The sequence below is a fragment of the Solanum lycopersicum genome, chromosome 10 (genome assembly GCF_036512215.1).
Source record: "Solanum lycopersicum chromosome 10, SLM_r2.1".
Taxonomy (NCBI): domain Eukaryota; kingdom Viridiplantae; phylum Streptophyta; class Magnoliopsida; order Solanales; family Solanaceae; genus Solanum; species Solanum lycopersicum.
The window spans coordinates 14,715,849-14,787,937 of NC_090809.1; the positions used below are offsets into that span (position 1 = coordinate 14,715,849).

The 72,089-nt window shown below is 35.8% G+C and overlaps 1 protein-coding gene and 2 pseudogenes across 9 annotated transcripts; all 3 read left to right on the forward strand.

Annotated features, from left to right (window-relative positions):
- Nucleotides 1–24,345: 24,345 nt before the first annotated feature.
- Nucleotides 24,346–35,425, forward strand: LOC138338724 (uncharacterized; annotated as a pseudogene).
- Nucleotides 35,426–38,907: 3,482 nt separating this feature from the next.
- On the forward strand, nt 38,908–52,589 carry LOC109119311 (cold shock domain-containing protein 3-like). 9 transcript variants are annotated; one of them, XM_069289740.1, is made up of 5 exons: nt 38,915–40,068; nt 40,193–40,455; nt 45,313–45,377; nt 45,879–47,340; nt 52,314–52,589. In XM_069289740.1, exons 4-5 carry the CDS (start codon nt 47,043–47,045, stop codon nt 52,343–52,345), a joined length of 330 nt encoding a protein of 109 aa, XP_069145841.1. In that variant the 5' UTR covers nt 38,915–40,068; nt 40,193–40,455; nt 45,313–45,377; nt 45,879–47,042; the 3' UTR covers nt 52,346–52,589. The 9 variants fall into 9 exon arrangements, 2 of the variants coding, with proteins under 2 accessions (XP_069145841.1, XP_069145842.1); XM_069289741.1 differs by having other exon boundaries at nt 40,196–40,455; XR_011211863.1 differs by lacking the exon at nt 45,879–47,340 and having other exon boundaries at nt 38,912–40,068; nt 40,196–40,455.
- A 95-nt stretch (nt 52,590–52,684) lies between these two features.
- LOC101261966 (uncharacterized) lies at nt 52,685–53,669 on the forward strand (annotated as a pseudogene).
- Nucleotides 53,670–72,089: the final 18,420 nt, after the last annotated feature.

A 72,089-nucleotide genomic window follows, 5' to 3' on the forward strand; every position in this document is an offset into this window, starting at 1 on the left:
GAGTATATCTTAATGGATTTTGATAAATATCTTTTTCAACTATATGAGAAAATAAAGAAGTATTGAGAGTAAAATATAATATATACCGCTTTCAAACAAATTATGTCCATTACAACTCATGATTTGCTGAGGATTTGAAGATGTCATTGCATGTCTTCTGCATGACAAATTCTAAGACCCTCTAAATGAAATAAGGTAGCTAGAGACTCACATGTGCCTAAAAGGTTATAACATGTTAATTAAGTATTTTACAGATATTATAGTTTATTGGAAGTGGTTTGGAGGTCAAACGTCCAAGAATGACCAAGACGTTCGAAAGTTAGTCCTTAGACGTGCTAGTATGTTCTATTGTGCCTTTATATGTTTTATGTATTGTTTGTTTCCTAAAATGATAGGATTGGGCCCTAAAATGCTCATGATGGTATTTAGCGTCTAAATGTCCGAGCACGACTCCCCAAGGACCACCCAAAGGGTCCTTTAGGAGGACCAAGAAAAAGGCAGTACACTACCTTGGCAGTTTTCAAATGACGACCCTTTGTTTGATTGACGCCCCGAAGATTGAGGGTGTGGCTCAAAACTTAGGCGTATGAGCTTAAACCCTAATATGAGGTCTCTGACACAAACATCGGACGTGCAGGACAGTGGCATCATTCCATCGATTGTTGTCACTCTGCATGTCGATTGAGCCTACATTATGTTTGCTAAATGCAGCCAAGTAAGGGGTGAATTAGGAAATTCACCCTATGTTCCAAATAGATTCAAGTGGTTATTTAGTATATTTTGGGTATATTAAGTGGGTTAAAAATATCAAAACCCAATTCCGATTTATTTTTCAAATTTGACTTTCCCTCTCAAAAGAAACTCTCTCTAGAAACCTCCATTGGAGATCAAGCTCAAAAACATCCTAGGGTATTAATTCTTATGCTTTCTTCTTCAAGTTTTCGTGGGCTTCTCATGTAGTAAGGTATAGTAATCCTTTATCCTTATTTAATCTTCCATCTAAGGAGTTCCTTCAAAGGTTCTTCAATGTGATTTCATGATCTAAATTCCTATCTTTCAATCTAGCCATGGGTTCATTGTCAAATTGATTTCAAAAGAATTCTAATGATTAATTTATGATTATATATTGTTTTTAGGAAGAATTTAAATCCAATTTCATTAATAACCCATGAACCTCTTAAATTCTCAAATTGGCCTACAATGTGGGTCGTTTGATCTTGATTCAATGTTGATTGAACTATGACTCGATTATGTTGAATTTCCTATAACTATTGTTATCTCTGTGAATTGGTTATCAATTATTGGGAATTTACCGATGATGATCCAATTTTGGAGAATCGGTAAATTCACCCTAATCCCTAGCCTATTGTAGTTGAATTGACATTGTGTGGTATGGTCCACTTATGCTTTCAGTGTTTACTTTCTTGTGATTATCTATGTTATGTGATCATGGCCTTGAAGGAAAATATATGTTTTGTGAAGTGAGGTTATGATGATCACATGTGAAGTAATATGCCTAGTCTTCTTTTCTAGTTTATGATATAGGGTGTATTGTTAATGTTATAAACATTTGAATGATTATGTTAGGGTTAGTTAAAGTCTATAGGTGTTTTGTCGTGATGAATGACATTCTAGAATGATCCCCTTACCTATGAACCCCTATATGAATGTGTGGTCTTAAGCATGATTAGGAGTCTTAGGTTCAAATGATTAAGATGTTTTGTCTCCTGTTTTATAATGTTGGTGTGTGGTCTATAGTTCCTTATACTCTATGTATGAATTGGTTATGACTTGAGGGACATGAATATGTATTTTGATCTTTAGAGGGTAGCTGCCTCAAATATCATGTTGTTGTTATTATGTGATAATGTTGACCAATTTACACACACATATCTCAACTTGGATGACTTGATGAGTGTAATAGTATAGGTAAGAGTATGGGACTTTACCTATACATTGCACATGTGTACCTTGATAGAATAGTTTCTAGGTTGATTTATCTATGTACATGAGTATGAATGCATGATTAATCTATGAAAATGATACATATAAGATGATGGTAAATGCATGATTGTGAGTTATTAGATGTGATCGATTATGTATCTTAATACTATGATATGATATGATGAAGTATGAACATGTGTAGCGTCTAAATGTGTTTATGAGTATGGTTTCCTCATGTATACTCATACACACACATGAATGTATGAATGAAGCATGTTATGATAATCTAGTGAAGTAGGGTCTTATTAAAAGTGTTACTCAATTGTACTCTAAACTACACTATGCTTTGAATATGCTATGTCCATGTGAAAGGATATTCTCACATGATTTAGGTTTGATGAGAGGAAATTCTCATCATTAACCTATGAGTTATCCAAATAAAGGGTTAATCTTCTAAATGTTGTTTTTATGAAGTAATGTTAATAAAGACTTAAAGGATTTTCAAAAAGTGAACTTAGCTTAGCACTGGGTGAACTTGACAATGAGGGGTGCCCCTTCCTAAAAATGAAGGCATGTTCACCAAATGTCCTCATGAGTTGGAAACTAGAATGCCAATTGGCAAAAAGAGGTTTTCAATAATACATCTCCTAGTTCCTTAACTATGTTTCCCCCATTGGACCTAGTAAGTGGATCCACCTATATGCTAGCATGATTTTAATGTTCTACCTTGTCAAGTAAAGCAAATTCTTTCGGTGTAGGATTCCATGAAATCGGATTCTATGTTTAATTCACATCGTCTAGTGTCGGTTGAGTCAAGCTTTCCCCAATGTAAAATCGACTATGGAAGCAAGATGATGAACCCTAAGTAGGACTAACTAAGATGAGTTGCTTAGTGTAGGTGACGGTATGATACTTTACCTATGCATTGCACAAGTAGATCTTGAAGGGAGTTCTAGGAGGAAGTTCTATATGTATATGTATATGTAAATGCCTATTATGCATGACATTATTGGATTGTGCTACTTGCATGATGATATGTATGATATTGGTAGTGTTGAGTATATGATGAAGGGTTTACTTGATATGCATGTAGTTGACTAAACTTGTCAATGATAATGCATGAAGTAAGTGACAGTGCTTGTGGTTTCTTTGTGGGTTTACTTAGTATGTGTAAGGTAATGGGGATTCACATGTACATTGCACTAGCAGGCTTAGATTGGTATTATGAGTAAGGTCTTAGGAGGTATTAATGAAATGATGTTCAATTATGCATTTCTAACTATTGCCTCATTATGATGACATTGGTAGTGTTCAATTGTATGTTGTCTTAAAATGAGTATAAGGACTAAATGGGTTATGATAGTAAGAAATAAGTAAAAGAGTCCTATATGATGATCTTTAAAGCATGTTGGTTCATATATTAAGTATGTGTTCTAAGATATTTTATGTTTCTATGAATGTATATGTTTGAGTTAATGAAGATTGTATGAATTTTCACCTTGTTGACCTTAACGTAATGCTTGAGTGTGGATGGTGATTTAGGACACTATTCATGCATTGCCCCAAGTATTACTTGAGGGTTACTTTGGTGTAAGGGAGTTAAGTTAAAAGAAAGGTAATAATATGAAAATATTAAATGTGCCTTAAATATAATATGTGGAGTTATGTGATGTTATGAACATTGTACATCTCTATATGAAGTATGTGAACTATGTTGCGTTATTCTGTCAATGTTTATGAAGTTTCTTTAAAAAGGCATGATGCATGGTTTCTAACTACATGTCCTCTTGAAATGGATGTTTTTGCATGGTTGTCATACATTGTGCATTCTTGCAATAATACCATTCTTCTTCATCTTTTTACACAAAGTGTACGTGGTGGTTGCTAGAGAATGTCTGCTAAGTGAGGAGCATATACAGATATCCCAACTTCAAAGAAAGGGATCCTTATGATTCAAGGATTTCCTATGTCAAGTTCTTATTCAAATTCATGTAATAGGTTAGATATTATTTTATGTTGTTGAGAGTCGTGGCCCTATTCTACTCGATTGATGTTGAGTCTAAGATGGCAAAAGATACTTAGAGTCTAACTATGTATTTATGCTATTATATATATATATATATATATATATATATATATATATATATATATATATACGAAGTGATGTTCTAGCATATGATGTGGTATGAAAAGTTTTAAATTTTCCGCCAAATTTCTATGTCTATGCGATGACTAATGTCTATGGGCTTGTATAAGACCTCTGAGAGGTCAAGTACGCCATGTTACTTCTAGGGGGTTCTCCATGGTTGTGACAAACATGGTATCAGAACATTGATGTTATAGAAAGTGGTATTAGAAAGTGAAAAAGGATCTTTGATGAACTACATTTCTCATGATTTATATTCATTTAGTATGAGTTGCTTATTTTCCTCTTGAGTGATGATTTTGAACATGACTATACGTGATTTAAATGATATCGTATGTTGAGATCTTAATGAAATGAAAGGTAAAAACCATGTCATTATTAGGAAAAGGATGTTCCTCCTACGAGCATGAAAGATGCCTATGTGTGCTTGATGAATTAAGCAGAGAGAGGATGAAGGTTTAACTTGCTTGTGCTGCATTGAGTGCATAATGTTACGAAGTTGGCGTTACTTGTATGTTTGGTACACTGACTATTATGTGATGATATTTGGAATGTTGTAAAGAGCTATATGGGCCATTGAGTCCTTGAAAGTGTTTTAAATACTACAAGTGTCATTCAAGGACGAATGTTCCCAAGTGGGGATATCGTAATACCTTAAAAAATTAACTAAGGCAGCTAGAGACTCGCATGTGCCTTAAAGGCTAATAACATGTTAAGTGTTTTACAGCTTGTATCTTTGATGTATGAAGTACGTGATAGTGTTTGTGGTCTCTTTGCGGGTTTACTTAGTATGTGTAAGATATGGAGCTTCACATGTACATTGCACTAGTAGGCTTAGATTGGGATTATGAGTAAGGTCTTAGGAGGTATTAGTGAAATGAAGTTCAATTATGCATTGACGACTATTACCTCATTATCATGACATTGGTAGTGTTGACTTGTATGTTGTCTTAAAATGAGTATAGAGACTAAATGGGTTATGATAGGAAGAAATAAGTAAAAGAGTCCTATATGATGATCTTTGAAGCATGTTGATACATATGTGAATTATATGTTCTAAGATATGTTATGATTCTATGAATATATATGTTTGAGTTGAGAAAGATTGTACTAATTTTCACCTTGGTGACCTTAAGGTGATGCTTGAGTGTGGATGGTGGAATGGGACACTATTCATGCATTGCACCAAGTAATACTTGAGGGTTACTTTGGGGTAAGAGAGTTAAGGTAAAATAAAAGTAATATTATGAAAATGATTAATGTGCCTTAAATGTAATATACATATTTATGTGATGTTATGAACATTGTACATGTCTATATGAAGTATGTGAACTATGTTGTGTTATTGTGTCAATGTTACATGAAGTTTCTTCAAAAAGCCATATTGCATGGTTTCTAAGTAAATTGTCTTCTTTAAATGCATGTTTTTGCATGGTTGTCATACTTAATGCATTCTTGTACTAATACCATTCTTCTTCATCTTTTAATACAAAGTGCAGGTTGTGGTGGCTAGAGGATGTCTTTTAAGTCAAGAGCTTGGATAGATCTCCCAAGTTCAAAGAAAGGGATCCCTATGATCCAAGGATTTCCTATGTCAAATTCTTATTCAAGTTTATGTTATAGCTTAAATATTATTTTATGTTGTTGAGGGTCGTGTCCTGATATACCGTGGTCTCACGGTATTTTTAATGTTTTTTCCTTAAGTTTAGTGTGTGTCCAAAAGCCTTTTTGTATTAATTTTTATGTAAGTTTCTCTTTATTTGCAGGAAATTTGTCTAAAAGAAGAACGTAGAGGTTTTTGAGCAAGAAATGCAGAAAAGTACCACCTACTGAGCTTGTGACGGTCCGTAGGTGGCACGTAGTGAAGCTACTGAAGGAAGATGGGGAAGTTTGACCAAGTGTGCGGTTAAGGAGTGCGTGACAGACCGTCGTAGCCATGATGGTCCGTCCTGCTGGTTTGTCATGAAGATCAGAGAAGTAGTCCCAATACCCAAATTCAAAGAGTTCAAGTGTTATAAAACGGATACCCTCGACGGACCGTTATGCCTGTGATGATCCTTCATTCCTACCGTCGAGGATAATAAAGAGAGAGTAAGAAGAATTTGAAAAGTATGGGACAGGGGACTCCATGGCGGGCCGTCGTGAACACGACGACCCGTCGCAAGGTCCGTCGACCCTGCCACGTTTTGAAAAATTTTAAGCAAATAGAGTCCTTTTTTTATCAGGTATTTATTTTTTTGTAAGTAGTTCAAAAAACCTCGTTTTTTGGGGTTAGACTCTTGGTGATTAGACTCTCTTATAGTTAAACTCTTTGTTGGTTAAACATTTTTATGTTAGATTCTTTTAGAGGAGATTATTTTTATTATTAAAATTTGGTTTATTACACTTTTCTCTGGAGTTGATTGTTGGTGATTTTGTCGATTAATCAAGTAAATTTCTGGATTTTATTTTTTCTCATTGAAGTAAGTGCATGAATTCTTATATTACATATTTGAATATTGTGATTATGACTATGGGTAACTAAACTCCATAACTAGAGTTGTGGGAACCATAGGCAAATAATGAGGTAAAACCTAACTAAAATAACAATTCTAGAATAGTGTCTTGCATGTGTTGATAATTCTTTCGCTTAGAAGTTTTTTTAACGGATGACGAATGCTAGAACTTGCCTTAATGCTACTTGTCGGACCAACGCGGTAGATAATAGGAAAAGAGTTACCAACATAGATTTAGTGTATACTATCTAATAGGCTAGTATTGATTGGTACGAGGTAATAACTTAGTCAAATATCGAATACAATGCTTAATATGAGGTAAAGGTAAGGGTTAGTATAGCAACACAGTAGCCGGATCAAGGTGCGGAGTGAAATTTTCTAGATGCCGGACCAAGGATTTAGAAATACATAACATATCACTTTGCAGGCAAGATACTAGGAAAGAATTGTTATAGTTAGAATTATCACGTTAGAAACCTAAGGGGAACATGTAAACCCTAGTTACTCTTATTAACTAATTAAACTCCCACGGTTGAATCTGTTAGTTGTATACTTTGATTTAGCTAATTATTTTCATTCTGTTAGAAATAAAAAAAACCCTTTTATTGTCTTTTTTTCCAAGGAAATGATTGACTAAATAATAGTAATAAAAGATTGAAGTTAAGTCTGAACTATTTTCCTTGTGGGAACGATCCCAACCTTATTAGTTGGGTTCTTTACTTGATACGACCGCTTTACTTATTATTTGAGAAGTAAGTTTGAGTGTATCAAATTTTGGTGCCGCAGCCGGGGAAACTAGCTTTTAGGTTAACTTAAACTAATTACTAAAATTTAGACAATATTTTCTTAATTTTACTTTGCTTATTGTTTTTGATTCTTGCAGAACTATCTTCTTTGTATGCCAAATACACGGAGATGAAGAGAACCCTTGTTTGCCTACGATCACGAATTAGAGCGTACACTACACAACATGAATCAAAACTTGGGTATTAATGATGATAATCCAAACCAGAACATCCAAGCTCCGGTTGATGTTCATGGTCAGTTGTTACCCGATGCTCCGGGTGAAAACCAACAGAGGGGACTAAATCCCGCTCCACGGCCCCAAGAATACTACAGAGGCTATGACAATATAGCAGACTCCGATAAGCCACTTGTCTTGCCCCCCTCTACCACCAGGCCACACCTTTGTGGTAACTTGTAGCCTGATGCAAATGCTCACTGCCAGAGGTTTGATTTCAGGGATACCTTCTGAGGATCCACATGCCCATATAGCTAAGGTAAGGGCAATGTAAAAGTTGTGTAGGGAGGCCAGACTTGGACTTGGATGTAATAGGGCTAAGAGTGTTTCCTCTCTCACTGAAGGGAAAGGTTGCTATTTGGTTCACTGAGCTCCCTTATAACTCAATTTTCACTTGGAACCAAATAAGGGACGTTTTCTTAGCACGCTACTACCCAATCTCCAAGAAACTAAACCACAAAGACAGAGTGAACAACTTTGTGGAACTTCAAGGAGAGTAAGTTAGTTGTTTTTGTGATAGATTCACCTCGTTTTTTAGAAGCGTCCCCAATCACCGCATAGATGATGAGTCACTAAAGGAATACTTCTATCGGGGACAGGATGATAATAATAAAGCGGTATTGGATACTATAGCGGGTGGTTCTTATGGGGAGTGTCCTTATATGAGATTGCTGAAAAGTTAGAGAAAATCTCCCGGAAATATAAAGCTTGGAGTACTAGGAAGTCAGATATTGGGAGAAACACCTTTGCAGTGCAATCCACGCAAAACCCAGCCATAGATGAGATTCGTGAAGAGATGGCTTAGATGAGAACTGATCTTGGGTTGGTTTTAAAACATATCACTGAGGGTGCAGAAAAGATAAATGCAGTTAACTACTTGTCTAACCCACCACCACCAAATGATGAATGCTATTATGTGGAGAATTCCTATGTGGTAAACGAGAAGACAGGAGGTCTCCGACCTAGTGCCAAAGGTCGTATCTCTAGTAACTATAACCGTGAGGGTAATTATGTCTGAGATGGAAACTACAACCGCGACAATAATTTCAATAGGGGTAGCTATGGTAATGGAAATGATAGGAACGGGCCCTATGTCCCTACTCAAAATCGTGAAGTTACTCCTAGGGATGGTGGAGATAGTATGGCGCGATTTGAGGATATGTTGCACAAAATGATAAGGAGGTTCGATGCTAATGATGAGCACCTTAAAGAGTTAAGTAGTGATTTAGCGGGTATTGGGCACAAAGTCGATACACATGCAATATCGATTAAGCAGGTCGAGTTGCAAATGGCCCAATTATCTGCGACTATGAACACACGGCAACTGCGCACTCTTCCTAGCAACACTGTCCAAAATTCAAAAAATGATGCACACTGTATGGCAATCACTACTCAGGGTGGTAAGCAAACCATTGACCCACCTATGTCGTCTAATGAGGAAAAGGTGAGAAAGGATAATGATAAGGTGGTAGAGGGTAGTGGTGAAGTAGAAGATAGCACTGGAAAAGATGTGGAACTACCTAAAAGGTAATTCCCATGCCTAGACCACACACCCCTTTCCTCAAAGATTAGTGAAAAAAACCGAGGATGGTAAATATCGGCGTTTTATAACGATGTTGAAGCAGCTTTGTATCAATGTCCCTTTGGTAGAAGCTCTAGAACAAATGCTCAGTTATGCTAAGTTTATGAAAGATCTGGTTACAAAGAAAAGATTGGTCACTTGCGAGGATGACGATAGAATGCAGCATTGTAATGCTATTAGTACAAGATCTCTCATACAAAAGAAAGAAGATCCGGGTGCATTCACTATTCCTTGTACAGTCGGGTCATTACATTTTGTGAAAGTATTATGTGATCTGGGGGCAAGAATAAATCTCATGCCCCTCTCGATTTACAAGAAGTTGGGTTAGGGTAACCCAAAGCCCACTGCGATGCGGCTACTAATGGCCGATCCAACAGTGAAAAGGACTACAGGGATACTCCACGATGTGCTAGTAAAAGTGGAGTCATTCATATTTCCGGCTGATTTTGTTATTCTTGATTCTGAAGTCAATTTTGAAGTTCCTATTATTCATGGGAGGCCATTCCTTGCTACGGGTAGAGCCTTAGTTTATATGGAAAAGGGGCAGATGAAATTTCGGTTGAACAATGAAGAAGCGACCTTCAACATTTGTAAGTCCATGAGGCAGAGTGGTGATCTCCAACCGATACCTGCTATATCCTACAAAGAAAAAATGAAGAAGCACCATGACGTACTAAGTTAAAAACGAGAGTTTATGGTTGGGGATTGGGTGCTTTTATACAATTCTAGGTTGCGTTGGTTTCCGGACAAGCTCAAGTCCAAATGGACTGGTCCTTACTTGGTTACCCAACTATTCCCCCATGGAGCAGTTGAGTTGGAAACGAAGGAGGGTGTGCGGTTCAAGGTCAATAGACAACGCATAAGAATCTATTTCAGGAATGCTGAATCAATAAATGAAGTGATCGCGGCATACCATCTTGATGAAGTCTGAGTAATCAAGTGTCCTCACTCGTGGCGCGACGTTAAATCAGGCGCTTGTTGGGAGGCAACCCAATAATTATAGTTTTTATTTCTAGCAATGGTAGCATTTCCTACTAATGGGTTTTCAAATTTGCAGGCATACCACTAGGAAATTCTGCAGAAAATCACTCTGCAACAGTCACTGACGGACCCATCGACGGCCTATCACGAACGCGACGGACCATCACATGAATCCATCATTCCAGGTACGTCTTTCAGTTATTTTCAAAAACAAGGGCACATGCGATGAAACCAAAAATGGATCATCAAAACTGCAATTGAACGTCTTCGGGGACTCGTCGCGTCATTAATGAAGCATACCCGACCCGACCCGGCTAGGGTTGTTTAAAAATTCTTAACATTTAAAAAACCCACCCCTTCATTTCACCCATTTCCTTCCCTCTTCCTCCCATTTCCCTCCCTTTTCAACTTCCAATTTCCTATCTCTCTTTCAACCAATCATTTTACCAAATTCCCAAATTCCTAAAATCCACTCTCTACTAGTCGGAGTCTACTGCTGTGGTTCTCTACTTGATCACGAAGTACCTTCCTCGCTTGTTTTTCTCAAATTATCAAGTATGTATCTCTGATTTCTACCCATTTACATTGCATTTTTGTTTATCAATTAGTATTAGCCTATTTCTTATTGATGGGTACATTCTTTAATACAAATTCTATCTGGCCTAGGTTGAGAATTCTCAAAATTGACTTGTTAAAACTCTAGAAATAGGTGCTTTGGCATTGCTAGTTTACTAGGTATTTGGGTTAGACACATGTAGGTTAAAACACTAAAAATCCCATTTGGGTCATAGGGGATGATTGTGGCATCCCCAGTTCTATCACTGAATGACAGAACGACATCCCGATGACGGACTGTCGTACCAATGACGGACCCTCATAGGGTCCGTCCCAACATCCCCAACACCCCACAGTCTAATTTTCTCCAAGTTTCCACCAACAGACATATGCAACGGACTATCGTTCCCATGACAGGCTGTCCTGCACAACCGTTCTGGTTGTCAGAGACCCTATTCCTAAGGTTCTCTCACTTTTTCTAAATGTCCTCCAACGGACACATGCAACGGAGCATCATTCCCACAATGGTCCATCCTTCACAACCATTCTGGTTGTCAGAGACACTATTCCTAAGTGTCTCTCTTTCTAAGTGTCCTCCAATAGACATCTGCGAAGGACCGTCGTTCCCACGACGGTCCGTCCTGCACAACCGTTCTTGTAGTCAGAGACCCTATTTCTAAGGTTCTATCACTTTTTCTAAGTGTCCTCTTACAGACATATACGACGGACCGTCATACCTTTGACGGACCGTCATACCTTCGACGGTCCGTCCTTCACAACTGTTCTAGTTGTTAGAGACCCTGTTCCTAAGGGTCTCCAACTTTTTCCAAGTGTCCTCTTACGGACATCTACGACGGACCGTCATACCCTCGACGATCCGTCCTGCATAACCGTCATGATGGTCAGAGACCCCTCTCCTAAGGGTCTCCAAACTTTTTCCAAGTGTCCTCTAACGGACACCTACGATGGACCATCATACCCTCCACAATCTGTCCTGCACACACCGTCATGACGGTCAGAGACCCCTCTCCTAAGGGTCCCCATTCTTTTTTACTAACTGTCCCACGACGAATATCGGTGACATACCGTCATCAATACAACGGGGTATGTCCTGCTTATCCATCATATTGTCAGAGACTTTCCTTCAGGGTCTCTATATAAACATAGTTTAAGTAAGACATGACAAACCCCATGACGGTCCATCGTACTCACGATGAGCCATCACCTGGTCCGTCGTGTTTCAATTTTACCATAGAAATGTCATTACATCTTGACTCTTTTATTTATTTTTTGTCGTTTTTCTTTTCTTGTTTGCTCCTTCTAGTACTAATATTGATTCTTTATAGGTACTATCTATTATTGCACCAAAAAAACATCAAGTCTACGCACGAGGGCGATCAAAGTCTCTTGCCTCGTCTGCCCGCCTGGTCATTGGCTCTGATGATGAGCATGACCCCGTATACGTTCCCCCGGGAACTTCCACCCCATCCCGAGTTGCACGTGCTGCCAGAGTTACGTCCAAAAAGGTGGCGTCTGACGTAGTTACTGCCTCCCAGTCTGATGAGAGCGCACTCTGACAGGCACACCTTCTGGGTCAGCTACTCATAAAGAAGGAGCATCTGGCTCCTTAGGAGTTTCATGGTCGGAGGAAGCCTCCGGATCTGCTGAGGTCCCTGCACCCGCCACAGCTACACAGTCTGCCTCGTGTGATGAGACTAACAGTTCTGAATCTACACCCGGCTCACGGACTCGTGCTCTCACCCCGGTTGCCGACCATCCTAACCGGTGGTGTGTCGATGGGCAGTATCAAGTTTATTTAGACGCAAAGTTTTTGAATGATAAAGGATTCATGACACAGACCCTTACATTGGAGAGGTGGGTCCTTACGAGAAGTCTCCCAACTATTCCAGAGATCCACAATTTCTCCACCAAACACCGACTGGAGTGTACAGCGCGTTCGTTGGGCCGTTATAGTGAAGAGTTGGACTGAGAGTTCTACGCCTCCTACGTGGCAACTTTCATATCACAGATTGATAGCGGCCCCCGCCAAACAGGCCCCACTAGAGCATGTCCCATTACGTGGCATTCTGGTTGATATCTCTCTGCCTGCCATCCCTCAGTATCTATACGGCGATGATGTTAATGCCAACCGGACCCCTCTCACCGCCGAGTTTGACTACCGGTGGAAAATTGTCAAAGATGGCCAATTATTGCGTGAGCCATTGCTGAGAGAGACCACAAGGAGGTGGATAGCCTTGTACTTGTCTGTAGATGGAGAGGGTGTTGACTGGGTAACCGAGCTGAAAAGAGCCATCAAGAAGGCTAACCTGACCTCCACGACTGAGTTCTTATGGTTGATTTTCTGCCACTACCTTTCCCCCATAGCCGCTGATAATATAATCACATGGGATCGTGCAGTTCTTATGGCAGCAATGATAGCCATATTTGAGGTGTACTTTGCGTGGCTTCTACATGAGGTCATGCACGAGAGGGCTTTTAAGGTCACAACTACTTACCCTTTCCCGTGCATGATATTTTCTTTATGCAGGTATGCAAGTGTGCCTATCAGGCACATTGATCAGCTCAAGACCCCACTGGGCACTGTTGATATCGGCCTCATCAGGGATAAGTCCAGTGAGTTGGCTCCACGCAAAAGGCCCCGTCAAGAGTTGCCTCCACTTTGTGACAATCTGGCTAATACGGTAGCACACGCTCTCACGGCTATGCAGGCTATTTCCACTGACACTACCCCGGCCGAGTCTATCCCGGGTAGTAGCACTGTCCCGAGCTCCTCTCGCTCAGCCCCTTTCCCAGCTCTGGTCCCGCTTGCTAGGGTCCAGAAACTAGAGGCACAGATGGCTACACTTCTGCATCACATCCAGCCTTGGATGCAGAGGTCTATTGCTGAGGCAGAAGACCGCTTGGAGCAGAGAATGGTCCAGCACACAAAGAGGAAGATCGTTGAGGTTCATCAGCGCTTGGACATTTTTGAGTTGTTGGTTGCTAGCCTGGCCAGCCCCTCACGTGGATGTGTCGACCCTTAGGCTGCAGTCGAGAGTCTTCAAGCAGACATTGATATGATACTAGAGGCTAGGGTGCCTGAGTCTGAGGCACCTTCTGCAGAGCCTGCTGAGGACACAGTGATGGCAGCCTTATTCACCACTTCTGAGATTTCTCCACCTCCCTCTCGAGAGCATGACAAGAGGCGTAGGGGTCGAGAAGAGGATGAGGCTAGAGCACGGAAGAAGGAGCGTCGTGAGATTGAGGCTGCAAGGAGAGATAGCGTCGGATAAGGGATGTAGAGCTAGCTGCTGGAGCATCTAGCTCCAGAAATGTGGAGATAGCGGGAGGAACTGCTGATAGTGTTGTTGATACTGAGGACACTACTGAAGGTGTCCAGATTACAAAGGTAGTAGGTTCTGGGGAATCGGACCCACCAGCTTGATGATCGTCGGTGCTTTGCACCCCAGGTTTGCTTCACCTACCACTCTCATATTTCAATTTATTTATGCATTGGGGAAAATTGCATGGAAAGTGAGAGCTAGGGTGAAGTCTAAGTAGCCCAATTCACTATCCTTTTTTGGGGTTTTCTTGCCTGTGTTCTTTTTCCCCAAGAGACTGATTATTTTTACTGTTGAACCATCATGTCTATATTTTGTGTACATAGTTTAATTCTGTAGCATGATGGCTAAAATGATATCCTGATGAAATGAAAATGTTGCATGACTAGGCATAGTAATTGATAAATGTGTGGCTCTAAGCATGACATAGAGATACACCACTATATGACCCTAAGTCTAAAATTCAAACTAGGTGTCCAATAATCTGGTAGTCCACTATTTGTACTGAGCTAGAACTTGCCTGGTTAGTCCTGCTAAAAGTAAGTTGTAATAGACAATTAGGAAAGGATCATAGGCCCTTGTTCAATATAGCCCATTTTTAGCCTAAATAAAAAACTCAAATGAAATTAATCCTTCTTTGATCCAAATGATTTGAGCTTAAACTAGACCTTTCTTTTTCACCCCAAATGATCTTTTCTGGGAATAATGTGTTGGCCCTGGTCCCTCCTTGGACATGTGCACCTCAGCTTATGCGAAAAGCATAAGTTGAGGGTGTCTAATGCAGTAACAAACCTTTTCATGGCCCTGACCCAACTTTGGGTATTGTGTACTTTGACTCATGGCAAAGCCATGAGTTGAGGGTGGCTATTATGGGGAATGCTCTGGAAAGTGGGGTTGAAACAACAAAGAGAGAGAGAAAGAACAAAAGTAAAGTGACTCAAGAATCAATTGAATGAAAAGTAAAAAAAATAGAAAAAATACAATAAATACAATCAAGAAGAGAAGAGAGTCACTTACACAAATAAAGAAAGAAGGGAAAATAGCAAGGTGGAAAAATATGAGAAACTGGGCGAAATAAAATGATAAAAATTGGTATGTTTAGCCGATATGTCAAGGAGGGAAAAAGTCACTAAAGTATGCCTAAATATACCCTACCTGACCCTGGGACTATGTTACAAGCTAAGAAAGTCCTATCGTGATCCTAAAAGTTGTATAGCGAACTTAAAGCAATGAAAATAATGGAAAGCTTATGGCAATATATATGAATGAGTAGTAAAATTTTTCTGAGAGTGAGTGTTGAAAAGTAATCCTTATACTCAAACTGAAATCACTGTGTGAAAAATGAGGATATTATTTTGAAGTGAGGACACTAGTTGCAATACCGAAAATATTAGCATCTCGGTGCGTATTTGAAGAGGATAGGTGTTAGTGTATGGTGAGTCTGTGTCATGGTCTGATTCCACATAATTAAGGTCTAATAGTGATAGCATGCATAAATATGAAGAGACTGATTGGGATTGATAGCCAAATGATTGCGAAAGATAAAACATGGATACTATTGTACAAAGATTTTGTATTGAGTCATAGTGCGTCGCTTAAGGACAAACAAGAAATTTAAGTTGAGGGTGTTGATATACCCATGGTCTCACGGTATATTTAATGTTTTTTCCTTAAGTTTAGTGTGTGTCCAGAAGCCTTTTTGTATTAATTTTTATGTAAGTTTCTCTTTATTGGTAGGAAATATGTCTAAAAGATGAAAGCGGAGGTTTTTGAGCAAGAAATGCAATAAAGTACCACCTACGGAGCTTGTGACGGTCCGTCGTGCCGTGACGGTCTGTAGGTGGAATCATAGTGAAACTGCTGAAGGAAGATGGGGAAGTCTAACCAAGTGTGGGGTTACAGAGTTCGTGACGGACCATCGTAGCCATGACGGTCCGTCCTGCTGGTACGTCATGAAGATCAAAAAAGTAGTCCAGTACCCAAATTCCAAGAGTTCAAGTGTTATGGAACGGAGACCCTCGATAGACCGTTGTACCTATGATGATCCGTCATACCTGCCGTCGAGGATAATGAAGAGAGCAGAAGAAGAATTTGTAAAGTATGAAACGACAAAGTCCATGACGCCCCGTCATGACCACGACGACCCGTCATGAGGTCCGTCGATCCAGCCGCGTTTTGATAGATTTTCAGCAACTAGAGTCCTTTTATTAGGTTTTTGTTTTTTATAAATAGTTCGAAAAACCTCGTTTTTGGGGTTTAACTCTTAGTGATTAGACTCTCTTATAGTTAAACTCTTTGTTGGTTAAACATTTTTATGTTATATTCTTTTAGAGGAGATTATTTTGATTATTACACTTTGGTTTATTACACTTTTCTCTGGAGTTGATTGTTGGTGATTTTGTTGATTAATCAAGTAAATTTCTGGATTTTATTTTTTCTCATTGAAGTAAGTACATGAATTCTTATATTACATATTTGAATATTGTGATTATGACTATGGGTAACTAAACTCCATAACTAGGGTTGTGGGAACCATAGGCGAATAATTAGGTAAAACCTAACTAAAATAACAATTCTAGAATAGTGTCTTGCATGTATTGATAATTCTTTCGCTTAGAAGTCTTTTTAACGGATGGCCAACGTTAGAACTTGCCTTAATGCTACTTGCCGGATCAATAAGGCAGATAATAGGAAAAGAATTATCAACATAGATTTAGTGTATACTGTCTAATAGGCTATTATTAATTGGTACGAGGTAATAACTTAGTCAAATATCGAATACAATGCTTAATATGAGGTAAAGGTAATGGTTACTATAGCAACACACGTAACCGGACCAAGGTGCGGAGTGAAATTTTCTAGATGCCGAACCAAGGATTTAGAAATACATAACCTATCACTTTGCATGCAAGATACTAGGTAAGAAATGTTATAGTTAGAATTATCAAGTTAGAAACCTTTGGGGAACATGTAAACCCTAGTTACTCTGATTAGCTGATTAAACTACAACATTTGAATCTGTTAGTTATCTACTTTGATTTAGCTAATTATTTTCATTCATTTAGAAATAAAAAAAAACCCTTTAATTGTCTTTGTTTTCCAAGGAAATGATTGACTAAATAATAGTAATAATAGTTTGAAGTTAAGTCTAAACTATTTTCCTCAGGGAACGATCCTAACCTCATTAGTTGGGTTCTTTACTTGATACGACTACTTTACTTCTTATTTGAGAAGTAAATTTGAGCGTATCATGTCCCTATTCTACTCTATTGATATTGAGTCTAAGATGGCAAATGAGACATAGACTCTAACTATGCATTTACGCTATTTTATATATATACAAAGTGATTTTCTAGACTATGATGTGCTATGAAAAGTTTTAAATTTTTCGCTAAATTTCTATGTAAATGTGATGAATGATGTCTATGGGCTTGTAGAAGATCTCTAAGAGGTCAAGTACACCATGTTACTTCTAAAGGGTGCTCCGCGTTCATGACACAAACTCCATGTGATCTCTGCAACGAGCAAGATTTCTCAATGATTATCCAACTGTAACAAGGTGGATGTCCTAATAATGTTCCAACTGTAAAAAAGTGGATGGCTCGATAATAGTCCAACTATAACGGGGTGTATGGCTTGATGATTATCAAATTTTCACGAGGTTGATGGGTCGATGAATATCCAACTGTAACGAAGTGGATGGCTCGATAATGTTCCATATGTAAAGAAGTGGATTGCTCTATAATTATCCAACTGTAACCAGTTATGGGTGGCTCGATAATATTCCAACTGTAATAAGGTGAATAACTCAATAATATGTAAGCTGTAACGAGGTGGATGGCTTGATGATTAGTCCAACTGTAATGATATGGATAGCGCGATGAATATCCAACTCTAATGAGGTGGATGGCTTATAGTGATCGACCTGTAACAAGGTGAATGACCCGATAATAGTCCAACTGTACCGACGTGGATGGATCGATGGTTAGTCAAACTATAACAAGGTGGATGGCTTAATGAATATCCAACATAGTTCAACATAGGAACCTGAAATGGACACACAAATAGACAAACCACTTGTGGATGGATCGCCCAACAAAACTAAATACTAAGATCTTTGATCAGCCAATCAAAACAATAATCTACATATGGGGTGAACACCCAACAAATTTTGAAATCTTGACCATGACATTGTCAAGAAACAAGTATGCCTAAATTTCTACATGACAATCACACTAATAAGAAACTATGTCGACGTATATGCACATCGCGAGTATGATTTTCTCTTTGAAAGAGAGAATTATCAATACAAAAGACTTAATTCTTGTACACAAAGATTATTCTTTGACAAAGTCAACAAAATTTGAGTTTGTTGCTGACATCTTCAATCGGTATCAAAAACTTGTAACGGTTTGATAACTTCGACTGTCATCAATGTGATGGACTTGGTGATTTTCCCTTGCAACACTTTTAAGATAGTGTTACTTTTGATAATCTTCAAATTTAATGTCGATTTCACAGATGATCCTGATTTTACCAATACTATCACCTGCAAAGCTTGATGTCAAACATTAGTATTGACGATAAAATAAAGAATAAAAGTAAAGATAAAGAGCTAAATTATGTCATTTGGTTTATCGAGATTAGGCTATGATAAGTCTAATTGTAACTTTGATCATGACGCGTCACTAGAGATCCTCCTGCACGTTGTTTCTTAAAACTTTGAAATAACCTATCAGCAATATTCCTACAAAATAAAAAGGACTGATTAAAAATCACTTGAGGCAACATAATGAAATGAATATAAAATTAGATGGAAAGTTTTCTAGGTTTTGTTGACGAGGTCACGTGGGTGCAAATGATGCCTTTTGTCACACTTTATAGCTTTACATAGCCTTTTTTTATACTTCAATGTTCCTGTATCCAAAAGAAAATTTTTAGTTTGAAAGACTAATTTGTGTTGGTCTTGTATCTACGATCCTTCATGTGGTTGGCTTACACGCTCTTTCGTCCTTTATAAGATAGTCTTGGTGGAAATTTTGAGGACCCTCCTCAATATTTTTGTCCCATTCTAAAATAAGAAAAATTCTTGTAACTTGCTTTTTTAATTCTGAGGTCACTCATTCAGGAATTTTGAGACCCCTCTTCAAAATTATTCCCCAAATTGCCTCAATAAATAACAAATGATATTTTCTAGAATATTTGAGATCATCTCAAAAATTTTGTCCAAGTTGCAAACTTAATTCTCTAAAAAAATTCTTCATAATTTTTTTGAGATTCACCCAAAACTAACTCCATAGAATTTTGGTCTTCAGTTTTGACTTGTTGGAGAAGTCTATGAATTTTTGAGGTCCTCTCAGAAATTCTGTCTCAGATTCCATCATAAAGAGAAAATGGAAATATTATAGGGAATATGACTGAGCCACTCTGGCGCCTACGTATCAGGTTGAGGCAGGAATCAGACCAAACATAGTTCCCTCTATTGAGGGTTACCAAAATAGGAAATTTGATAAGAAAATGACTTAGGCGACTTGAGTCGCCTATGTATCTCATTCTTGAGAATTTGGGTCGAACATAGTTCAAGTACAAAGAAAAAATTGAAAGTTTAATAAGGGTGTAACTGAGGCCGACGCAGGTCATCTACGTATCTCATTATTGAGAATTTAGGCCTGACGTAGTTCATTACAAGGAATTGTGTGATAAAATGGACAGTAGCATCATAGACTAGTGTTGGCATACTTCTTTTTCACTTTCAGAGACGATATCGTCAATGACTCAGCTCAGAAATGTCTTGCACTCACTCTTAAACATCCAATATGTTATCTGTTGAGGTTATTTCCTCAATATTGATAACATTGTTGTTGATCATGTTTTAAATCTTTTTTTTGAGAGTTGAACAATTTTCTGTGTCGTGTCCAACATCCCCTAAATGATAAGCACATCTATGGTTATCCCGGTAAAATTTCTCCAAAGGATTGGTTGGACTTCCATCTATAGGATGAAGCATATCTATTTCTTTCAACATTTCATAAAGTTGAGGTTGAGATATCCTTAGTGGTGTAAATACCTTAGGAGCTTTTATAAAGTTTGGATGCAGGAATTGATTCTGATGGACATTGTGGTGTCGATATTTTCTTTGTTAGAGCGACCGCATACAAGTATCCATCATAAGAGATACCTCTTGTTCTTATCCTTTTGACTGATTATATCACTAACTCTGGTAGATTTTTCATTAGATCGCAATATAGCAAGGTTTATGACCTTTCCAGTCTTGAAACCATCTTCCAAAGATTCTCCCACCTAGACGATCTAACAAATATTTGTCCCATCATGCACAACATTCTTCATAGTAATTAGGTTTTTTAGTTTGAATAAACATTTCAGTGATTTCATGTTCAGACATAGGAGGTTGAACTCTTGCATCCTCTTTTCTCCAACGAAGAGCGTACTCTTAATAGTTTTCTATATAGTTTTGTTTGAGATTCTCCAAATAGTAGTGACCAGGGGCAGCTTCTATGTTATGTACAAATATTTTAGTGAAATTCTTTGCGAGTGAATTCCAACTCGTCCATTGTTTTAATTCTTGTGACGTAAACCACTCCAAAGCTTCTCCTTTTAGACTTCAACTGAAGAGACGCATCCACAATTATTCAATTTTTTCCAACTCCCACAGGTTAATCACTATAAAAATTCAAATGTGCAAGATGATTTCCAGTTCCATTATAAGTATCAAATTTTGGTACTTTGAACACTTCGGGGAGGTAAAAATTTTGGATTAATGCATAAATTTTTGTAGTTTAACCCCCCAATATCTGAAGATCAATTAAGGTCTTTTATCACTTTTGCATTCTGTTCCTTCATGATTTGCTTAGTTTTTTCCTCTGTGGATCTCCACTCCTTCTCCTTATCTTCGTAATGGTCAAGTTTGGAATAGAAAGTATGGTGAAGGTGTGGTTTGGATTGACCAGGAATATCAAAAGTTACTTTTGAAGGTAGGGGTTGAGCGCTTAGTGGATTATGAGTTCCTTTTGCAGGGGGTGGTACATGAAAGGGGATGTTTGAAGATTGTTTTCATTTAAGCTTTGAAATGGAGGGAATATTTGAGGGTTATTTGCATTTTGGTTTTAAAAAGGATGGAAAACTTGAGTGTTGGGATTCAGGATTTGAATAAGAGATGATTCTTGGTATGAATAGTTGGTCTGATGAATATTCGGGGTAATTAAATTGATAGTTGAGGGATTATGAACAGGGTTGAAGGGTGGGTTATTCTGTACATGTTCCGAGTTTGAATTAAGAGGAGGAAAATGGAGTGGAAGCCTTCCATCGCCTAGAGGTTTGACATCGACAGTCGGAATTGACAAATCTTGCTTTTGCTAGAGCTCAATCCTCAACTAAGCAATAGGTTGCATCAGTTTTGCAATTAACTCACTTCGTTCAACGACTGGATGTTGAATTATAACAACTTCAATAAAGCCAATATTCTTACTATTCTGGGTCATTTTTCTCTTTTCTTCAACAAATTTTGATTGAGGAAGGAATCTTTGAGAACTTTGAAATCAGTTTTAAGTACCTGGTAAAGAAAAATAACTCAAAAGGAAAATGTATTAGTTTCTGTAGATAATAGGTAATACAAGATATCACACACAACGTAAGAAGCACACAAGAGTTGCTTCATTTGAAGATAAATTAGCCCACGAATATATGAGATGACCAAATAGACAGAAATTTGTCTGTTTTATTTTAGAACTAGTGAATTATAAAAGTTGACTTGAGTCGTGACAAAAACTATTGTATCTTTCATTATCGTACTTCTCATTTTGATTGAGATGTAACTCTAATTTCTTTGTAAGAGTTGGAAAAGATATGAGAGAGTAATATTTGAAAAATGAAGTTCATTTTTTTAGGGAAACTAAAGACTCGAAGATTATTTGAACGCACTTTTGATAGCAACTTGATCTTTGTGCTTAGGGGTTCTAAAAAATCTCAAACAAGAGTGAGCTAAAATATCTCCAAATAAAGCAACATATTCACACAAGCAGCTATAACACAAACAAATATTGTATGTTATAAACACTTGTGTGATCCTTTTGTGTCAAGGGTAGGCCTAACGATTTGCATGATGCATACGTCATTGAAACACTCTATTGCCCCAAAACTCAAATATATACAAGTTTTAAAAATAAACTTAATAGGGATACATATTAGTGAAAAGGGATACAACTAATCAATCCCACGCAAGGATATGATCCAAAACTATGCCTTCATGGAAGGTCCTCCAATCTTCATTTTTTGTCATATCCGAATGCCGACGCCTTTGGATGAACTAGTACTTTATAAGCCTCTTTCTTCGACTAGAATAAGCTATAATATATTCCTTACCCAAAGGAACAATGGAATTTTTCAAACATGTATACATATTTTAAAGTTAAACAAATAAATATGATCATATGTTTAATCCATGGGACATTTTGGACTCAAGGTGGTCTCTTTAATAGGTAGAACACGTCTTGGTTGTTAAGTCATCTTAGTTCAATTTGCGCTAAAAAGGATTTGGTTTCTGTCTATGCTAATTGACTGAGAGTTGGTTTAAACAGGACTTATTACCCAAGTTGGACAAACTACGGGGTGAAGTCTAATAAACATCGTTGGGTGACCATAAGCGAACTATTCACTTATCGCTTTCGAAGAATTTAACTTGTGTTTTTTCTGAAGGACAACCATGGAAAGCCACGTAAGATTCCGAAGGAACTGGAGTTACATCTCTTTTCCATTCAAGAGTTCTTATGCGTTTCCACGCCCCTTTGAGACCCCAAAAAATGGACAAATTCCTTTTCTTAGGAACACATACAAGATTCGTCACTACAAAAAGGCGCCATTCTTCCTAATGAATCAATTTGCCGTTTGGCGAAATTGGATGTCATGAAATGCAACAATTCATAATACACTAAATAAGCAAATAAACAATTAAACATATATTGTCAAACAAGTTAATTTTAAGGTTAGAACCATTCAATTCTCCAACAGAGTCACCATTCTATTTTATTTAAAAAATAATTTAATACTAGTTTTAGAGAGTCATCACTTAATTTTTAAAGGAAATAAAGAAAATTGGTTTTCAATATATTAAAATAGGAATCATTTAAAAATATTTAAGGGGGTTTGGGGTTCATATTAGTATTTCGGGAAGGGTTTAAAGGCACCCGAAATGTTTGATAACATGCAGTTATCCGATAATTAATATATTTGGCTAAAATTTTAGACATGCTTAATTGACTCAATTACAAAAATAACATGTTCATAATTTGAAATTATTTTTTTAGGAAAGGGAAAATATTGGGGAAAATTAATTACCTGAACTTCAAATGCTCTAATAGGGTAAAGTAGAAAATACATAACCTTATTTAATATTAGGAGAAGTGTTAAACTCAAAATGAGTTCTTTTGGGGATTTGAATTTTGGGAACCTTAAAATCAGTAACACATAATAACAAGTAAACAATTATAAAACAATAAAAGAGAGAAACGTTGGTCCAAGTCTGGTTCTTTATCCACCTAGGCCAGTACTTGGGCCTATATCCGTTTTGGGCCTTTGGCCCAAATTTTCCCCCTTTTATTACCCATCCTAGAAAATACAATAAAATGGCATTGACTTAAACCCAAAATAACAAAATACTATTTTTAACTTAAGAGTGGACCTTCGGCCCAATCTTTTTAATTGTATGATCTGCTGCATATTCTTCAACTCTGGGACATGTTCATCGATTCTTCAACTCGTACAAGGGGCTAACTCATTAAAGAAAAATTTGGGCCTTCGTGGCCCAATTGAAATGTAAGGGAAGGAGGTGGACTCCAATAGAACCTTTTCTCGAGCAGCAAACTGAGGCTACGTGCTAGTAATGGAGCTTCTTCTGACACCACAAACAAAGATTTCGATGAACTCTCGTGAACAAGGAACAAGTAAGAGGACTTAGCGAAATATGGATTCTCAGCCTTTTTGGTTTTGAGATTTATTTCCTAAGTATTTGTATGCATTGTGTGGCTAACAATTTTTACCGTAATGGAAGTTCACTCTTATATTTCCTTAAACCTTAAACTAATGACAAAGAGGGGCTCTTATAGAATGAACTTAAGTTGAAATGAGGGAAATTGGGTTGAAAATATGGAGCCTATTTCAAATTCAAACTCGAAAATCTCTCACAATTAAGGGAAGACATCCTTTTCGCTGAGATTTCAACCCATTTCGGAAGAGGAAAAGGGAGATGGACGTCTCAGATTGATTCGATGGTGCTTGAGATGCTACGTGTCTCAACCTCAAGGTGTGAGGACAATTCATTGTGCCCTTTTGATGCTGCTATAGTAGACGAGAAAGGGATGTTGAAGGAAGGCGACAAGAATTACAGAATACCACTTGTACACCTAAACATTGTGAGCACGCTTTGTATTCCTTTTTGAATTGGAGACAAGTAGGCGTCGTTTAGTTGTTGTTTCTGTTGCGTTTGGCCTTAGACGAATTAACGTTGCTAGCTATGTTTTTACGCTGCTTGGGATTGCTGGGTCGAGATTTCTGGCTGGGTCGGGTCATATGGAGGAATTGGAAAACAAAAAGGAAGTGGGTCTGACAATCAAGGGAAATGGGTTTCGGAATTGAACAGGGTTACTGACTTAAGTAAAGTGGTCCTGGAATTGTTTAACTAGGGGTTGGGCTCAAATTGCTGATTTGGATCGCTAGGCCCAAAATTGTTCTTTTCATGGGTTCAAGGTAAGGCTAAAGGGGTTAGGTCTTGGAGTTTAAGGAATAACCAAATTTTGTTAAATTAATAAACTCGGTTAAATCCTAAAATACGGATGAATATTAATTAATTAACGATCTTCTTAATCTTAACGAAATAAAATAATCAATTTAATTGTAAACTAATGGTTCAAAATTATAACCATAATCTAAATTAAACTAATTTAATAAAATACTTACTAATATTAAAAAATGTTTATAAAATATACTAATTATAAATTAAAAAAACTATAAAAAAAACATATATATTACTTAAAAATTATAAAAATAACTAAAATAACTCGAAAAATATTTTGAACTTTATACTAATTATTTGAAATCGCTTGAAATTTAGGAAGCTCGAGGATTAATTTATGTTATGGGGGTCCAAAACTGGGTGCCAATAGTCACTTTGTCTACTTCTTTGTCTGCAAACTCTTCATGTTTTCGGGGCAAACTGTAGACACATAATTTTTTATCGAACATAATATTTTACACATTTTTATTCCTTAAATATTTCTACAAGGCATACATTAAATATTTTATTTTTCGTCATATTTTAGTAAGTTTATTTTAAAAAATTTGAAATCACAAAAAATATAGTTTTTCTTTTAATCTAAATTTTATCCAAACAAGTATTTTTTTATTATATTTTTTAGACTAGCTATGTAACTCTCTTTTTTATTAATTTAAAACAGTTAATTAATATATTATTATTATTATTATATGTTATTTTTTGTATTTTACATAGTTAATTTTAAAAAAAAAAAGGTTATTCTACACTATTCTCATTTTCCTCCACTACCCCTAACACATTTCCACACAACACTACAATCCCTACATCACTAACACTTAATACACATGTACATCATAATACAACAACCACAAACATACTACAATATAGACCACAACAAGTATAAAATCATCAGGAATACAAAAAAATGCAACAAGAAAATAAAGAAGAAGAAAAAAAAGAATGCACACATACAGCCAGAAAGGAGGAAAAGAAAAATCAAAAAAAATTCTGCATACACACAATGAAAAACACAGTGGAAAAAAAAAAGAAGAAAAGAAAACAAGATCAAAAACATTTTTATTTTCTACCCATCTACACAAACACTAAAGCTACATCCTACACAACCTTAAAAAAAACTACTCAGCAGACACGAAAAAAAAAGATATATTCGGGCAGAACAAAAATAAAGAATTGCCCCATATTCTCCCAATTATAAATAAAGGTTGAGTTCGAGGTTCGCTTTCGTGATTTCATGTTCGTGATTTCCGAATTTTTTTTCTCGTGAAATAATTTCCCCAAGAGGTAACACTTAATTTTATTTTTATTTTATATTAATTTTATGTCATGATTGGCCAAGTATTAATTTCAATATATTGAAGTTGTTCAGATTTTGTATGTATTTAACCTGTTAATATTATTAATGTTGTATACTAAAATATATCTGAATACGATGTATGACATATAGGTATTTCTGTACATGCTTAAGAGTCCATTCCTCGCTTGTTTTTCTTAATGAATTATCAAAGTTTTTATGTTCGTATCTTACTAACTTCAACGAATCTTTGTGTGAACGTATTTAGAAAACTGTTAAATTATTTTTATGCTATAATATGTGTGTTGCCTTGATCTTTTAGGTGCTAATGAAAATAATAATAAGATAACTTCAACCGGTTTACTAACTACTATATGTATGTCTAAAAATGAAATATTATTATCATTATTATTTTAAATAACATGAGATTGATAGTTTTTTATGAAACAATTGTAGTTCGGCACCACTTGAGTCACGCTTAAAAATTGATATAGTAATTTTTGTTGGCAAATTTAGATATATTAAAAATGGTTTCAATTAATAATGTGGTTACACATCTTTTTTAAAACTCAAAAAAATTCAAAGATACAGTGACGTACCTTGACCAAATTGTTTTAATAATTAGTTTTTATTAAGAATGTAGTTACGCATCTTCCTTGAAATTTAAAAGAAATTTAAGGATGCGGTGACACACCTTGACCAAATTGTTTTAACAATTAGTTTTTATTAGTTTAAATCAAAAGGTGTATATTGAGATTATTAGGTGATGCACTCGACAGAAGAAAGCAGTTATGCTTCTAAGTTAATTAAATGTCACGACCAAGAATGTGGTTACACATCTAGGTTAAAACCAAATAAAAAGTTTAACAGTAAAAAAAATGCAAACAAATAATGGCCTATAATAATGTATCCAAAATAATGATAGTAATAATTTAAAATAAATATAAGTCAATAAAAGCGAGCGTGCTAGAACCACGGGACTCGCGAGATGCCTAATACCTTTCCCTTGGTCAACAAAACTCCTTACCTGAACTTCTGATTTGCAGACGAAAATAAAGTGTCATTTCATTTTGGTTAGGGATTAAAATGAAAATGTAACTTGGAACACCATAACTCAATTCCAAGTGGGACTCTGAAAAAAAAACATAATCATTACTCAATACCGTCACTTAAAATTAAAAAATTGTATCATCTGCGCACAAAATGGGTGTGGCAATAACACTTGAGCTACTACCCTTCCACTCCAATATTGGCTCGCTTGGAAACTGAAATCAAACGATCCTAGTTCTACAATCAGCTAAGGCATAACATGACCGTAACCAATCCATGTAGGCAGTGGCGGATCCAGGATTTAAAGGTTGTGGGTGCTCGCTTCCAGGTGTAATATTCGCTGGAAAAAATTAAAAAAAGAAATGCTAGTGGCAGGATTTGAACCCTCGCGAATGGCTTCGCATGCCTCTTATTGCAGAGGTTTAAACCAGCTCATCCACGACTACTTTTGTTCTATGTGTGCTCATTTAAATTATAATAACATATGTATCATATTTTCTATATATAAATATATACAATAAATTTCAGAAATCAATGGGTGCTCGAGCACCCGCGTCTGGCTTACTGGGTCCGCCCCTGCATGTAGGTATCTTTAATAATAGAACTCTTTTACTTTTGATAAACTTAAAATGGAAGTTCTATATTTAAGCTAAATAAGATGAAAATTAATTTTAAAACTAAATAAAATGAAAGTTTTATTTTAAGCTAAATAAGATGGAAATTTTATTTTAAAGTTAAACAAAATGGAAGTTTCCCTAAAATATTAAATGAAATGAAAGTTTAATTTTAAAAACACACAACACAATCACGAAAACGCACACCTAAAAATATTTAAGCTAAATAAGATGGAAAAATTTCATTTCTAAGAATGAATAACTAAAACTTGTAAAGATAATGTAAAAAATACTAAATAAGGTGGAGGATATTTTTGTAATAAATAACTTATTTTGCAAAAATTGACAAATCTACCCCTGAATTATCATTAAACTTATACAAATACTCTCAATCATACTTTTCGTTCACTGGTGTCCTTGTTGTCTGAAAATCAATGCACATTTTTCCCTCACACTAACATAAGAATTAACAATCTTTCAACTCAACCCAATTTGACCATTTATTTTACCCAAAATTCAAAATACTTTCTCATTTCCGTGTAGCCTACCCGATCACCCATTACTCATACAAATTAACTACCATCCCAGCTGCACCACCTTCTTGTCCAGACGCGTTGTACATCTGATCCTATATTTTTGCCATCATTGAAAATCATGCTCGTTACTTTAAATTTCACAAGCTTTTGCCCTTGTGAAAGTGAATGGGTTGAAAATTGAGCACTCCCTAAATTCACCTCAATAACTCTAACTACAGTAGCTTCACCGTCATCGTCACTCCAAAATCCTCATTGTATTTGAGTTTTTTGGCAATTCCATTATTACTAGGTGGAGATTTGCTCTATTTATTGATAAATACTCTAGAGAAAAGCTTCGATTCGTAATTCCATCAGAAAGTTCATAGCAAACTCATAGAGAAAGTGTGGGTTACTTCCCGCGAGCAATCACACTTCGACAATGGTAAGACAAAAAAAATAATGTGATATGTAAAAGCTATTGCTTGTTTGTTGGGAAATATTAGTAACATTTTTATTTCGAATAAGTGAGATTTGTTCCTGTCCTGGTAAGATTCAAGAACTCACCAGTTGGTTCAGTCTTTTTGCTCAAAAAATTTGGTGGATTCAAGGTACTATGGCAACACTATAGACAACTTTTGAATCTCAAAGGAAAATTTTATATTAATCCTACAAGAGCAAATCAAATCATACACCTTTATGCACTGTTACTTCAATACAATGACAACCATAAAATAATAAAAATCTTCGTTACAGTTTACAGGAAAATAAACCTCATATGTGAGGTGCCAATGTAGTCCAGTGGGTATACTAAAGCCTTTGATAATGTCAACGATTTAATTCTCATTTTCAGGAACAATACTAGCATTGTATGTTTTGGAAAAAACAATTAGTAATGGTATATAGATATTTAGAATGACTTCGTTTCTTCGACTTCTTCTGCAAATTGTACAAAATAACATCCACATGTTGCACAGATGCATCAACAAGTGTATTTCTATATCAATTATTTGTATGAATGAGTATGTCTTAATTAATCAAAATATAATGGAGCATGAATTTACCTCATTGGTCCAATACCTATTTGATTGATACATTAAGTAGAATTGGTCTTTGTTCTTCAAAAATATAAATACAAAATCAAATTGTTTGAATCCAAGTTTTGAGGAAGTGACTAAGGATTGATTATCTTTATCTCTTTGGTAGTTGTGTAAAATTTAAAAACAATTATTTAGTGGACATCAAGAAACACTAATAAAAGTTGAATGACTTTACTTTTTTGCATGATGCTTGTAAAAAACCCTGTTTATCAATTGCGAGAAGGATGACATTAGTTCACTTGGGCTCTAGTCAGCAATGTTGAAACCTTCAAATGGATATTGTTTCTTCACATCACAACTGACGACTTTTTTCTCTTTATCTTTATCTTTCTTCTTGCCTTTTACGGTTGATTAAGATACTGAAGCATTAGTCGTTGATTTTTTATCTAATTATAGATAGTATCGGGAAATTGATTTTTTCAACCTCTTACACTTCAAAAGTTGTGAAATCTTCTTGGATGTATGGACATCAATATTATATGTAATTTTCTTAAGAATACCAGTGAGTTCTTTAGCATGATTGATAAAATAATCATGTTGCTCCCACATCCTTCGCATCGATAAAAAAAAGCATTTGATGTTAGAAGAGAAATCAACACCATTAAAAGATTGAATTGTTGGCACATATGAAATGATATTGTATCTACAAGGTAAATAAAAAAGGTTAACAATTACAACTGATTATGAACTAATAAGGGTAACAAATTATACTTATGTTGACATAGAAGAACATTTTTTTTCCACAGATGTACCTTTTGTTGGCACAAATGAATCTTCTGTTGTCACTAATGAATTAATCTTTTGTTTCAATATATGGGTAACCTACAGATGATCATTTTGTTGCTTTAACACATAAGTGACATGTTCCAACTTATGACAAGTATACTGGAATATGTACCAACATATCACTAATATGTTGCAACATACGAGACATCTTTCAACAAATGAAACGTATGTTGAACAACTAAACACGACTATATTTGTACAATTATACGAAGAAAATGGTCAAAAAAGAACAAAAACAACAAAAACGACTTTTCACTTAACAAAAACAATGCATATACATATCCTCAAAATTAGATTTTTTTTGAATTCGTCGATTTTTTTCAAAAATAATAAATAATATATTTATTCACCATTGTTCAATTTTCACGTCTATAGGAAGATGTCTTGTTCATTAAACCAAGAAATTTCTTAGTATCAAGAGTGTGTTGTTTGCAAATTGTAAAATCTTTCAAAAATGACTTATCCGTTTTAAGTCAAACACGACTAAGGGTGTGAAAAAACTGAACCAACCATAAATCGAACCAAAAAAATTATTATTGAGTTATTGTTATTGGGTTATTGGATTATTGGGATTTTAATGGGTTTATAAAAACAACTATCGGGTTATTGTTTCGATATCGATTTTTACTATTGGGTTATTGGGTAAACTGATAACCCAATAAGACGATAATAATTTACAACTTTATCATTCCTAACTATTTAATATTAGTAATTTAATATATAACTAGACATTATAACTATATCAAATTATTATTACTCTATCCACTTTACACTAGGTTTTCAATTGTAGCTATTTGATTTTACTTTTTGTTTTAGTCTTACTGGACTATTTGATATTAGTTTTAGTTTATAATTGTAGGTTGTAGCTTTTACAAATTTGTTAAAGTCTGTAATTTAATTAACATAAAGAAATGTCATTTATATTTTGGCGGTCATGACATATAATTATAGCTTTTGAACTATGTTTTCTCTTATTAATGTAATTTCTCATTATCTTTCTTGTTTCACTATGTCAAAACATTTAGAGGAGTGAGAAGTCATATGATATATTATAGACATTTTCTTATTGGATAAATCAAAAACTAAACCGATAACGACCAAAAATCGATAAAAAATATCTTATTGATTTGTTATTGGGTTAGCATATTTAAAAAATAAAAATTGATAAATTGAACCGATGATACATAAAATTGAATCGAACCGATCGATGCACACCCCTAAATATGACCTTCGATTCAGAGTGAGAGTGACGGTTGGCGATGAGGAAGAAGATACTGAGGAGAATATTTGTTGATAATCGGATTTTTTAAGGAAGAAGAAGAGAAGAACATCGAAGAGAAGAGGAAGAGAGAAAATTCTATCATATTTTGTAATAATGGTTTGAATAGAATTAAAATAGTTGAAAATGTAGTGTATTTTGTACATAAAAAATTAGAAGGTTTTGAAAATGTTTTTGATCCCAAATTAACTTGATTAAATTAAAAAAAGCGCAACTTTCAAATATACATAAATTTTATATTTGTATGCTATAAAAAAGTTTGCATAATTGAACTTCATAGCAAACATATAAATGTATAATTCGCTATACATACACAATTGAAGCGAATTTTTTAAAACGAAAAGTATAAAACGAGAAAGAGAAAGAGATTTGGGCAGATAATTGTATAAAAACAAAGTGTATGAAATGAATTGTATAATTATAAGTGTATAAAACGATTATATACAATTTGAATTTGTATAAAATGACAAAGAGACTTGGGCAGGGAATATACAATTGAATCGAATTGTATAAAATTATAAAAAAAATAATATACAATTTGAATTTGTATAAAGTGAGAAAGAGAGAAAGGCAAAAGAAATTGGGCAGGGAAGTATTTTTATTGTATAATTATAAGTGTACATGATGAAAATATATGTATTTGTAATTGTATATATAATTTTCTCTCACTTTATATAAACAAAAACTCTTTCTAAAAAGTCTCAAAGAAAATGGTTGCCAAATCTTGTGGATTGCAATCTTTTCCTCCCTTTACATCAAAGTAAACATGTCAAAGAACTCAAACCTTGTAAATATTAAATTTATGAAATTGTTTTATGGTAATACCTTTTGATAAATAATCTCTCGAATAAGATTGGTACAAATATGATAAACATCGTCAACTTAGCTCTATTTGCCACATTTCTTCTTCTTCTTGCCTGAATACAAATTTGACTTAGTTTGTTGAATTTACTTTGTTTGGAAAGAAAAAAAAGTAGAAGATTATCCAAAAGAAACAAATCCATTAGAAGGGGAATTCACTTATCCCCTCAATTCTACTGCTGCAACAATACTATCATTACTAGTTAATTGGAAGTCCAAGAGGAATAACGAATTTATTGACTTAGACCCACAATTTATAGAACTACTTCTAAAATTACTACCTATATTTTGCATATCACTAAGAAGAAGTTCAACAAAGCAAGATTGAGGTACTCGTGGAGCAGTCTATATGCATGATACAACAATTCAAAGCACAATTACTATTTCAGCAACATGGGTCAACAACTGAGTATATTTGGTGTTAATAAGGTACATTAAGTATAAAATAGTGAAAACTTTCAGAAGCAAAATGTCCTTTACTAACAATTCTCATTCTTTTTTGTCTACACCCTTTGGAATATTCCTAAGAGACCGTTGCATAGGTTTCTCCATCACATATTTTGCATGCAAGTTTCCACTACACTTGTTCCATAACTCATTCATCAATCTCAAAATATGATCACAATGATCATGCATTTCAACACTCTCAAATTTATGCTACAATAATCAAATGAGTTGAGTTATTGATACGGAAAAAGTACTCTCAAAATTTAAAAAGAGTTTTGTTCTGTTAGTATAAGAAAATATTCTAGTTAAAAAAGAATTTACACAGTAACTTGACTCCTACTATTCATGAATGTGACTATTTGTCCTCTACTATTCATGAATAGGACACACTGACTTTTTCTTTAATGGCCTTCTTGGCCGACAATTTACATGACTATTTACATGACTCAAAAAGTAAAACTATACAAATTGACTAATTTGTACATATCTCTTTATGTCTCTTTTTTGCTTTATCTTCGTCTTCTTAGTTCATTCCAGCTGTACTTCTGGAACATAGTTATCTTCTCCATTGCATTTTGAACATAGCTGTTTCTTTTTCAAGCATTAAGTACATAGTATTTCCTATCTTTTTGTATCTTCTTCCTAGATTTGAAAATATTACTTTTATTTTTAGTCCGTGAAGACTTTCATATATCTTTTCGTCTACTGCATATTCTTCTTTATTCATGGTAGGTTGTGTTGTAATTTATACTAAAGGTGATTTATTGTATTCCTAAGATAAATATCACTTTTCTTTGTGCTAGTATCGATTTTTGACATACTTCTGCTAACATATTTTGTTCAAGTCTATTTTTTCTATGTTCTAACTCTTGCTCTAATTCAGTTATTTTTTCTATTAGTCTTTGTCTATGTTCTATTTCTTTATCCATTTATATATTTCTATACAAAATTTTAAAAAGTTTACTTAATTTGCTTGGATCTTTATTAATTTTATCTTATAAATATTATTACTTCTTTTTTACTGAATTTCAAACCTTTTTGGTTCAATCATACTTTTATAATTCTAATTCTATTTCATCATATAGATCTATGTCATCTGGTATGATTAATTCTGCCCAACTTTGGGTTGTTTCTTCTATTATTTCTAATATTAATAATTTTTCATAAATTATTCTCTTTATGTCAGAATCAAGGTCTTTTAATAAATAGAGTACTAATATCTTGTAATTAACATCATCATTTAACAAATAGGTATTCGTTTTTATCATTTGTTTTGCTTTTTAAAGTTTATTCTCTCTAACCTCTTAGTTGATTATACTTATTCATCATGTTATACTAAAGTTATTTTAATCATCTGTTCTAGTCACTACTATGGTTTTCTTCTTCAATCAGTTACCCTAACAGCGCCTCAACTCTGTGTACTCCCCTAAACGACCTTCTTGCCTACCGGTTTCCACCTTATGATGGCATAGTCTGGGCTTATCTACTCTCAGAATATTTCCATAGCAAACCTTCTAAAGATGATTATCATAACAAACTCAAAATACTAACAAATTATCAACTGCAAGTACAAATGAAGCAAGCACAAGTAAAGGAAAAAATATCAATTTAAACAATATATTTGAAAAACCATTCATTCCCAGAAAATAAATTATAGATATAACACCAAATCCACAAACTTCTACCTACGCAGAGAGCCTAAACAGAGAAAAGAAGATATATAACCATATTACCCAATCATATATCGAAAACATATATACAATCCAAACTTTTTTAAACCTCAAGCCAAGATCTACTACCACTACAGAAAAAACACAGGATTATGTAACCCAACATTTGCAAGGCTACAACAAACTAATCGCACAACCTAAAACTAACCCAAACTTGGTTAGAACTTGTTACAGTTATGGACTACTTAGTACGGTATATACATACGATGGTAGAGAAATAAGTAGAATCCCTGAGATCCACAAAGCCTTTTTAACATACAAAAGAATTATAAAAGGCAACCTATTTTTTATAAAATTTTATACAGCACCAGCAAATGTACTTTTTTACGAAATAAAACCAACTATCCAAGTTGTCAAAATGGGATTGACACGGAAAATGATAATACCAGAGGATATATCGGCACAGCCAGAAATACCTAAAGTTGAGATACCTAATTTTTATGCAAATAAAAGAACAATTGGGCTATCAACTATAATCCAAGAACGAGCTACAAATTATCTACAAGGAATTGCTATTTGGAGTTATTATTCCAGAGATCATTTAATGATATATGCAAATTCCAAAGAAGTTAGGACAGCAGATATGGCAGAAGTACAGAGATGGATATTATCTTTGTTAAAGCCAGAATTACCACCAACAACTATAGCTTTGAAGCAAGAATTTATTTCGAAAGAATTGTTAACCAAATATTGCAAACTAATTGGACATAAGTATCAGGAACATATATGTTCAAATTGCAATGGAGAAGATAACTATGTCCCAGAAGTACAACTGGAATGAACTAAGAAGAAGAAGATAAAGGAAAAAATAGACATAAAGAGATATGTACAAATTAGTCAATTTGTATAGTTTTACTTTTTGAGTCATGTAAATTGTCGGCCAAGAAGGCCATTAAAAAAAAAAGCCAGTGTGTCCTATTCAAGAATAGTAGAGGACAAAAAGTCACATTCATGAATAGTAGGAGTCAAGTTACTGTGTAAATAGTAAAGGTTAGTAACTATGTAAATAGTAAAGGCCAATCGTCTTTTAGTAAGGATGAAAGGTCAATAGGAACTTGTATATAAGTGGCATTTGTCTTTGTAAATAAATCATCAATCACTAACCATCCATATATCTCTCTTTTCTCGCATTCTGCAATATAGTCGATCCCCCCCCCCCCCCAAATTGGTATCAGAGCTAAGTTAAAAATAAGCTAGATAAGAAAATATCTATGGAAAACAAATCAACTATGACGGATGATCTACAAGAATAGGTATATTCATTTATGCTTATGAATAGCTAAGACTGTTTTATTCCTTATAATCTCTTGATTAATTATAAATATTCATCATGCTATAGTACTGTTATGATAATCATCTTTAGAAGGTTTGCTATGGAAATATTCTGAGAGTAGGTAAGCCCAGACTATGCCATCCTAAGGTGAAAACCGGTAGGCAAGAAGGCCGTTTAGGGGAGTACACAGAGTTGAGGCTGTTAGGGTAACTGATTGAAGAAAAAAACCATAGTAGTGACTAGAACAGATGATTAAAATAATTTTAGTATAACATGATGAATAAGTATAATCAACTAAGAGGTTAGAGGGAATAAACTTTAAAAAGCAAAACAAATGATAAAAATAAATACCTATTTGTTAAATGATGATGTTAATTACAAGATATTAGTACTCTATTCATTAAAAGACCTTGATTCTGACATAAAGAGAATAATTTATGAAAAATTGTTAATATTAGAAATAATAAAAGAAACAACCCAAAGTTGGACAGAATTAATCGTACCAGATGACATAGATCTATATGATGAAATAGAATTAGAGTTATAAAAGTATGATTGAACCAAAACCTTTTTAGTTATCCACCATTTTACTTGTGTATTATCTGTTCTCACAATAAATTTGTTATAAACAATATATGGTTCAAATTTGTTATAAACAAATATTTAAACATTTTATAAATATTTATTAGCATTTGAACCATATATTGTTTATAACAAATTTATTGTGAGAACAGATAATACACAAGTAAAATGGCGGATAACTAAAAAGGTAACAGACTCAGTTACAACAAAAGAAATAAGGAGATTAGTATTAAATATATTAAACTTTACATTTACAATTGAAGTGATAAAAACTGACAAGAATATTATTGCAGATTATCTCTCACAAGGAAACTACTCCAAATATACAAGAAAAAATACTAACTGCCACAACTACACTTTGCCAAAAAGTGGAAAGTCTTGACAGTGAAGTGCAACTATTGAAGAAAGCATCTAACAGCCAGTAGCATGACTCTAAATATGCGGAGCTACGTCGTCCGGCAGACGATAAAAGGCCATAACTAAAAGGTGACGTTGAGAAACACCTAAAAACTCAAAATACTAACAAATTATCAACTGCAAGTACAAATGAAGCAAGCACAAGTAAAGGAAAAAATATCAATTTAAACAATCTATTTGAAAAACCATTCATTCCCAGAAAAAAATTTATAGATATAACATCAAATCCACAAACTTCTACCTACGCAGAGAGCCTAAACAGAGAAAAGAAGATATATAACCATATTACCCAATCATATATCGAAAACATATATACAATCCAAACTTTTTTAAACCTCAAGCCAAGATCTACTACCACTACAGAAAAAATACAGAATTATGTAACCCAACATTTGCAAGGCTACAACAAACTAATCGCACAACCTAAAACTAACCCAAACTTGGTTAGAACAAAAACGAATTTATACATTTTGCTTCTGATTGTATAAGCGAGAGAGGCGAGGGTGACTAGCGAGATTAAGGGCCCATTTGGCCATAAATTTTGCAAGTAAAACTTGGGGAAAAACTTGGCAAATTTTGTTTGTCCATGCACTTTTTTATTATTTGGTAAATTTTTTTGGCAAATTTTCCAAATTCCCAAATACTAGAAAAAACTAGTATTTGGGCCAAATATCATTATTTGAAAAGTTTTAGAAATTCAATTTTTACCCTTAACTTTTTATTTTACAAAAATTATATATTTATTAACACCAACCAATTCAATTAGCTCCCTTCTACATGCGTTCTTTTGATCTCATATATTCCTTTGTTACAGTTAGTCTTAATGAACTAGCTACTAAATAAAACATGAATTGCATTTATTTTATTTTGGTAGATAAATATTACGTTGTTAATGTTGGTCTAAGGAACACAAGAGGATTTTTAGCTTCATTCATTGGAATGCGCTATCATTTGCAGGACTACCGAGGAAGTGAAAGAGAGCCTAAGAATGGAAAAGAGCTATTTAACTATAGACATGCTTCTCTGCGCAATGTAATTGAAAGAACTTTTGGTGCGTGGAAAAGTAGATTCAGAATACTAAGACAAGGCATGAACAACTATGAATGTGACATACAAGTGAAAATAGTAATTGCTTGCGCTGTATTGCATAATTTTTTACGTGAACACCAAAGTAGTGATGGAATATTCAATGAATATTAAAATGATGATATTGTTGTTGATGAAAGTGACGAACTACTAGCTCAGGGTAACAACATCGCTTCATCTTCTCGATCGTCTGATTCGAAAACGCAAGCTCATCGAGAAGAGATTGTTCATAAAATGTGGAAAGATTTTATTAAAGAATAGGTTGAACTCTTTCAAATGAGAAAGTATAGGTTCTTTAGTGATTGCAATATTTATTTCCTTTTGTTTTCTTCTCTTTTTTTCCCCGAATTTATATTAGTTGTATTTTCATTATCATGATTTGTACCAAGACCTTTTCACTATACAAATATTTACTATAATGATTCTTGTTGATTTGTTGCGAAAGTCATAAATCTTGTTACGTGAGATTTCTATTGTGCTATGTAATACAAATTTATGGTTAGTTTGATAGTTTTAAAAACTTATGGGTATAAATCATATTTCTTAAAAAAATGAAATATGTTTCTCAAATTTTATGGCCAAACACATGGTAAAATTTCACCCAAATTTTCATCCAAATAATATTTGCCAAAAATATTTGAATATCTATGGCCAAACGCTAGCTAAGGAGAGTGGCGAGCGAGTTCTGGAAGAGAGGACAGAGGAAAACAAAAATATATGTATTTATACAATTTCTCTTACTTTATACAAATACAAACAAATTTTATATATTTGTATTTGTATAAAAGTGAGAGAAAGCGAGCGAGAGGAGAGTGACGAACGAGAGTTTGAAAAAGAAAGATAACTAACAAACAGTTTGCTAGGGGATAAAATTAAATCGAGAATGATCATAGTAATTATTAATTTGACTTATTAATTTGTCATTATATATACAATTTTCCCTTTAAAAATGGGTTTAAAAATTCACATCTTTTATACTATTAGTATATAGTTGTGGGGATATGAGTATTGCCCAACGTGTCCAAAAGAAAAAATTGGAAGTATACGATATTGATGTTCTTTCTCTCTAGTGAGTATACGATATTGATGTTCTTTCTGGTTTAAATTGTAAGTTCATAAGCCCAACGGCTCATTCGTGACCGTTGATGTCTCTATCTCTCGCAATCGCCAAAGGGAAGCATCGCCAAGAAAGAAAAAAGATTGTCATCGTCGAATTTATTACCTGAGTTTTCTATCTGTAGTGATATTCCTTGATGGTTGAAAATGGGGTTTCCATTTCAAGCTTTCTTCACTATGATTTCTGGTTTTACTTGTAAATTGGGACGGGTGGAGGTTGGGGGTTTCCGATTTCAACAATTTAAGATGTTTTCATCTGATTTCTGGTTCTACATGTATGATTTCTTGATGGAAATTCGGAGGGGTGGAGGTGGGGGTTTCTGGTTTCTTCACTGAGATTTCTGGGTTTACGATAGGATGGACTGCAGCTGGCGGATTTTATCCTTTAGTTCAACTGCAAGGGATAGTACTTAATCTTCAATATAAACCAGACCAACAGAAATAGAATCAAGTCACTCTTTAACACCTTGTTGAATTCTGAAAATCTTAGTTGGTCGAATCAATTCTGTGATTTTTCTATCTTTATTGATGTTTCCTTCTGGATTCGTTTCTGTTCTGTGTATTAGTTTGCACTTTTACTATGAACCTTTGCCTTCAATTGTAAGATTTCTTAATTGTTGAAAATGGGAGGGGCTTTCCGATTTCAATAATTTAGGATGAAAATCTCAACTACAAATTAAGAGTTGGAGGTGGAGGGTGTTAACCACCCGAGCATGTGCATCTGATGGGGGTAATCTGGTATTTCATCTATTTCCTTTTTTGAAATGCAATAACCTGATTGACTGAACGTTGATAATGCACCAAATGTTCATGCTTATCATAGGCAGGTGATGTTCAATTTTCTCTCCTTGATGCTGTTGCAGGTTTCAAGCTAATCATCTCAAGACAAAATATTCCTTTGGTTTGTCATAGTCTGTGTTTGTTGTTTCTTGTTACACCTGCTTCTATTTTGGTATTTGACAGAGCACCTTTAAATTTAATGTTTGAACCACAACTATGGTTTGTTGAGAGGAATGGCTCATCATCAGCTTACCTGATTCAAGTTCTGGATATAAGTATAAATTTCTAACAACTGGAAAATACATTATTGTGATCTTATATACTGTTTACATTCCTAGCACCCTTTCCTCATGTACACATTCACTGTTTTTTTATTGAATTTCTGATTTTGTTTAATAGCAGTGTTGTTGGGGAAGACAGAAAATTTAGCGTAATGGTTAGCCTTTTCAGTGGATACAGAAGAGAAGAAGCGGTCCAAGTTACGGAAGTTTGTTGATACCTTCTGCAGGAAGCCTCAGGACAATTTTGCTTCCACGCAACTCACTTTTATGGCCTTAAGGAGCACGTGCTAACCACTTGCCTCATTGACATATCAGCCAGAAAGCCCAACGAAGCATTATGTCCAATTGGAAGAGCTGCCAGAACTGATCTTTTATCATCAGGTCTGTTGTACAGCTTTTTTCACCTTCTGCTGCATTTCCTAAATGATTAAAGCCACGATTTATCAGCTGGTCGGATGGCAGTGTTCTAGATTTTACATTGAATTGGAACACCTCTCCATTCAAAGTATTGATGGACACTACTTTCAACTCAAGGATCACTCGCAGCCCTTTGAAATATATCCGTTGTTGTCATTGGTCACTCATCTATCCTATCAGCTAATGTTTTTCTATTCTATCCTTCTTTTTTCTTTTTCTAAATTTTTTGTTTCAGATTATATTTGGATGAATTGGATGAACTCAAGCTAGGATTACTGCATCTTTTGATTTTCTTTTATTTTGAAACAGTAACATGCAACTTTTGATAATTTTGAGTTTTCACTGTTTGATGAACCTTTTGCTAAATAAGTTGTTTTGCAATTCCTACATTGAAAAAGATTGCTTCTTGTATTTGAAATTGTGACTAACTTGGAATCATTTTTGTCTTTGGAAGGCAACCATGTACATCCAAGATTGTAAGCATTAAGAAGAACATTTCTACTTGCAACAGTAATGTTCCTACTGCCAAGCAGAAAAACCTGTTTCTATTCAAAGAAAATGAAATTGACATAGAAGAAGATTTAGAAATTGTAAAAGAAAGATTGAGCATTTCAAGCATACCAAATACGTTAACAAGAGCTACCTCATCAAGAATGAGTACATCTAAAAGGAACTATGAAATCCCACAAAACTTATTAGATAAGGAAGAAATAACACCATATCATTATTACATAACAGGAATAATAGACCAAAGAAAATATAAAATCTTAATAAATACAGGACGAGAAGAAAATTACATAACAAGAGAGTTAGTATTAGAAGAAGAAATTATAAAAACAGGACATATATGCCCTGGATTACCTAGTGAGATAATAAACACAAATGAAGAAAAAACGGAAAAAGAAATAATTATAGGAGGAATACCCTTAGTAATACCATTTTAAATATACCAAGGAAACCATAATATTACATTAGGAATAAAATGGTTAGAAAAAGTTAAACCGTACAACATAGAAAATGAACAATTAACAATAACTTGTTAAAATAAAAAAATGATTATAAAAAGAACAAAATGATTAATGAAAATATTTATACTTGCAAAAATTATTGTAGAAGGATATCACAACAGATATTATACCCCTATGATACATATAGGAGCAGAAGCGAATATATGTAAATATAATTGCTTACCAGAAGATAAATGGGAAAAATTAAAAACACCTATGGTAGTAACAGGATTTAATAACGAAGGAAGTATGATTAAATATAAAGCAAAAAAATATAAAAATACAAATATGGGATAAAATACTAACAATAGAAGAAATGTATAATTTTGAATTCACAACAAAAGATATGTTGCTAGGAATGCCATTTCTAGACAAATTTTACCCACATATAATAACAAAAACACACTGATGGCTTACTACGCCATGTGACTATAAAATAGGAGCAAAAAGAGTAAAAAATAAACAACGAAAATCTATAGAATGGATTAAAGGCAGTGAAAAAATAAACCAGGAAATGGAAAATATAAATGAAAAAAAATATTACAATTAGAAATCATTATATTTACAATAGACAAAGTTAAAATAATTAATGAACAACTAGAACAATTGTATAATGAAGATCCACTACAAGGATGGGAAAAACATAAAACAAAAATAAAAGTTGAATTAATAGATGAAAATAATATAATAACACAAAAACCATTAAAATACAACTTTGATGATTTGCAAGAATTTAAAATACATATAAATGAATTAGTAGAAAAAAAAATAATATACAAGAAAGTTATAGTAAACATATAAGCCCAGCATTTATAGTTATAAAACATAGTGCACAAAAAAGAGGAAGAAGTAGAATGGTTATAGACTACAGAAATTTAAATGCCAAAACTAAAACATATAACTATCTAATACCAAACAAAATACTAAAAATAAGACAAATACAAGGATATAATTATTTTAGTAAATTTGATTGTAAATCAGGATTTTACCATCTAAAGCTAGAAGAAGAATCTAAACAATTAACAACATTCACAGTATCGCAATGATTCTATGAATGGAATGTATTACCATTTGGATATAAGAATGCACCAGGTAGATACCAACATTTTATGGATAACTATTTTAACCAGTTAGAAAATTGTGTTGTATATATAGATGATATATTACTATATTCTAAAACACAAGATGAACATATAAGATTATTAGAAAAATTTATACATATAATTAAACATTCAGGTATAAGTTCAAGTAAAAGTAAAACAGAAATTATGAAACCACAAATAGAATTTCTAAGAATACAAATAGATAAAAATGGAATAAAAATGCAAACTCATATAGTACAAAAAATAATTACTATTGATGAAAAAAATATAGATACAAAAAAGAAATTACAATCATTCTTAGGATTAGTAAACCAAGTAAGAGAATACATACCAAAACTAGCAGAACATTTAAAACCACTATACAAAAAACTCAAAAAAGATGTTGAATATCATTTTGACAACAAAGACAAAGAACACATAACAAAAATCAAAAAATTATGCAAGAACTTACCAAAACTATATTTCCCTGATGAAAGTAAAACATTTACATATATAATTGAAACAGATTCAAGTGACCACAGTTATGGAGGAGTACTAAAATATAAATATAACAAAGAAAAGATAGAACACCATTGCAGGTATTGCTCAGGATCATATACTGAAGCACAAGCAAAATGGGAAATAAATAGAAAAGAATTATTTGCATTATATAAATGGTTGTTAGCATTTGAACCATATAAAGTTTACAATAAATTTATTGTAAGAACACATAACACACAGGTAAAGTGGTGGATAACCAAAAAGATAGATGATTCAGTTACAACAAAAGAAATAAGAAGATTGATATTAAATATATTGAATTTTACATTTACAATTGAGATTATTAAAACTGATGAAAATCTTATTGCAGACTACCTCTCAAGAAAGAGATACAATGAAAGATCTATTGGCAATGATGACAAACCTATGCCAGAAAATGGAAAAAATAGAAACAGATGTACAAAATCTGAAAGCTAATAGTTAGCAGCATGACTCTAAAAATGCGGAACTACGTCGTTTGGCAGACGAAAAACAGCCAGAGCTAAAAGGAGACGTTGGGAAACTCCTTAAAACCCATGACATTACTGATGTTGCAGGTACAAGCAAAGTAGCTATGGAGAAACCTACACCAAAAAACACAAACTTAAATAACATATTTACCAAACCATTTACTTCAAAGGTACGAATAATAGATACTTCAGCACCACAAACATGTAACGATCTGTTAGTCGTTTTGAGCAGCAGATTTTATTCTGGAAAAACAGGCTGAGGCGACGGACCCAACGACGGACCGTCATGGGCACGACGGACCGTCGCAGGGTCTCGTTTCAAAACACTTAGAAAATCTGAAATTGGACACTGAAAATCGACTCTCTAAACTTCGTAACGGAATGGCAGGACGGACCGTCACAGGCGTGACGGACCGTCACAGATTATTCAGTGGAAATTGAGTCTCTGACCTTTGCGACGACCTGCAGGACGGACCGTTGCAGGCGCGACGGCCCGTCACAGCTTGCGTAATCCCAGTTGGAGTCGGATTTCAGGTTATGTTTTAAGGGACGTTTTTGACTATTCTTGCCTTAATTATAAAGTTCGTGGGTTTATATTAATAACTCAAATTCTTGGGGGTTAAAAGAGGTAACCTTAAGTTAATTAGTGGGGTATTATGTCCATCTATTATTCTTAATTATATACTAATTAGGGTAAAAGAAAGAGGGTTTGAATAAGAAAATAGAAAGAACAAGAAGGGAGAGAGAAATGATCGAGAGAAGAGGAAATCACCAAGCTTTGAGGATTAACTTGCTTGATTTCAATTCTTCGGTGGAGGTAGGTTATGATTTTCATGCTATTCGTAGTAAACTCTTAATAACGAATGATATGTGTTAGTAGTATTGTAAACCTTCTACATGCTTAATTGTATGCTTGCATGAATGATGTGATTATGTAATTGTGAATAAATAAGCATGATGAAGCTATTGAATGCCAAATCTTGAAAAGAAACCCTAATCTACTTTGTTAATGATGATGCCTTGGTATAAAAGAAGGCTTGACGAATGAAAGTGGTGAGACTAGGGGATCGGGTGCCACGTTCCGGTACCAGGATAGAATATGGATCGGGTGCCACGTTCCGGTACCAGGATAGAATATGGATCGGGTGTCACGTTCCGACACCAGGATAGAATATGGATCGGGTGCCACGTTTCGGTACCAGGATAGAATATGGATCGGGTGTCACGTTCCGACACCAGTATAGAATATGGATTGGGTGCCACGTTCCGGTACCAGGATAGTATATGAGGATCGGAGTGTCACGTTCCGACACAAGTATAGAATATGGATCGGGTGCCACGTTCCGGTAGCAGGATAGAATGAGGATCGGAGTGTCACGTTCCGACACCAGGATAGTATATTGAGGAGCGGAGTGTCACGTACCGACACGAGGGAAATAAAGATAATGAATCTTGAAATATGTTAATATATCCAATCCAATGAACTAAATTCCCAAATGAGTATGATGAGGAGGTGTGAGTCCTCATTGATGTGCTTGGTGTTGTAACCAAGGGTTATGGTAACTGTAAATGCTGCATGCTAAGGATATTAGTTGATTTTATGATATTGCTTAATACATACTGTTTTCTATTTTGAGTTGGCCGATGATATCTACTCAGTACCCGTGTTTTGTACTGACCCCTGCTTTTATTGTTTTCTTCTTGTTTATTTGTGGAGTGCAGCAAACGTGCCGTCATCTTCGACTCAACAGTAACTCAAGCCAGTCTTACTACATCGGAAATTCAGGGTGAGCTAATGCTTCTAGGTTTGACTGGATCTTCTTCTTCAAGTCTTGATGCCTTGAACTTCCGGCATGGACTAGCTTCTTATGTATTTTTAGCTTCTTAGAATACTCTTAGTTTAGTAATTTTATTATAGATGTTCTTGTGATGATGACTTCCAGATTTTGGGGAATGATAAGTTTTGAGTTATAGAAGTTGATTATTGATTTTTATTAATGAGTTTAAGTCTTCCGCATTACTTCATGTTGATATTATATTGAAATGTTAAGGTTTAGATTGGTTGGTTCGCTCACATAGGAGGGTAAGAGTGGGTGCCAGTCGCGGCCCGGATTTTGGGTCGTGACAAACTTGGTATCAAAGCATTAGGTTCGTTGGTCTCATCACACAAGAACAGGTCTAGTAGAGTCTTAAGGAACGGTAGGGGGACGTTTCGTGCTACTACTTGAGTCCAATTGGTATCTAGGCGATATGAATTGGTATCTGACCATCTTCACTCTCTTTCGCAGATGGTTAGAACTAGAGCAACGACTACGCCAACACCAACGCCGGCCAGACAAGAAACAACTGAGCCAGCCACTGGGGCTGTGGCTCGAGGGAGAACAGCGGCAAGGGGCCGTGGTAGAGGTCGTGGGAGGACGTCCTCTAGAGGAAGAGGACGAGCACCGAGCCCATCTAGTAATAGGGCGGTGACTCCTCCACCGACTGAGGAAGTGATAAGAGAGAGGGAGGATGGGGTGAATGAACAAGTGCAAAATGAGGAAATGCCACCCCAACCTACCCCAGAGATGATCAATCAGGTTCTGGCTTATCTTAGCATCTGATCAGGGCCAGACACCCCCAGTGTTTTCTGCACCAGCACCTCAGGCTCCGGAGGTACAATATGCGGCTACTATGGCTCCCCGCATGGATGTTCCATTGGAAATAGGCACGTTTCCAAGTCTGACTACTGGGCCTATAATGACAAATGATCAGCATATATTTTCAGTAAGTTCTTGAAATTGAAACCTCCAGTCTTCAAGGGTGCGGAATCGGAGGATGCTTACGATTTTCTGGTGGACTGTCATGAGCTACTACACAAGATGGGTATAGTAGAACGGTTTGGTGTTGAGTTCGTGAGTTATCAGTTTCAAGGGAACGCCAAAATGTGGTGGCGGTCACATATTGAGTGTCAACCAACAGAGGCACCACCTATGACTTGGGCCTCATTCTCTAGCTTGTTTATGGAGAAGTATATCCCCCGAACTTTGAGGGATAGGAAAAGGGATGAGTTCTTGAGCCTAGAGCAAGGTAGGATGTCGGTCAATGCATATGAGGCTAAGTTTCGTGCATTATCCCGGTATGCCACCCAACTGTGTTTCAGTTCACAAGAGCGAATTCGCCGGTTTGTGAAGGGGTTGAGGTCAGAATTGCGGATTTCGGCCTTACAGATAGCGGCAACGGCAAAATCCTTCCAAGAGGTGGTAGACTTTGTGATAGAAGTGGAAGGAGTGAAGCCAGACGACTTCACCCCAACATCGACATCAAAAAGGTTTCGAAAGGGAGGTGAGTTTAATGGTGCTTACACTAGAGGATAGGGTTCGGGAAGTTACTCAGTCCGACCAATTCAGTCTTCACTACAGACTGTAGTTGGGGGTCCACCTCCGACCGGTCAACACTTCTCTGAGAGACCTATGCATGAACCCAGAGAGTGCTATGGATGTGGGGAGATTGGACATATTAAGAGATATTGTCCAAAACAGAGTTACAGACCTCCAAATGTTAGAGGTAGAGGTGGTCATGGCAGAGGCCGTTATTCTGGAGGACGTGGTGGTCGAGGAAATGGTGGTCACCAAAACGGCCGAGGTGATGGGCAAACTGGAGCCACTACATCACAACAAGGTAGGGGAAACGGACAGACGAACGATAGGGCCCATTGTTACGCTTTCCCTGGGCGGTCTGAAGCAGAGGCATCTGATGCTGTCATCACAGGTAATCTTTTGGTTTGTGATTGCATGGCTTCTGTATTGTTTGATCCTGGATCCACATTTTCTTATGTATCTTCCTCATTTGCTAATGGTCTAACTTTACATTGTGAATTACTTGATATGCCTATTCGTGTTTCTACTCCGGTGGGTGAGTCTTTGGTAGTTGAAAAGGTGTATAGGTCTTGTTTGGTGAACTTTGTGGGGAGCAACACTTATGTAGATTTGGTTATCTTAGAAATGGATGATTTTGATGTAATTTTGGGTATGACTTGGCTTTCTCCGCAATTTGCGATCTTGGATTGTAATGCTAAAACGGTGACGTTAGCCAAGCCTGGGACAGATCCGTTAGTGTGGGAGGGTGACTACACTTCCAATCCGGTGCGTATCATCTCCTTTCTTCGTGCTAAGAAAATGGTTAGTAAAGGGTGTTTAGCTTTCATGGCACATCTCAAGGATGACACTACCCAAGTGCCTTCGATTGAGTCAGTTTCAGTAGTCCGTGAGTTTCTGGATGTGTTCCCTCCAGATCTTCCTGGTATGCCACCAGATAGGGATATTGACTTCTGTATCGATCTCGAACCGGGCACACGCCCCATTTCTATACCCCCTTATAGAATGGCTCCCGCAGAGTTAAGAGAGTTAAAGGCACAACTTCAAGAGTTATTGAACAAAGTCTTTATTAGACCAAGTGCATCTCCTTGGGGTGCTCCAGTTTTGTTTGTAAAGAAGAAGGATGGGAGTTTTCGAATGTGTATAGACTACAAACAACTAAACAAGGTAACCATAAAGAACAAGTGTCCTCTTTCCCGCATTGATGACTTGTTCGATCAGTTACAAGGTGCTTGTGTCTTCTCTAAGATTGACTTGAGATCCGGTTTTCATCAATTGAAAATACGGGCAACGGATGTGCCAAAGACTGCTTTTCGAACGAGGTATGGGCATTACGAATTTATAGTGATGTCTTTTGGTCTTACGAATGCCCCTACTGCATTCATGAGCTTGATGAACGGGATTTTTAAACCATATTTGGACCTCTTCATGATCGTATTTACTGATGATATATTGGTATACTCAAAGAGCAAGAAGGAACATGAAGAGCATTTGAGAATGGTATTGTAAATGTTGAGGGAGAAAAAGCTGTATGCCAAGTTCTCTAAGTGTGAGTTTTGGCTAGATGCAGTGTCCTTCTTGGGGCACGTGGTTTCTAAGGATGGAGTGATGGTGGATCCTTCTAAGATTGAGACAGTGAAGAATTGGGTAAGACCTACTAATGTGTCAGAAATAAGGAGCTTTGTTGGGTTAGCTGGCTACTACCGCCGATTCGTCAAGGGATTCTCTTCTATTGCTTCCCAACTGACGAACTTGACTAAGCAAAATGTTCCATTTGTATGGTCGGATGAGTGTGAGGAAATCTTTCAGAAGCTCAAGACTTTGTTGACTACCGCACCTATCCTTACCTTTCCAGTAGAGGGTAAGAACTTCATTGTTTGTTGTGATGCATCCTATTCTGGTTTGGGTGCAGTACTAATGCAAGAGAAGAGTGTGATTGCTTATGCTTCAAGGCAATTAAAGGTGCATGAACGTAACTATCCAACCCACGATTTGGAATTGGCTGCGGTGGTGTTTGCATTAAAGCAATGGAAACACTATTTATATGGGGTTAAGTGTGAGGTCTACACGGATCATCATAGCCTTCAGTATGTCTTTACTCAGAAAGATTTGAACTTGAGGCAGAGGAGATGGATGGAACTACTGAAGGACTACGACATCACTATTTTGTATCATCCGGGGAAGGCGAATGTTGTAGCGGATGCTCTAAGTAGAAAGGCGGGAAGCATGGGAAGTCTAGCTCACTTGCAAGCTTCTAGACGCCCATTGGCTAGAGAGGTTCAGACTCTAGCTAATGACTTGATGAGATTAGAAGTAAATGAGAAGGGAGGATTGTTGGCTAGTGTGGAGTCAAGATCTTCTTTTCTTGACAAAATTAAGGGAAAACAGTTTGATGATGAGAAACTAAGGTGAATCCAAGATAAAGTATTGCGAGGGGAGGCTAAGGAAGCACAAATCGATGAGGAAGGTGTTTTGAGAATCAAGGGAAGGGTATGTGTACCCCGCGTCGATGATTTGATCGACACTATTCTGACAGAGGTTCATAGTTCAAGGTATTCTATACATCCGGGTGCAACCAAGATGTATCGTGACCTTAAAAAACACTTTTGGTGGAGCAGAATGAAGCGTGATATTGTTGACTTTATTGCCAAGTGTCCAAACTGTCAACAAGTAAAGTATGAACACCAAAGGCCCGGAGGAACACTTCAGAGAATGCCCATTCCGGAATGGAAGTGGGAAAGAATTGCAATGGACTTTGTGGTTGGTCTTCCAAGGACAATGGGTAAGTATGACTCCATTTGGGTGATTGTTGATAGGTTAACTAAGTCTGCTCATTTTATTCCGGTTAAGGTGACTTACAATGCCGAGAAGTTAGCCAAGATCTATATCTCAGAAATCGTTCGATTGCATGGGGTTCCACTATCCATCATATCAGATAGAGGTACGCAGTTTACTTCTAAGTTTTGGAAAACATTGCATGCGGAATTGGGTACTAGGTTGGACCTTAGTACTGCGTTCCATCCTCAGACCGATGGTCAGTCTGAGCGAACGATTCAAGTGTTGGAAGATATGCTTCGTGCGTGCGTGATAGAATTTGGTGGCCATTGGGATAACTTCTTACCCTTAGCGGAATTTTCATACAATAATAGCTATCACTCGAGCATTGATATGGCCCCATTTGAAGCATTGTATGGGAGGAGATGTAGGTCTCCCATTGGTTGGTTTGATGCATTTAAGGTTAGGCCTTGGGGTACTGACCTTTTGAGGGATTCGATAGAGAAAGTGAAGTCTATTCAAGAAAAGCTTCTAGCGGCGCAAAGTAGACAAAAAGAATATGCAGATCGAAAGGTTAGAGACTTAGAGTTCATGGAGGGTGAACAAGTCTTGTTGAAAGTTTACCAATGAAAGGGGTGATGCGGTTTGGTAAAAGGGGTAAACTAAGTCCAAGGTACATTGGACCATTTGAAGTACTTAAGCGAGTAGGAGAGGTGGCTTATGAGTTAGCCTTGCCTCCAAGGCTGTCTGGAGTACATCCGGTATTCCATGTGTCGATGTTGAAAAGATACCATGGGGATGGAAACTACATTATCCGTTGGGATTCAGTTTTGCTTGACGAGAACTTGTCTTATGAGGAGGAGCCTGTTGCTATTTTAGATAGAGAAGTTCGCAAGTTGAGGTCAAGAGAGATTGCATCCATCAAGGTGCAATGGAAGAATCGACCCGTTGAAGAAGCCACTTGGGAGAAGGAGGCGGATATGCGAGAAAAATACCCACATCTGTTTACAGATTCAGGTACTCCTTTTCGCCCTTGTTTTCCTTCTTTTGATCGTTCGGGGACGAACGATGGGTAAATTGGTATTTATTGTAACGATCTGTTAGTCGTTTTGAGCAGCAGATTTTATTCTGGAAAAACAGGCTGAGGCGACGGACCCAACGATGGACCGTCATGGGCACGACGGACCGTCGCAGGGTCTCGTTTCAAAACACTTAGAAAATCTGAAATTGGGTACTGAAAATCGACTCTCTGAACTTCGTAACGGAATGGCAGGACGGACCGTCACAGATTATTCAATGGAAATTGAGTCTCTTACCCTTGCGACGACCTGCAGGACGGACCGTCGCAGGCGCGACGGCCCGTCACATCTTGCGTAATCCCAGTTGGAGTCGGATTTCTGGTTAAGTTTTAAGGGACGTTTTTGACTATTCTTGCCTTAATTATAAAGTTCGTGGGTTTATATTAATAACTCAAATTCTTGGGGGTTAAAAGAGGTAACCTTAAGTTAATTAGTGTGGTATTATTTCCATCTTTTATTCTTAATTATATACTAATTAGGGTAAAAGAAAGAGGGTTTGAATAAGAAAATAGAAAGAACAAGAAGGGAGAGAGAGAAACAATCGAGAGAAGAGGAAAGCACCAAGCTTTGAGGATTAACTTGCTTGATTTCAATTCTTCGGTGGAGGTAGGTTATGGTTTTCATGCTATTCGTAGTAAACTCTTAATAGCGAATGATATGTGTTAGTAGTATTGTAAAGCTTCTATATGCTTAATTGTATGCTTGCATGAATGATGTGATTATGTAATTGTGAATAAATAAGCATGATGAAGTTATTGAATCCCAAATCTTGAAAAAAAAAACCCTAATCTACTTTGTTAATGATGATGTCTTGGTATAAAAGAAGGCTTGACGAACGAAAGTGGTGAGATTAGGGGATCGGGTGCCACGTTCCGGTACCAGGATAGAATATGGATCGGGTGCCACGTTCCGGTACCAGGATAGAATATGGATCGGGTGTCACGTTCCGACACCAGGATAGAATATGGATCGGGTGCCACGTTCCATTACCAGGATAGAATATGAATCGGGTGTCACGTTCCGACACCAGGATAGAATATGGATCGGGTGCCACGTTCCGGTACCAGGATAGTATATGAGGATCGGAGTGTCACGTTCCGACACCAGGATAGAATATGGATCGGGTGCCACGTTCCGGTACCAGGATGGAATGAGGATCGGAGTGTCACGTTCCGACACCAGGATAGTATATTGAGGAGCGGAGTGTTACGTACCGACACGAGGGGAATAAAGATAATGAATCTTGAAATATGTTAATATATCCAATCCAATGAACTAAATTCCCAAATGAGTATGATGAGGAGGTGTGAGTCCTCATTGATGTGCTTGGTGTTGTAACCAAGGGTTATGGTAACTGTAAATGCTGCATGCTAAGGATATTAGTTGATTTTATGATATTGCTTAATACATACTATTTTCTATTTTGAGTTGGCCGATGATATCTACTCAGTACCCATGTTTTGTACTGACCCCTACTTTTATTGTTTTCTTCTTGTTTATTTGTGGAGTGCAGCAAACGTGCCATCATCTTCGACTCAACAGTAACTCAAGCTAGTCTTACTACATCGAAAATTCAGGGTGAGCTAATGCTTCTAGCTTGGATTGGATCTTCTTCTTCAAGTCTTGATGCCTTGAACTTCCGGCATGGACTAGCTTCTTATGTATTTTTAGCTTCTTAGAATACTCTTAGTTTAGTAATTTGATTATAGATGTTCTTGTGATGATGACTTCCAGATTTTGGGGAATGATAAGTTTTGAGTTATAGAAGTTGATTATTGATTTTTATTAATGAGTTTAAGTCTTCCGCATTACTTCATGTTGATATTATATTGAAATGTTAAGGTTTAGATGAGTTGGTTCGCTCACATAGGAGGGTAAGTGTAGGTGCCAGTCGCGGCCCGGATTTTGGGTCGTGACAAAACATCTACGTATGCAACTAGCCTGCATAAAGAGAAGAAAACATATAACCATATATCCCGAACATATATTGAAAACCTATACAAGATACAAAACTTTTTGAATAAAAAACCCAAATCTACCACAACATTAGAAAAAACTCAAGACTACCTAACCCAAAAACTACAAGGTTATAACAAGTTAATTGCACAACCAAAAACTAATCCAAACCTAGTAAAAACTTGTTATAACTATGGATTATTAAATACAATCTATACATATACAGGTGAAGAAATAAGTGGAACCCAGAGGTCCACAAAGGAAACTTATTTTTCATAAGTTTCTACACAGCACCAGTGGAGATACTCTATGATGAAATAAAGCCAATGATCCAGATAGTCAAAATTGGGCTAACACGGGAAATAATAATCCCTGAAGATATAGGCCAACAACCAGAGATAACGAGAGTTGAGATACCCAGTTTCTATGCCAATAAAAGGATAATTGGATTATCAACTATTATACAAGAGCTAGCAAATAACTATCTACAAGGCAACGCCATATGGAGCTACTATTTGAGAGATCACTTAATGATATACGCCAATTCAAAAGAAATAAGACAAGCAGATATGGAAGAAGTCCAAAAATGGATTTTGTCCCTGTTAAAACCAGAAGCTACGCCAACAACTAGAGCAATAAAGCAAGGATTCATATCCGAAGAACTGATGACAAGATACTGCAAGCTAGTTGGGCACAAATACCCAGACCATATTTGTTCAAAATGTAACCAAGGAGATGACATAATCCCTGAGGTACATCAGCCATATGTACAAAGTAATAGTCTTTTATTTTTGTCGTGTTGTTTCGGCTGAAAAAAGCCAATTATAAAAGTCGTAAAGTAAATAGTAAGAGTCAAGTTACTGTGTAAATAGTAAGAGTCAAGTAACTGTGTAAATAGTAAAGGCCATTCGTCTTATAGTAAGGATGAAAGGTCATTATGTATGTGTATATAAGAGGCATTTGCCCTCATAAATAAAACAAGCCTCTTCCAAATTCATAAATTGAAATTAAATGAAAACTTTGAACCCATCCAATGATTTACAATTTATATTTTTCTCCTTTAGTACTTATTACAAAAAAGGAAGTAATAAGCAGAGTCACATATCTGAATGTGAGTGCTTATCATCTGGTATCCACTATTTTTTTATTGATGTATGAAACAACTTGTATTATTTTACTAGTTCCTATATTTAAAAAAAGTTTCATACATGCATGGTAACCATCAACTTAGGAGACATCCTCTAGCCATCAACATCTAAACATTGTGTAAAAAGATGAAGAACAATGGTATAAGTATAAAAATGCACTAAGTATGACAATCATACAAAAACATGCATGCATTTAAAGAGGACATTCCATTTGAAATCATGCAACATGTTTTTGTAGTAAACTTCATGAACATAGGAACATTTAAGCATAATATAGTTCACATACATCATATAGACATGGATACTACTTATAATAAGCACATAAAGCCATTTATCAAACTTTGAGGCATATTCAATACATAAAATACAATACTTCTCTTTTTATCTTATTTATTTCCTTGTGTAACCCTCATGTTTACTTAGTACAATGTATCAACTTGAGGATGTATCAACTTGAGGTCACCTTGCAATAACCTTTCATAGATATGCTTCATAAACATAACCACATATATTCACAAGTCATAAGCCCCTTAAAGACATGAGCTTCACATAAGGACCCTCACCTAAGATAACTCTTAAGTCACACTAATACCATGTTTAGGTAGCATCCCATAATACTACATCTGCCAAGTGTTCCTAAGAAGTCACCCTTGACTAGGCATAACATACTCAACAAGTCATAACACTTTAATTTATCACTAGACATAAGGCACATACTTCATAATATCGCATAAGGATTCTTTCCTTTATATAACCTTAGTCTTAACTCATTTAATTCATACCATAACTAAATCACCCTCTTAACCCTTGACAAGCTTACTTGTGCAATGTACACATGGAGTCCCATACCCCCACATATACTAAGTAAACCCATTTAGAAGCCATATGTGCAATTCACATACATAAGCATAATTCATATCTTAACATGGGAAAGTTACTTAAAAACACATTCATACAATTCATACACAACATCATATAAATCTTACTTTCATACAAGTACTAATCTTATCCATTCTTGAAGTTTACTTGTGCAATGCATGGGTGGGTTCCATTGTCACATCCGAAGAGCACCCCTAAATATAACCGGTGTCTTCGTCCTCGAAGAGGACTCAGACATGCCCCTATCATTAGTCATACATATCATTGGTTAAAAAACGCGAACAATTAAAAACTTTTAATTTATAGTATGTGAAGTATACTTAGACTTCTCGCTTATTATATATTGAATCTTACTTAGGCTTCTCTTTTAGAAACATGATCAACATACATACGATAGTCTAAAAATTGACTCACATAAAAACAATCTGAAGAGTTCGAATATTGGACTTAGCCAATACAATGTCAATATGCCATATAGGCCTTACTAAAATAGAATTCAATAATAAAAGGAATAAAAGAGGATTTCTTCAACTACTACAATCTTCATGGATAGAATAATGAAAAAATAGTATCCCCGAACATGAGGACCTACAAACACATGGAGAAAGGGTTCCAAGGTTTATCAATCGACCTTCTTAAATCTTCAATGGCCCGACTCTACATTTGTAGTTATATAAAGTATATGGGTTAGTATGCCACATGTACTAAATATGGGTATATGCGCATAAAACATTTAAAGACATGCATGAAAAGGACCACTTCTTTAAAAAACATGCTAAGTCACTTGAAAAACTTTAAGGCACATACAAGAGAGCATATACAAGATAAGGGTCACAACAACATAAAGCATGATCATAATTAGAGACATATCATCATAAGGTCATATTAACATTTCATGTTTACTAGTTCATATAAACATAACATACAAAACAGATATTTATAATCCCATCCCAAGCCTATAAGTGCAATGATCATGCAAACAATATAAGAGACCATAATTAATGCTTTGCTTCATACAACTTATATCATAAGTAGTCATCACCAAATATAGCAATATAGACCAAAAACATTTTCATCAACATAACCAACATCATATAACAACAACATCATATATCATAAGCATTATACATTTCATGTTTTCATCTTACATGTGAACAATCTCCTAGGACTTCCCTTAGAGTAAACATGTGCAATGTCTAGGTAGAGTCCTATACACCCATGTATACTAAGTAGACTCATCAAGTCACCCTAGTCAATGTCCATTTACTTTAGTCTTTCGTTTCACTTGAGGCAACAATATCCTTAACCGACATTAGACCATGTGAGATAAACATGGAATCGGTGTCATGAAACCCTTCACCGAAAGAAAGTGGTCTTGCGAAGGTAGAACCAACACATAAACATATAATTCTAGGTGGATCCACTAGCTAGTATTCCTATGGAGGCAACATAGTTCAAGAACTAGGAGACATATTACAGACCCATAGTTCCACATTATATGACAACCTCTATCTCATGAGAATCATTGTGAACCTACCTTCCAACTTGGGAAGGGACACCTCTCATATCTAGTTCACTCGGTGCTAAGCTAAAATCCCTTTTTGAATTGCCTTTATGTTATCATTAGTCATCAATATTATCATAGGCCATTGGATATTAACTCCTTGTGTAAACATGATCGTAGCTCATTGTGTTGAAGATAAGAATTTTCTTTCATCACAACCCTTTATTATTTAAGGAACAAAGAGAAGCATCATCAACTTTGCATTATCATTCCCTTACCATGATCTCACATTCAACATATTCATAGGCCATTATATATGCATAAAAACATCATACGTACTTCAATTTCATAACAATATCAATTATAGGCCAACATCAACAAAATAGAGCAATCATGACTTTGGAAGATTTTCGTAATTGCTTCCAAGAACCTTCATCAAGAATTTACTCTCAATTTATAACAATCATACAATAATATAGTGAAATACTCAATTACATAATCAATTCCAACCACTCTAGTCATACACAAGACCAATTTATAGTTAGGGTTAAGGGAAATGTATCATTTAAGATTCCATTCATCCTATAATTCCAATCCCAACATTTACATGACATTAAGTGATAGATATAACATGATTGAATCTATTATTTAGAGAAGGAAAATGCTTCACGCGAAAACCCAACATTACATATTAATTACCTAACAAATACATACTTAATTAAACATAGAAAAGCATAGTTTTTATCATTAGTAATAAATCTCAAGTTTGGAAGAAAACCCGTTTGTAGAGTAAAACCCCTAGGAATTGAATTGTTGGAAATTATCGTTGAAAGAACCTCTTGGGGAAAGGAGTCCCAAGAATGAAGAACCCATACCTTATTGACAACTATTCCAAAAATTTTGAATAAAAACCTTGTAGTCTTCGTCTTCTTCCTCAAGCTTTTCTTGTTATTGAATGGTTGTTGAATAGAGAGAGAGTTTTGATAGAGATGAGAGGAATTTGTTAATTGTTATTTAGAGTGCGTGAAAGTGGTTTAAAATGGACCTAAAACCATTATAAAATCATCCCCTAAAATAAAAAAAATATCCCTCACTTAAATGAGTCTTTTTATGAAATTGAATTGATTTAAAAATGATGCAGACGAATCTAGGAAGTGGTCGCGCGTCGCAGGGGCAATTCCAATTCTTTTTTTTTAAAATTTGGGTCAAGGTAGTGAGACTCGTGAAGGCCCTGCGCTGCAAGGAAGATTATTTTCTAGCCAGTACTGGAAGCGTGACGCGCAAGGGGCTTCACATCTTGGCTGTCGCAAGATGCTTTGGCAGCTTGCTCGCCAATGTTTGGGTCCTCCTCAAGGATCCTTCGAGCCGTCCTTGGGGAGTCGTGACTGGAGGTTTGGACCCTTTTTACTATATTTTACCTATTTAAAGTATTTTTACAATTTTTGGACTTCATTTGACACTCCCAAACCTGCACCAAACATAGGGACATCTACTAGTTTAATTTAGCTAGTTTCCGGACGTCAATGTCTTTCTTTGTCATTTTGGCTTTAACCTTTTATAATTGAGTTTAACACATTGGTCTGGAAACATTATCTTAACCACTGTTTAATAGGCGAATCTCTAGTGTAAGTCATGAAACTTCCCTAGTGTTACATTATCTCCCCCTTAGGAACATTCGTCCCCGAATGATACTAAAATCTCTTGGAGGGTAAGGATAGAATAAATACTAGCATCCCAACCAACAACAACATAGAATCATAATTAGTCATAGCTTGTAGAAGTACTTCACAACTCCATTCAATACATACTACAACATTAGATATAACAACTCAATTCATGATGCAAAACATATAAGCGGTCAACATTTCATAGCACATAATTGTTTTAGATTTCTTTCGGAAAATATATTTTTTATAAATTTTTGAATTTTTTAGAGTAGCACTTAATTTTTCAAGAAAAATCAAGAAAAATCAAGAAAAATATTTTTTTAATTGATTAAAACAGGAAACCGGTTGAAAATGTTTAATGGGGGTTCGGGGATTCATATTTATATTTTGGGAAGGTTTTAAGACACCTAAAATATTCGGCGCGATTATCCAACAACTAACTTTTTTGGCTAAATTGATTTTAACTTAATTTTGAGATAAAAATTATTTAGAGCTATTTGAAAAATGAGGTATTCAATTTACTATCAAAGTGAGATTTGACTTGCAAAATTTATTTTAGGTTTATTTACTTGATCAATTTAATTAAGTTGTTAAAACAAAATAGCGTCTTGCAGGGATTTGGATTCTCTAACCTTAAGACTAACGACAAAACAAAACACATAAGAGAAATTGATTTTTAATTAATTTTGAGATAAAAATTATTTATAGTTATTTGAAAAATGAGGTACTTAATTTAATATCAATGTGAGATTTGACTTTCAAAATTTATTTTAGGTTTATTTACTTGATCAATTTAATTGAGTCAGTAAAACAAAATAACGTCCTGCGAGGATATGGGTTCTCAAACCTTAAGACCTACGACAAAATGAAACACACAAGATATAAAGTAAAAGAGGGAGAGAGAGAGAGAGAGAGAGAGATTTGGGTCAAAATTCGGTTCCTGTCCGCCTTGACCGGAATTTGGACCTATTAGTTTTTTATTTTTGACCCACTGGTTTTGTACCTGCCATAAGCCTATCATACAATAGTCAAGAAAAAATAAAAGACGACAGGGGGTTAAGCCCCAAAATTCTAAAATATGACATTCTTAAAAAAGTCGAACTCTTTGATCCGAATTCTTCGGCTTTTTAATCTTCTTCAAACTCTTTTCGCCAAGACCTGTACGTTGGGTTTGAATGAATAAAGGAATTTTGAGCCTTTATGGCTCTCTTGAGACACAAGGAGAGACGAGGGTTTTTAGAGAACTCGATCGAGTTTTACATGCAAAGGACAAATAAAATACATAAGTACCAAATTATACGAAGCAATGAACAAAACACTAAATCAAAAGAAAACATTATGTATGACAATTGATCCAGCAATGATTCGGAAGAAAGCAAAGCAAAGGAAAATTAAGGAAACAATACATTATCTAGTGGTAGTAATTAAAATAGAGGAAATGGATAAAGGACCTTAGACTCCAGAATATAACATGTAGGCTAAGACAATATCAAAGATCCTGTAAACAAACCGCAACAAAACAAAATATTTAACTCAATTTTTATCAAAGTAATACATATTAAAAAAATTCTTCCACCTTAATTGATAATGAAATCTGAATGGTAAGATAGAGATGAATACTTCATGCCCTCATGCATTTAAAAAAAATAAAATTCACAAGCATGAATTTGTCGAGACAAACTAAATAAAATAGGATGAAAATGCACAGACATGAGCAAGGAATCTCAATACTTCAACATTTTTTTTCTATTTACTCATTTTTTATAGACATCAAACAAACATGAGTTTCAAGTTGAAAAATTCCTCATTATTTCCATTGACAGCGCCACTTGATACTTCTAGATTTTTTTAACAATGTAAGCAACCCGACTAGATAAAATGACCGAACATGGTATTTAAAAATGTAAGATTTTCATATTGACTTTCAGACCTTTACCAATCGCACAAAAAGATGATGTTTCTAATAGTGTAAATGGGTGCAAAAAAATGACCAGAAAACTACTTAAACGAGATACATAAGAGCCAACAATCTCTTGAGCAACTCACATTTGTCAATGGGTACACAAACTCTCAAGAAAAAAACTAAAACTATGCTCTGTAAATGAGAAAACTACAAAAATAGACAAGAAAAAATCTATAAGACAAAGAAATCAATATTAATAAACTAAAGAAGACGGAACAAATGATTATTGAAAATTTATAAACTTCAAAGGGCCTGTTAAGTAGATATATAAAAAAATAAATGAGATAGATAAAAAATAAACTCCAAAAAGAAAACCAACACAGAATCGACAAAACTAGTTTAGCTGAATACTGAATCAAGTCCACGAGGTCGCATAAGATATATATAGGCATAATATACTTAAAGTTATCCAACCTCAGTGATATGTATCAACAAAAACCTGCCACATAATCTATACTCTTGCAACATTAACAGAATGGAGAAGCTAAAAAAACAAAGAGGAAAGCCGCTAGAGGAAGAACATTTAGGATTCCTTAACACACACGAGTTATAGAAATTCCAATGAGTAATGAGAACGACTCAGCAACCCGGTGCGTACTGTAATACTAGTTCGGAAGTTGTGACTACTAGTAATCCACATATTTTGTTTACCTTTTACTTTCTCTTATCTTAAGATTTTCACTCTAATTATTTTTAAAACTTTCTCAAACCAAAATTCTCCCCGTTGCTTCCTCTTTCTCAGATAGAAACATCTCTAAAAAAATGTTCAACGACTAAGAAAAATTCGCCCAACCTTTACCCCCATAATAGTGAACCACAAAACCAATATATATCAGGGGAACTAGGGCTTGGAAAAAGGAGGGGGGGGGGGAGGAATAAAAAACGAATGAAGGGGGGGTATACGAATTCAAAAATCTTTCACTATTTTGGCAAAAACAAACTTTTTCTAAAAATTTAGGCACCATTTCAAAAGGAGAAACGGTGAATAGAAGATTTTGATCGATTCCAACCATCCTTGCTTGATATGGCGTGCAATATAACGATAGAAAGGTGTTTTCCTGTGGTTCTGTCCGCTGAAAATCATACGCAAGGAAAGGAATGGTGTCACGACCGAAATCTAGACCCCAGACGAGACCGACGTCGTTGACCTCTTAGAGGTTGCAGACAAGCCTACATACGTCATTCTTACGTCATCTAGGTCAATTTTAGCGATAAATTTGAAAATTTTGTTTTCTTATTTCATGCTAAATATCTTAAACTTAACATCATAGGCATTCACAAACCAACCATCTAGCTATATCCTATATCTAAGCTAGATAATAACGTTAGACATCCTCGAAAGAATAAGTGAATACCAAGTCCGGCTGCAAGCTCCACGTCCAGATAGCTGCAACTTTAACCAGTAAGCTCTAGCATCCACCTGTGCCGGACCAACAATTGTAGAATTGTATGGAATGAGTACACACTTGTATTAAGTATGGGTATATGCAAGCACACACCAAGGATATGCATGGGTAAGAACAGTTCTTTCCTAACAACATGATTATGGAGAGTCAAGTCAGTGGACTTGTCAAAATGGAATTAGGAAAGTTAATGAGCTTTCCGAATTTGGATTAGAAAAATTTTCCATGAGAGTAACATTCATCATCATACTTATCATATTGCACACAAAACATCTTACACATAGCACATAACATATTGCATATAGCACATAAGATCTTTTAGATCATTCATTCATATGCCATGAGACCTTGGATACATGGACTTGAAATTAAGACTTCCCAAAATTAGGCCTCAACATATGGAACCTCAACTAGGGAGACTTCTTTAGCAAACACATAGTCTGCTTCATTCATTCATACATACCTCATTTCATTTCTTTCATAGGCTAGTGTAAACACCAGCTATACCTAAGATGTTGTTTAAGACATTCAAGGGATTCACCGTGTAATGATCAACCTCTTTATCATCCTATCCTAACACCTTTGGTATCATTCATTTTGTTATGTGCATCATTTGAAGATGGCCTCATTCATTCATTGGAAACTTTAACTTTAACCGACTTAGATCATGTGAGCATCATTAAATCCAGTGTCTCCACAACGGAATCATCGGCCAAAGTTACCCAAAACATGCTAGCATACATTCAAATTGAACCCCTCCAGATCCCTTTATTGGCAGTATAGGTTTGAAGACTAGGAGATATAAGGAGACCCATACCCAACATACCGGACAGTCTCATGTCATGAGAGTTACCTGAACCTCCACCCTTCCCAAAAGAAGGCATGACCTCTCATAGCTAGTCTATCGATGCTCAGTATAAAGTTCCAATACATTCAACTAATACGTCATGGAAGATGACTTCTAGTATGAAGACATCATAGATCAATAGATACTTTCTCATCTCATCATTAGTATTAAGCGTGCTAATGTCAATACTTTCATTAGAGTGTTCATAGAGACTGGTCTCTTCAATAACTTTACACTCTCATTGGTGAGTATGTTTTGGTAACATATACTTAGGTTCATTTGAGATTGCTCTCATCTTTTACATTAGCCTCATATCATGTTGTCACCACATTTATTAACATTAGCACATTTTCTCTTAATAATTACTCACCCCTTTTTATGTGAATGTTCATTTCATCATATACCAATGCACTTGGCCATTTAGTGTGTTTCATACTATTACTTAACCCTTCTAGGGTTTCGTCATTTCATTGTTCATTTCTTCATTTCATTGTTCATTTCATTATTTCATTGTTCATTTCATCATTTCATTATTTATTTCATCATTTCATTGTTAATACATCTTAGGTTCACTTATTTTTACACATATGCTAGACTTATGGGTCTACACATGCAAGGCTTCGTTCATAATTCGTTTAAGTGACTCATATCTTCCTAAGATTATGTGGTACAAGATTTATGCATCTTGTGTGTGTGCCAAGATATCAATTTCAATCTAAGTAGGCATCATTATTCTTGAATATTTAATTCACGTACGATTATGTATTGATAAGGAATTTGGGCAAGGGAACCCAGTTTGGAATCTCTTGGACAACACTTATATTTTTTATTTATTATATTTTGGTCCACACGACTTGGGTACCCAAGATCAAGCCCCAACACCCTCATTTTTTTTATTTTTATTCTTTACATTTCTTCTTTTCTGGCCGAGGGGTTGTGGGATCGAACCCCAGCAACCCTTTTTATTTTAATTCATTTTTCCATGGCTTCTTCGATTTGACCGTGAGTTTGTGGGATCAAACCCCCACAACCTCACTTTATTTTTCATTTAATTCTTTTTTTCCACCTAGAGGTCGTGGGTTCGATTCCCACGCCTAACACTTATTTTCTTTTCATTTTTCCTTAAGCTTGACCGAGAGGTTGTGGGTTCGAATCCCACTCCTCTCATTTCTTTTTTTCATACTTTAAATTACAGCCAAAACCATTGTTCTAATCCCCTTAACCACATTCCTTTTTACTTTTTTATTTCATGGTTTTTAACATGGTGAGGTCACGGGTTCAATCCTCCATGACCTCACTTGTTTTAATTCATTGTTTCACAACATCTTGAACCTTGTTGACTTGACCGAAATTCATCATTTGAAAATGGAAATTTTTTTAGTTTTTCTTCAGCATCTTTTCATCAAATTACACATTAGTTCTTAGGAATTTTCATAGTTCATTTAGATCGTTTTAGGTGCATTTTCACGGATTCGATTAGCCAATAGTTTCTCACTCAATTTAGCAATACTATACTTCATATGAACATCACGATTTACATAAGTTTGTGCTCTTCCATAAAGTTACAATTTTTTTAGCCTTAACCCGAGAACACCTAGTCACGGTCACATTTTTGCACACACACGCACATAATTTTGGAACACATAGGTTGTCATTCATACGATTTCAAACACACATACATGAACATATTTATCACGAAAACACAAGACACGCCTAATATCTGCCAACAAAAATACCCAACCTACGAATCATTACGATCTAGTGAAAGGGACATGCAACGGGAAAAGAACCCTAGTTTTCAGACGAAATATACTGAATCTTCGGATTCTCTTGGGAAAGGGAGAAAGAGAGGAGAGAATCCATACCTTTTTGACGTTCAAAACTCGACTTACTTCCCAAAAACTTGTCCAAACACACGTCCAACACCGAAAGTTCAACACCCAACGTGGTTGATTAACGTTTGTTTTTCTTGTACTTCCTGTGAGTTCTTCTGGTGTGAAGAACCTTGGTAAATTTATTGTTCTTGAATGTTATTTGGCAGAGAGAAATGTGAATGGGAGAAGAGAGATTGAACGTTAAAGTGAGATAGATGTGAGACAGTGAGAGTTTTATTGGGCTTAGGAGTCTAGTTTAGGACTTAGTCAAATAAGGTTTTTATTAAATGATAAAAAATCCGATTTCCCTTTTATTTTAAATCAGCTAATAAATAATAAATATTAATTAATTACATTAATTTACAAACTTAAGTTAAAACAAATTTAATTCATTGCTTCCACCAAGGTTCGAACTTCGGTGGAGCCAGTCCTCACTGTAAGAGCTAATTTTCGTCCCTCTCTCTTCAAAATACCCCTCCACTTTATTAAATAAATAATTAATTATATCTTTAGGGTAATTATGATACTACCCTTAGCCTGGAAAAATACCATATGACCGCTATACCATCCAAACTTAAGATTTCCCCTTTTTAAGTCCGGTAAAGACTCATTCGGGTAGATCTTCATATTTGGGAGCCCTGCATGGTTGGATCCACCCTTTCCTACATCAACTAAATCCCCAAGTTAGTTGGCTTGGATGTTGTAAGGGTTCAGAGGTCTGGTTCTACGCACATCAACCCCTGTGAACCTGGTCTAATCGTAGACATTCTAGACACATACAACATTACTTAGCATATCCATTTTTAGGTTTGTTACATTACCCTCCCTTAGGAACATTAGTCCCCGAATGACACTACTAACTATCTAGCGTAATGCAGCCAGATCATAACATAGTCACTATACACAATCAAACAATAACAACAAAGAATGGAGAGATAAGAAAACCTAGACTTAAGAGTAGGAAGTCTAACCTCAAGAGCTTAAAAGATGGGGATAGCGGGATCTCATATCGGCCTCGGCCTCCCACGTAGCACCCTCAACAAGATGATTCCTCCACAATACCTTCACTGTGGCAATCTCCTTGTTCCTCAGCCGTTTGACCTGTCTATCAAAAATCTCAATAGGTAGAATCGATGTTGGATTTCCTAGGCACTTCTTTAACATAGATACATGAAAGAATGGATGAACAGAAGCTAGTTCTGCAGGCAATGCCAACTTATAGGCCACCTATCCCACACGCTCTAGGATCTCATATGACCCAACATACCTCGGACTCAACTTTCCCTTCCTGCCAAACCTCATCACCCCCTTCATAGGTGATATCTTCAAATAGATCTTGTCACCAACATCAAACTCTAAGGGCTATTTTCTGTTGTCTTCATAAATCTTCTGTCGACTATAGGAAGTAGCCAACCTATCCCTAATCACCCTAACCTTCTCTAAGGCTTCATTAATGATCTCTGGACCCAAAATGGATGACTCTCCAACCTCAAACCACCCAACTGGAGACCTACACCTCCTACCATACAATGTTTCAAACAGTGCCATCCCAATTCTGGAGTGATAGCTATTATTATACGAGAACTCTATTAAAGGCATATGGTCATCCCAACTACCCTTGAAGTCAATCACACACGCCCTGAGCATGTCCTCCAATGTCTGAATGGTGCGCTATGCCTGCCCATTTGTCTGAGGATGAAGGCAGTATCAAGCTTCACCTGCGTGCCTAAGCTCTTCTGGATGGATCTCAAGAAATGTTAATTGAACTTAGCTCCTTTATATTAATTAATAGACAAGGGAATCCCATGCCATCTCACAATCTCATCAATATAGAGTTTTGCACAATCCTCGGCTCTATAAGTAGACTTCACAGGGATAAAGTGGACAGACTTAGTAATCTTGTCCACCATAACCCATATGAAGTCATGCTGTCTCCTAGTCTCCGGAATACCAACCACGAAGTCTACATTAATGGCCTCCCATTTTCAAGTCAGAGTATCAATGATCTGAGTAAGACTGCCAGACTTATGATGTTCTTCCATAACCTATTGGAAATTAGGACACTTTGCTACATAACCTGCAATGTCCTTCTTGATGCCATCCTACCAATAGATCTGTTTAAGATCATGATACATCTTGGAGGAACCTTGATGTATGGAGTATCTGCAACCATGGGTCTTTTGAATGATCTTGGTCTGCAAATCATCCATATTTGGTACACACAGCCTGTCCTAGTACCTAAGTATTCCGTCATCTCACAAAGCAAAAGACTCATTCATCTCAACCAACACTGAGTCCTTTAGCTCCATCAACAACAGGATCATGATGCTAACCCTCCTTGACTTCAACTACTAAGAATGATTCAGAACTAGGATGAATTGAAACACCCCACTAGTAGAGTCAGCTAACCGCACACCCAGTCTAGCCAGTCTGTGTATATCTTTCACCAACTCGTTCTTCTTATCCTCAACGTGGGCTATAATTCCCATGCTCATCCTACTTAAAGCATCAGCTACAACATTAGCCTTACCTGGATGGTAGTGAACATTCATGTCATAGTCCTTCAACAGCTCCAGCAACCTTCGCTGACGTAGATTCAACTCCCTCTGTGTTAATACATACTGAAGACTTTTGTGGTTTGTGAACACATCCATATGCACTCCATACAAGTAGTGCCTCCACAATTTATGTGCAAACACCACAGCTGCCAACTCCAGGTCATGAGTGGGATAATTCTTTTCATGAACCTTGAGCTGTCTGGACGCATAAACTATCACCTTACAACCCTGCATATGAATACAACCCAAACCAACCCTAGATGCATCACAATACACAGTTTAATTCTCACCACACTTAGGCAAAGTTAGAACAAGGGCTGAAATGAGCATATCCTTGAGCTCATGGAAACTCTTCTCACAAGCCTCTGTCCATTCAAACTTGGCCTTGTTCTTATCAAAGCTGTCAGTGAGATAGCAACGAAAGATAAACCTTCCACGAACCTGCGATTATAACCAGCCAATCCCAAGAAGCTATGGATGTCTTTGGGAGTAAGAGGTTTTGGAAAGTTTTTAACAGACTCAATCTTCCTAAGATCTACCTCCACACCTTTGTCGGACACAACATGACCCAGGAAGGTCATTGATTTAAACAAGAACTCACACTTATTGTATTTGGCATACAACTAATGTTGTCTAAGTACCTGCAAGGTTAGTCTCAAATGCTGCCCATGCTCTTCCTTGGTATTAGAGTAGATGAGAATGTCATCAATGAATACTATGATGAATGAGTCAAGGTCTTCATACAAGACCCTGTTCTTGAGATCCATAAATGCAGTAGGTGCATTCGTGAGACAAAATGACATAACTAGGAATTCATAATGACCCTAACGGGAACGAAAGGTTGTCTTTGGGATATTTCCATCCCTAACCTTGAGCTGATGGTACCCTAAACAAAGATCAATCTTCGAAAAGAAACTAGACCCTTGGAGTTGGTTGAACAAGTCATCTATTTTGGGAAGTTGATACTTATTCTTGATAGTGACTTAGTTGAGCTGCTGATAATCGATACACATTATTAAGGGTTCAATCTTTTTTTTTCACAAACAACACTGGAGCGCCCCAAGGGGATATGCTCGGCTGAATGGAACCCTTATCAGTGAGATCTTTTAGCTGCAGCTTTAACTCTTTGAGTTCAGCTAGATCCATTCGGTAAGGAGAAATTTAAATTTTTTTTAGTATCAGGTTCTAAGTCGATACCAAAGTCAATCTATCGAGGGGGAGGAACTCCAGGCAAATCATCAGGATATACATCTTGGAACTCATTCCCTACAGGCACTGAGTCTATGGAAGGAATGTCATGATCTAAATCATTAACACTCACAAGATGACACAATAATTCCTTAGACATCATTTTATTTGCTTTAAGGTTCGAAATCAAGGGATTAGGACAACTCGAGTTGTACCCCTCCCATACTAGCTCTTCTTCATTAGGGAAACAAAATCTTACAGCCCTACTACGACAATCCATACAAGCATAACAACAAAAAAGCCACTCCATACCTAGAATAACATCAAAATCATGCATGGGTAACTCAACCAAATTTGCACACATAGTCTTACCACATACAACTATTGGGTAATCCTTGTATACTCTATAAGTTCTTACATTCTCTCCTAAAGGCGTACTACTACTATGGGATCATGCAGAACTTCAGGAAATATCTAAAAAGTGAGAGCAAGCAAAGAAGTTACAATGGAAAGCGTATACCCTTGGACCAACTTGACTCCTCTTGGTGGGAGATTCTAGGCTTATCCTTGATATTAGTACTACTCTTCCTTGAAAAATTCTTCTCAGCTTGCCTTGACTTGTTCCCTGCCCTAGTATGCTTCCTCTTTCTTCTTTTCTGCACTTTTCGGACATGGACTATTTAGAATGGAAATTCCCATGCTAGCATGCAACATAGTTACCCTACATTCTTCCTCAAGATTCTCAGCAATCTTAGATCCAGTGTAAATGGGAAAATTCATCCTCGTGAAGTCCCTTAACCTACTAGCCATGGTGCTGACAGGTGGGTTCTTCCTGGGAACACTTTGTTGCTCTGCCTGGGTTGTCATAGCTTGAGCTTATAAGGTGATAGCTTGGGCCATCTGTACCAGGGCTATCCTTACTTCTCCATCAACAATCCAGCTGGGTTAACAATCATGTTCATTTCAGCAGCTGGGGCCTGGGGAGAAACTTGGTTGCCCCCAACAACAACTTCTCCTCTTCCCCGACCAACGTTACTCCTTGTGTTCATTTTTTGAAAAAGTATAATTGATGTTAGAAGAAGGGAGTTTTCCTATTCATCATGAAGTCTCTAATTCAGGTTAGTAGTGCACTTCACTACCATGACTTAGAAACTACTCAATGTGGTTGATATGAACTTATTATCCTCAAAATTAACCTAGTTCTCTAATACAAACTTTATCACGACTGGAATCTATACCCCAAACAAGACCGGCGTATTTGACCTCTCAGAGGTCGCAGACAAGCCTACATATTTCATTCTTACTTTATCTGGGTTAATTTTAGAAAAAAAGTTGAACTTTTTGTTTTCTTATTTCATGCTAAATATCTTATACTTAACATTATAGGTGTGGACAAATCAACAATCTAATATAGAGATAATCAAATGAAAGAATCAGTTCATAATTTTACTAAGCGTATTTTTGCCAAAACGGCACCAATATAAAGTTTGAACAAAAGTGGAAAGAAACACTAGTGGACCATGCTCCACTAGCTATAGCCTACATCTAAGCTAGATAATAATTGTATACCTCCTCTAAAGTATGAGGGCCTACCAAGTTCAGATGAAAGCTCCACGGCCGGATAGCTCCAACATCAATCTGTAAGCTCTAACGTCCATCTCTGCCTACACCTATAATTGTAGAATTGTATTGAATCAGTACATATTTGTACTAAGTATGGGTATGTGCAAGCACACACCAAGGACATGCACGAGAAAGAACAACTCTTTCGTAACAACATGATTATGGAAAGTCAAGTCAGTGGACTTGCCAAAATGGGATTAGGAAAGTTAGTGAGCTTTCCAAATTTGTATTAGGAAAGATATGCCATGAGAGTAATATGCATCATCAAACTAATCATATTGCACACAACATATAACATCTTACACATAGCACATGACATATTACATATAGCACATAACATCATTCATATCATTCATTCATATGCCATGAAACCTTTGAATCATGGACTTGACATTAAGACTTACCAAAATGAGGACTCAACAAATGGGACCTCAACTAGGGAGCCTTGTTTATCAAATACAGAGTCTGCTTCGTTCATTCATACATACTTTTCTGCTTCATTCATTCATACGTAGTTCATTTCATTTCTTTCATAGGCTAGTGTAAACACAAACTATACCTAGGATGTAGTTGAAAACTTTCATCAGGTTCGCTGTGCAATGATAAAGAATGACCTAGTGTCCTTACTTAAGTCTATATCACCTCTTAATCATCCTATCCTAACACCTTTGATATCATTCATTTTGTTATGTGCATCATTTGAGGCTGGCCTAATTCATTCACTAGGAATTTTAACTTTAACTGACATAGATCATGTGAGATCATGAAATCCAGTGTCTTCCCCACACCAAAAAAAGGTTGAGTCACCGGACAAAGTGACCCAAAATATGCTAGCGTACATGGGTATTGAACCCCGCCAGATCTCTATATTGGCAGTATAGGTTGGAAGAATAGGATATATAAAGAGATCCATAGCCGACATGCTGAATAGTCTTATTTTATGAGAGTTACCTGAACCTCCACCCTTCTCGAAAGAAGGCATGACCGCTCATAGCTAGTCTATCGATGCTCAGTATAAAGTTTCAATACATTCAACTCATACGTCATGGAAGCTGACTTATATCATGAGGATATCATATCTCAATAGAAAATTTCTCATCTCATCAATAGTATTAAATTTGATAATCTCAATACTTTCATTAGAGTGCTTATACAGACTGGTCTCTTCATTAACTTTACACTCTCATAGGTGAGTACATTTTGGTAACATTTACATGATAAGAGGCAAATGTCAAAGATGAGAGCAATCTAAAATGAGCCTAAGTAAATGTTACCAAAGCGTACTCACCTATGAGAGTGTAAAGTTAATGAAGAGACCAGTATCTACGAACACTCTAATGAAAGTATTGAGATTTAATACACTTAATGCTAATGATGAGATGAGAAATCATCTATTGAGCTATGATGTCCTCGTACTAGAAGCCAACTTTCATGACGTATGAGATGAATGTAATGGAACTTTATACTGAGCACCGATAGACTAGATTTGAGCGGTGATGCCTTCTTTTGGGAACAACAAAGGTTCACGTAACTCTCATGAGATGAGACTGTGCAGCACGCCAGGTATGGGTCTCCTTATATCTCCTAATCTTCGAACCTATACTGCCAATATACGGATATGGAGGGGTTCAATTCCCATGTATGCTAGCATATTTTGGGTCACTTTGGACGGTTATTCAACCTCTTTTCAGTGTGGGGGAGACACTGGATTTTATGATACACACATGATATATTTCGGTTAAAGTTAATGTTCCCAAAGAATGAAAGAGGGTAGCCTCAAATGATGCACATAAAGAAATGAATGATACCAAAGGTGTTAGGATAGGATAATCAAGAGGTGAGCTAGGCTTAAGTAATGACACTAGGTCATTCTTTATCATTGCACATCAAACCCTGTGAAAGTATTAAACATCTTAGGTATAACTGGTGTCTACACTAGCTTATGAAGATATGAAGTGAAGTAAGTATGAGCGAATGAAGAAGACTTTATGTTTGCTAAAGAAGGTTCCCTAGTTGAGGTCCCATATGTGGAGCCCTCATTATTGGGAAGTCTTGATTTCAAGTCCATGATCTCAAAGTCTCATGGAGTATGAATGAATGAAATAAAAATTCCGATGTGCTATACGCAATATGTTATGTGGTATATGAATAATGTTATGTGCTATGCGTAAGACATGTTTTGTGTGCATTATGATACGTATGAAGATGCATGTTACTCTCATGGCATGACTTTACTAATCCAAATTTGGCAAGTCCACTGACTTTTTTAATCCAAATTTAGCAAGTATACTGACTTGACCTTCTAGAAATCATGTTTTTGGGAAAGAGATATTCTTACTCATGAATGTCTTTGGTGTGTTCTTGCATATACCCATACTTAGTACAATTGTTTACTAATCTATACATTCTACAATTTTTGGTGCAGGCGACGCTAGAGGTTACAGGCTGACGTTGTAGCTATCCGAACATGTAGCTTTCATCCAAACTTGGTAGGCCCTCATGCTTTCAAGGATGTCTACCGTTATTATATAGCTTAGATGTAGGCTATATCTAGTGGAAAATATTGCACTAGTGGTTCTTTCCACTTTTTATCAGACTTTGTATTCGTGCCGATTTGGCAAAAATACGTTTAATAAAATTATGATCTGATTCTTTCATTTGATTATTTCCTTATTAGAT

Excerpts from the sequence above, each read along its gene's own strand:
- LOC109119311 (XM_069289740.1), top strand. The coding sequence starts at position 47,043 with ATGCATGAACCCAGAGAGTGCTATGGATGTGGGGAGATTGGACATATT. Across the intron at positions 47,341-52,313 it reads ATCTGATGCTGTCATCACAG|CAAACGTGCCATCATCTTCG; the intron begins GTAATCTTTTGG and ends TGTGGAGTGCAG.